At 26.4% G+C, this 54588-nt stretch overlaps 3 protein-coding genes across 4 annotated transcripts; 2 read left to right on the top strand and 1 right to left on the bottom strand.

Moving 5' to 3' along the window:
* Positions 1–18602: 18602 nt before the first annotated feature.
* LOC112599041 (ran-binding protein 9) lies at positions 18603–27462 on the top strand. The gene is made up of 11 exons (XM_025345747.1): positions 18603–19429; positions 24164–24328; positions 24406–24596; positions 25113–25297; positions 25358–25470; positions 25537–25795; positions 25876–26213; positions 26280–26440; positions 26512–26623; positions 27136–27307; positions 27384–27462. Exons 1-10 carry the CDS (start codon positions 19147–19149, stop codon positions 27264–27266), a joined length of 1938 nt encoding a protein of 645 aa, XP_025201532.1. The 5' UTR covers positions 18603–19146; the 3' UTR covers positions 27267–27307; positions 27384–27462.
* An 850-nt stretch (positions 27463–28312) lies between these two features.
* LOC112599153 (Bardet-Biedl syndrome 4 protein homolog) lies at positions 28313–42006 on the top strand. The gene is made up of 10 exons (XM_025345934.1): positions 28313–28406; positions 28489–28640; positions 28822–28934; positions 30184–30278; positions 30427–30589; positions 32267–32420; positions 32555–32677; positions 33012–33183; positions 35523–35719; positions 41568–42006. Exons 1-10 carry the CDS (start codon positions 28373–28375, stop codon positions 41682–41684), a joined length of 1320 nt encoding a protein of 439 aa, XP_025201719.1. The 5' UTR covers positions 28313–28372; the 3' UTR covers positions 41685–42006.
* Positions 42007–44846: 2840 nt separating this feature from the next.
* Positions 44847–49360, bottom strand: LOC112599049 (protein bicaudal D). Of its 2 annotated transcripts, XM_025345761.1 has the most exons (12): positions 49169–49360; positions 48889–49082; positions 47898–48038; positions 47583–47807; positions 47360–47497; positions 47175–47274; positions 46694–47040; positions 46450–46620; positions 46160–46349; positions 45874–46095; positions 45540–45803; positions 45185–45459 (listed from the first exon to the last, which is right to left on the bottom strand). In XM_025345761.1, the coding sequence occupies exons 2-12, from the start codon at positions 49078–49080 to the stop codon at positions 45185–45187; spliced, it is 2265 nt and encodes a 754-aa protein (XP_025201546.1). In that variant the 5' UTR covers positions 49081–49082; positions 49169–49360. The 2 variants fall into 2 exon arrangements, with proteins under 2 accessions (XP_025201547.1, XP_025201546.1); XM_025345762.1 differs by lacking the exon at positions 49169–49360 and having other exon boundaries at positions 44847–45459; positions 48889–49080.
* Positions 49361–54588: the final 5228 nt, after the last annotated feature.

Genomic DNA, 54588 nt, shown 5'->3' with positions numbered 1-54588 from the left:
GTACCTACATTGTTTCTAAGACATTATAATCTAGATAATATACGTATTATCTAAAACGCAGACTTGAAATGAAATTTCAATAGGTACTGTGAATATTAGATCATTGAATAAATTTTTTGAAATAATTAGTAATTTCCTCTATTTTTGTTGTATCCTTGGTAGTTTATCGTAATGTATTATATTATGTTCATCAAATTGTATTACAACTAGGTTATTCAGATTATAACAATTGTACCTGTTTAGAAATTCAATGACGTTTATTCAATGAATAAAATATATATTTAAGTTCAACGCTGTTGTAATCAACTTGAAAAAAATATTTTACATCAAATAAATTATTATATAGTCTATACTAGCTGTTCAACTCACTACTTTTAAGTTGGATTAGGTCAACATTGTTATCTAATTTTTAAAACTATTATCTTTAACCATTTTTTCAATAACATAACTTTTAGACATAGATTGAATATATATTAATTAAGAAAGCTCAATTTAGTAACTATTAACTACTTAATTAGGTACTATACACTTTATATTTAATTCGTAATTCGTATTAATATTTTTTTCCAAATTTCTATTAACTGTTGTAGATTTACTTTTCTAAATTCTTAATCAAACATTTTATAAATTAAATTAACACCCACATATGCAAAGACATATCAATCAAAATAGCTGTAGGGAGAAGTGATCGTTTTAGTTTATACTTTTTGATATGAACATGGTAGGTACTTGAATTTATTATTTTCATGATTATTATATTATAAATATTGTAAAATTATTTTTCAACCTTTATAAACTTATCTTATTTTCTCATCATTATAAAATGTACCTTGATTTACCTCTCTGGACTCATTTTTTACTACTATAGGTACATAAATATATTATTATATTAATAAACTACGCAAAAACTTTTAAATAATTATGCAACAAAATGTCGGCTCTACAAGTTAAATGTCTCGTTCTAACAGATACCGCTTTAAAATGATTGTAAACAATGTGGACCACGGTCACCAAATTCATGTAAGAACCTAACATGGTTGAAAACGGTATAATGTGTACATTATACCACTGTTCAGGTAAGTGACGTTCTTATTAAGATTTATATAAAATTGGCGAGCAGATAACCGCTAGATTTGATCAATTATAACTTAGAAAAATCTATGACAACGTTTTTCTCGGCGCCTGTCATTAGTGTCATTGTATGCCGTTCAATTCTCAACGGTTCTTAAATAAACACTTTCAGGTTAAGTTAGTTATATTCTTGAACAACAAGAAACTTCAAAAATTTTGATATTGAAACCCTTGAAAGGAAAAATAATCTGAATGATGTACTTTGGTTTTACAAGTTACTTTTATAAACAAAGTTAATCTTGAATTGTTAAGTTGAATACCCTTAAACGTTTCTCTGTTTATTCGTTATTATAAAGATAAATTGTGTTAATTATATGTATTTATAATTTATATATTAAAATATAGAAATAATTTATTCTTATTAAAAATTTAAAATAATTTTTAAGTTATTACCATTTTCTCGTCAGGTTTTTTTTTATGTCATATACACTTGTGTACTCAATACTCATGGCATGACAATAATTTTATGTACATTACAATTTTTAATGAACAGATTTCCAATAAACCCCTCGAGTATTTAAGTATCTATAGTTCAGTGGTTGCTTAATTAGTTTTTTCATGTTAGTTGATTTTGTTCATGACTTTTAAGTTCCTTTAATAATAAATTATATTTATAAATTAATTAAATAATTTAAATTTTAGTAGTGTAAAATAACGATTTCTGATTAATTATTCATGAGGATAAATAAAAAAAATAAAGATTAATTGATCGTGTTTAAATCCACTATAATGTTATTCTATCTATTAGCTAATATTTATTATGTACTAATAAATACAAATTACATTTATAAAAGTATACAATAATAAGTTATTAACAGGGCTAAGATTTATATGCAATAAAAAATTGAAATTATTATGCATTTGATTTATTAAAAATATGCAATTATTATTATAAAAGCCAAACAGTGAAATCTACACTCAAAAAACATCATACATTTAAAAATAACTAAAATAATATTTTCAACTATTCATGCTATTTAAATGTATTACACAAAACAATTACATGATATTTTAAAAACTAAATGACCTTTTCTTAGACACTATGTTATTATATAGGCACTTAGAATTTTTAAACAGCATCAATACGTACTATCACACGATAAAAACGTTTATTAACGAAATATACCATAAAACATGCATTTTTCGCGTTGATATCTAATAATATTAAATTTATTCAAAATATGCATTAATATGCATTTTTTCCACAATATAAAACTTGAAAACACCACTATTTATCTTCGTAGACATTACTAACAAAATCAATAATCATTAGTTGCAAAAAAAACATACTGTCGCATATAAATCCTAGCCCAAGATATAATCTGGCACTCGCCGTTGCATTAATATATGCATAGCTTTGGTCAACATAATATAGTTAAATCAATCAATAACATAACTCATAGGCTAGTCAAAATTATCTCTACATCGTTAACTTAATTACCACCATGTCTTATTCATTGATTACGATACCTATTCATTCTAATATGAATATTTTGTATTAAATATTTAAGCATTATTCTATTAATGTATTACGTACTTTTAAATGTGAATGATATAATTTGAGGCCAGACTTATACAATCTTGAGATTTATAAGCCATCAAGCAATGCGTAGGTACACAACTAACTTACTACTTATAACACTGAGTATAAACACTATAATATAATATAAATAGTAAATGATAAATTAAGTTAATTTTTTTTAATTACTTGAAGTAAACCCTAAAACAAGGTAGCAATTACAATATTGCGCAATAAATGAAAAATAATATTATTTCTTTTGAGTTTTCATTGATTTATATCCAATATTCATAAATGTACCAACATGATTTGGTTTTAACTCAATTGAAGTTTACGAGAATAAAAATCATGAAAAATATGCTCAAAACATGGGTGTATAGATGCACACTCAAATTGTTTTAAGTGGTCCAATTAAGTAGGATTAAATAATTATTACGTTTTAAGTAACTTATAGCCTGAAAAAAACTTATAGTTGTCAAAGCCAAATTATTTATAATCGAAAAATTACATTTTTAAATACTAATTATTATATAAATACTTTTAGGTATTCTTTTATCTCAGGTATTTTTTTTTTTTACTTTTGAAACGTACAGTACCTACTCATAATATTAAATTTTTATGCTTAAACTTATTATTTTTTTATTTTTTTTATCATAATAAAGCCTCAGCATTTAAGGCATATAATACTGATAGCAGCAATATATAAGTGAAATAAAAGTTCACAACATGAAACTAGGTATACAATTTTTAGGTTATAGGTACAATAAATATGATTGAATGTATACAAAAGGAAAAAGAAAACAAAATAGTAATAAATAAAAACAATACTTATAAAAAATGATATAAAATTAAAATTTCTACTTATTTTTATACATTTTTTAATGATTTGGTTGATTTTTTCGTAGTCGAGTCTCAATGCTTCATATAATTCTTATGGTATTTTAAAAGTTGTTTTAGTTTAAGTATAATTGGACATGTTTTTCAATTAAAACTTCCCCACAAGTTAATCATAAATCTGTTTCATCTTGTCTTATAAGGTATCTAATGTATAAGCCAAGTATATCCGATTCTAAGCCTGTTGGTAATTACTTCATGGTATCTTTTGGTAAGGAGTGTTAGCCAATGGTTAATAGACAATTTTATTTCATTGAGTTTCATTTGATGGAATTCTCAACGTTGTTGCAACTGTTGTTGTGTTTGATGCCGTATGGTTTCTTTGATGTCACTCAGAGAACATAAACAAATTATTTTTAAATCAGTTTAATTTTTATCATCATATTTATTATTTTTAAAAGACATTTACAATCTTTATACTTAAAATAATACAGTAAATAAATAAGTTAACAATTGGTACTGGACATGAAAACGTGAAAGAAAAGAGCAACCATCAACACTGCTTCCAATTTATGAACTTGGGGAGTAAGTAATTATAGATTATTTAATAGATCACTTGGCTATTTTCGTTTGATATGACGGATAGAGTTGTCAGACAATATGTAAAAGAAAAGTTTTAATAAGAGAGGGTTGAAATTATTAAAGTGATAGGAAACAAGTGTGAATATTTTTGATATGTTGAAGTCATGATAATTTCATGATTCTATATTATAAAATAGAATTACTGACATACCAAGCAGCATTAGAGAGGACACAAACAGCTTGAAATTTAATCAAGTTTTAATTTTTTTAGGTATCCCAGATGTATACTATAACTAAAATTCGTAAAAAAATTTAAAATACAGCTTTAATTTTTTTTTTTTTTTTAAGTATTTATTTCTAAAGAAACACATTCCAATTTTATTCCATATTTCAGAAAACCCAGATTGATAAATGCTTCGTGACATTTACAATTTCATAGTGACAAGATAATTCAATCATAGGTGAAAATAATAAATATATGTGGCATATGGTTTATACAATTAGAGCGGATGTTTATACCTACCTTTCACCTGTTAATGTCAAAGGTGATTTAGGTTATGTGGAATCCAGCTGACACAGTGTATTTCCGTGAACGATGAACGCTTGATTGAAATCACATTGTTTCATGTATAAAATTCACGTCTATAAATATATTCGTATTGTATAAAAACTACCTTTTTATTGATAGTAAATTAATATTTTGCGAATTGATTTACATTTTTTTTTTTTTTTTTAATGATCATTTTTGATATAGTTACATGTCATTTTAAACATCTAACTGACTAATTTTTGTATCAGACAAAATAATTTTGAAAGAAAATTTTATGTTTATGTTTTCAGATTTGTCTGGTGTCTATAAAAATATTTATTAATGTACGTTGTATGTGTATGGAAGAACGGACGCGACCACGACATAGTTATTTATACAACAACAAACTAAATTCTGCTTAATTAATAGCCTTATTAAATTATCTTATACAGGTACTTATTTCAACAATTCAGTTACATTATATTCAATAATATATAATATAAGTATTACTAACAATATTAACTATTAGCAGGTACCTATGGGATATGACTATGACGACGCAGCAATTGAAATATTAAGTTTTTTACATTATCTCCGTGAGCCATTAACCTCTGGGCTTTTAGGTTCATATAATTTTAAATCAACGAAATTCAGTAAATTATTTATAACATCAAATAAAACCTTGATAAAATAATCATGTAATCGTTAACCCCATACAAATTACTCAAAAAAATATATTCACTACAATGTAAGTAAACTAAAAAATTCTAAAATTTACAATTTTAATTAATGCATTTACTTATCAGTTTTAATTGAGAAAAACAATTTGTAGTTACAATATGTCTATGTTTGTAATGGTTTAAAAAATATACTGCAAACTTTAATTTAAACTGCTAGACTTATATAGTTATCAATGATTTAATATGTACGATTGGTAAACGTATTTAACATTAGTTCCATCATATATATTATGTATACATGTATCAGCAGTTTATCTATACTTCCATCACCATAGATTTATAACTATAACAGTTCAAGTTCGTAATATTTGTTTAATAATTGTTATACAATTATAATATATATAGTATACAAAATCAATGAGTTCCAATGAAACAAATCCATTATAAAATTTAATATTTAAAACAATTCGAACCTAATTTATAAATACATAATAATAGGCACATATCTAATTAAAAAACCTTTTGTACAACTAAGATAATGTTGGCATAAGTATACACTATTTAACTTTATATGTGTACACTAAAATACAACAAAACAAAATAACGTGTAGTTAACAATTATAATTAAACGTATAATAAAACAAATCAAACGTCCCCACTATTTAAAATTATAATTATGCAATTGTGTTTAAGCAGAAGTAGACTGGTATGGGCAAGTGGATAAATTCCCAGTGTGCTGATTCTAATATTTAGATTTTTTACCGACAGTTATATATTATAAATTAAGTACAAACAATAATACAATTTTAAATAATATAATACGAGTATTCATTATACAGTCATTAGTTAATTTGTTGGTTATATAATATTAATTTAATTGAAATGTGTAGGAAACTATATCTACTACTTTTTTACTTTAAAAATAATTCAGTATATTTATTAATTCTATTTTTAGTTTTAATAGTTTTATGGATTTTTGAATATCAAAAGTTCAGTTTTAAAACTCTTCAAAATTAATTGAGACATAAAAACTGTGCACAGGAAATAAGAGTTTTTGAAGATAGATGATAAAATAATATTATATTGTTTAAATTATTTAAGTGATTACTGATTAGTATACAAATTAATGTGAATAGAGAGAGTACTGTTTTTATATATTCTAAGCCATCACTCTTGTGTCTAAATCCTAAACTTAAAAAATAAGATACAAGTTCAATTTAAAAGTTAAATAAATATAATTATTTTATATTTACATAGTTCTTGGCTATTGTGATTCATATCAAACAACTCTATACTTCTGTGTCATCACTCGTCAACATAACCAGCTAAGAAATTGATAATGTTCATAAATGATTAATTTCCGTTAGTGTGAACACTATAAAATAACAGAATTACGATGAAAAAATAATACCAGTCTAGCGCTTTAATTGAATATTTATAAAACATAAAAGAATAAAATCTACAGTAATGTCACATATTATTCACAGCTATAAAATACAATGCATCGTGATTCATAGTTTTATGTAGTTTTATAACAACAATTACGTAAAGTTAACTAAATTGTAATATAATAAGTACAATAAGTACATAAATACCAGCATAGACTTAAATTAACATATATTTTTGATATATATATATTATATATATATATATACAATATACGCAATACGCATACATATATATATATATATGAAGTGTGGGGTTAAAACACAAGAATTTTATAGTTATTTAACTAAAAATATGAATTTGACAAGTTTTGAATTTATTTGATTTTTCCAACTTATTTTTATAAGGCAATATAATACATACTTTTTTTCTGTTTGAACCACCGATTATTTCCATGAGTACATATTATGTATTCATACTGATATACAATATACATAAACACATTATACATTTTATCAAAACAGTCGCGTTATAGAATCTTATACTAAAAATTTAACTAATTTTTATATATATTTCAACCACAAAATTAAAACTTTTAATTTCGTTTTTTTTCCAAATTAATCCAATCCTTATCATAAACAATGTAATTTTTGGTAAATGGTTTTACTCAGAATTATTTTTTTAAGTATATACTTATATAATAATTAATATTAAAATTATAATTTTTTAAATTATAATATAATTAAATCACTTATCGTGGTTTAAATAATATATAAAATCACCAACATCTATACTTATTGTAAGTAATTACCTAAGTGAAATTAAACTAATAGTATATTATATAAATATGTAATTGATACAATCAACAAATTTAAATAATTACTACATACTTTCTATTGTTAAAAAAATAAGTATTTATTCAGTAAATACATAATTTAAATTGATAAAAAATTAAAATATAAAATAATAAATATATATTGGTACATATTTATTCAAATAAAATAAGATAAAATCATAGATGGAACAAATAATGATTAATTATATAAATATTTATGATTATTTGTGTATGTACATTAATTAGTAATTATTCAAATTATTACTAGGAAAAAAATCCTTAACAATTCTTCAAACTTTCTTAAATTCAGATTGTTTAAATAGAACGATAATTTTGGTTTACAATAAGACATAAGTTATAATAATAATGATATAATATTTCAATACTTAATTAAGTTAAGTAAGTTATAAATTAATACACAAAAAACTAATATAGTTGTGATAATATTTTGTAGTCTAAAAGAATAAGCTACTAAATAATAAAATGAATACTACTGGTACTAATAAGTAAAGTGCTCTCTCCTATGTATATAGCAAACAGCAATAAGTTCTCCTGTGTTAATCTCATTGGTCTTAAAACAGGTCATATGTACATTTTCTCGGAAAAACTTCAAATTTATCTGAAGGGTATAATAATAAATAAACTCTCCGGGGTCATTTTGAGTACTCTGGCAAAAGTAAACTTTCTGTTGGATTGATACTAAGGTACACTTCGCCGCGTTGTAACCATATAAACGAAGTGGTTTGAAAGATACCCACCCTCATTTTTTTACCCTATAAACAATAAATTATGAATTTATTTAAATTCTGGCTTTTTTTTTAATATACTTAATGAATTTATTTTTAAATACTTAAATTTATATGATGTTTAAAGAATAATATTTAATAATAAACGGAAATTTATAGAATATTAAGTATATTATCACTCATAACTGCAGTATGAGTGAATTATAATAATACAAGTGGAATACTACTGAAAGTCTAATATAAACGAATTGTAATTACATCCAAAATAAATAATTTTATTATATATCTACATAATAAATTATAAGATCCATCAGCTTAGGACCCTAAAATAAAATTTTATAGTTTATTATTTTTTTTTTTTTAAATCAAGTATAATAATCAATTTATTTTAATTTGTAACTACAAAATCAGAATTGGTAACTTAAGAATTAACCCATAAATAAATGTTTTCCTATAAAGATATGTTCAACTGAGCATCCTAAATTCAAAATTTTGACTTCGAGCTAAACTAAAAAAATAGTATGTAATTTATCATTTTTTTAAATTTTTTTTTACGTAACTATGAAATTCAATAGGTATTCACTTTCATGAGTCAATCAGGTTCTTAATGTACAAAAATTGCATTTATCTATCATTTTTATTTGATAAGTAGATACTATATATCTACTTAAAATTATTTTTAATTTCAATTTTGTTTTATAACTAAAAAACTTTGGTAACTGTCAAATTTAAAACCAATTTTCTCGTAATTAATGTACACTTATCGTGAATTTGATATAAAAGGCTATAATAAGAAAACAAATAACTTCAAATCTTCATTCTGTACCTACATAAAATAATTTTATATTTACTTTTTGACTTCCATTTTTTCTGGAAATCAGATCTTTTATGTCATCATAGCATTTTCAAATATCATTTAACCTCAAACAAACCATTGGGTTGTCGTACATTTTTTCTGCAAAACCATTTAAACTAAATACTTAACATTGAAATTATTTTTTCAATAATTAGAATAACATCAAATTTAATACATATACTTTTTAATTGGCTTAAATTAATAGTACTATTGTTTCATAAATTTAATATAAATAATTTATACATTTTTTTTTTTTAATTATTTTTTTTTAAATAATGTAATAATTGTAATAATAAAAATTTCACAATTATATGATTATTTTTTTTTCAGTGTTACTTCTCTTTCATAGTAACAATTCATAAATACATATAAATTTATTGAAGGCATGAAAAAAATGTCTATCTCTTGTTATAATTCAATTTTCTCACCAATGACAAAAAATAAAATTATAGTTCCTTCAAATTATTTATCCTGATTAAAACAGAAGTTATTTTTTCTACAATCAAACCATTGAGATAAAAACAACTACTCTAGCAATTTTTGACACTTTAAGCGATTATGTCTTCTATAGCAAAGTAGGTAAACTGTTAGGTTAAATTTATGAAATGGAGAATCAACAAATAAATTATTTTTCTGTAGATCTCTTTAATGGGTCTGTTACCAATAATCTTTAATACAAATTTAACAGTTTTATTTGTTGTATTTGTTAAAAATTGATGTTAGTGTTTACTTTCTACCGTAAAAATAGCTAACACGGATAATAAAGATTCTGCAAAACATATATTACTGGATAAAACTTTATTATGAACTAGTACGAATAAAAGTTTATTATTGGAACTGGAACTATTTTTTAGTAACGTTATTTCACACAAAGATATTCTTTCATTTAATTTAATATTTTCAAATCCTGGATGCTTTTCAAAAAAAAAGATTTTTATAAACGAGACTTTGATTTTCATCATTAATTTTCTCAGATTTAAATAGCAATTTCTTTTTCATGTAATGCTATTATATTATTACGTGGAAATCTTGTTTTTATTTGTCCACATCCTTTTCTCTTCTTTACTGTATGTGTCTATGGCAACATATGAAACTATATTGCTTTAATTATTGAATAACATCATTTGTATTTGAAATTTTATTATAATTTTTTTTTTCTGAGAAACATCGTTTTGGCTGTAAAATAAGATGATCACCTTTATAATAATAAATTAATTTTTCGATAAAATACAGTTTTAATAAAATTAATTTGCTAATTTAACTCAGAATAATATAACTAACATAACAGTGATTAAAATGGTTATGGGAATTATGAAAAATGGAAATAAATCAATACTACTCGTTATATATTCAGTTTAAAAAAAAGAAAAAAACGACACGATAATAATTTCATTGTAGCTTAAAAATAAATGTCTTATTTCTCTAGCAAACTTATAAATATTAAACAGATACTAAATATACTAAATAAGCATATTTTTTATACTTAACAACTTAAATGATTAATTAATAATTTTATAACAGCATAATTTAATATAACCGTCTCTATATATACCTTGTGGGTGGTGATGGAAGGGGGATGTTTATGTATTTATTAAATAGCTGGTGAAAACTAGTAACAATTTAATTATAAATATATTAACTTAGGAATTAGTTTAAATTTTAAATGATTAACACTGAAACTTCAAATTTTATTTATTTAATATTTCAACAGACATTTTGAAAGCACCAATATTACTGAAAACTTGGGAGTGCAATAAGTGCTTTGAAAGTTTATTGATTAATTTAAATTTATAATACATATAATACTTACATATTATTTATATGTAGATAAATATAATATACATAGATATTGGAATATAATAAAAAGAAAAAATAATTTTTCTTAGTTACATTATGAAAAGAAAAATCAATATTGGCAAGTCAAAAGTATTTTAATAAATGATATGTGTATAATTATACATTTGTCATATAAGTCACAAAGTATAACAATATAATTACGAAAATTGATCACCGACACATAACGTGTTTAGTGCATAATTTAGCATATTTTATTAAAGTAGCAGTTTATTGATTTGATAAGACAAGTGTAAAATCTTGGACCAAAAAAACCTTTGTATCTGAATTGACCAACATTTTAAAACACACTAAATGTATCAAACATTTAAAATTTATATTTTGTTTAAAGATAAATAAAAAAAACTATTTTAATGTTAACTTTTATATAAAAATATTGTTTGAATAATTTATTAATTGAACGTTGAACTCTGAATCTAAAACCAAGCATAATAGATTAAATTCAACCGATAACGAAGTAATTAAGGTTAATAAAAATGATATTATTGCTTATAATTCTTATTAAAAGTATTAGCTACATTACCATTTTCAACTGCAACGCTTGAAAAAATGTTCTCGACGTTCAAACGGACATAAACATTTTTGTGAAACGCTACTGGAGAAAATCAACTAAATGGTTTAGTCCCGGGGTCAGTAATCAAATTCTATGACGATCTAAAAAATTTGAAAAAAAAATTTGAACAGGATCAGTAAAAACTTAAATATTAGTTAATAATTGTTGTGTTATCGTAACTACGTAAAAAATATATCGTAATATCCAAATACATCATATAATAGATTAAATATATATTATCTAAGTGCAGAAAACCAGCATTAAAAAAAAAAGATTTTTGTGGTCCAGTTATTTTCCCTCCACAGGCCGGATTTTCAGTCATCATCAGGCCTATTGCTGACTCTAGTTTAGACTAAGCCATTTAAAATATTCATAGAAGTATCAAAATAGATTCAGAAAATATTCTAACTAAATTTTCTCTACAAAAGGATAGATCTATTTTACTAACATAATACTAAAATACTAAAATAATCAATAATTTTATCTATTTAAATTAAAAACTATTTTGTAAATTTCATATTAAAAATATTTTTATTTTAAAATTAATTTTTTTGCTTGTAGTTTTCAATTTTATTCATGACAAATTAAATCACAGTTTCAGCAAGTAATTTATATTATTTATACTGAAATAAATATTCGTTATTATAGTAAATTAATAAAGTACTTTTATATATGTACTGAGCTTGTTGCAGATCTCTACGTATAATAAAACTGTTATGAAAGTATTTATTACATAAAACGACAAAATACGAGTACAACATTTATATATTTGTATGATAATGTATTTAATACAAAATGAAATTGAATGTTGGTTTTCGAGTATCAAACATACACTATACAAGTTTTAATGAAGGGCAACTTGCAAAATTTGAATTTATGTTTACAAAATGCACACGATATTTTGGCATGGTCAAAAACTTTGAAATGACAAAGTAGATTTAAAAGAAATTAACCATTACTTCGCTGAGCACCCTTAATAGGAAACCATTTATTTGGGGGTTAAAAACTTAGGTTATAAATCCTGATTTTGTGATTACAAATTATTACTAATTGATTATTAATTTTCTAATTTGGTTTAAAATTAAACATTTTGAATTTGGTGTACAAGGCAATTAATTTAATGTCAATCCAACACCTGAAAAAGAATACATCAATTAAAAGTTCAAACCTTCAAAAAAAAAAATTAATAATTGTGTAATCGCTTACAATATATGGATAAAAACACCTCCTAAAATCTGTTATTATTTCCTATCTCTTGCAAATTTTAGATTCCTAAAATACTTATTTTGTTGCTACATTATTGAACAGTATAAATGTAAAAGCTTCAAAAGATTTAAACACCTCTATCGTGTCAATTAAAAATCAAACAACAATTTTTCTTATTATGTTACCATCATGAGTGTATAGTGTAGTTTTAACTTTTAAATCTTTAACATGCGATTAAATCTTAGATACGGTTTTCTAAGTTCAATAATTTCTTTCAAACTATTATCTCAATAATTCTCCTATATCCTGCACCAAGGTTAGTGGAGCAAAGTTATTGCCAGACAGCAGATATTTTTATTCTGCTCAACTTTTAAAATTAACAGTTTTGAATTACATATCCTTGTACAGAGTGTGGTGTTATACAACCGACATAATATAGATAATGCGATTAATACGGATCTACATTTTCAAATAAAGCCAAACATTCTGAATATTAAGTATTGTCTTTTTAATTTTGTAAGTGCAATATCACAAATATGATTTAACTATATATTTGTAAAAATATCAGTTGAATTAAAATGTTTATAGTAATGTATGGCTATAATTTAGAGATTATCAATTATTTAACAATGACGTCTTGGTGGTTACTTTAATCAGTGAATTCTTTGTTAATACCTATAATTAATATCATAGCGGGCACAATAGATAGTAGGTACTGATAGTAGATACTATTTTGCAATATATTATTAATAACTGTATGTTATAAATTATTAGTTTACTGTGTTTTAATACTTCTATTATTGCTATAGCTTGTTTACCATACTTCTAAGTTTGAAAAAAACTTTCAACATTTTCAGTAAAATTATATTCTTTTCTTAAACTTAATCATTTATTCTAAGTATAATTGTATTTATATGACATAAATAACAAAATTATAAATAGTTAGTTAGATAAATGTTTAGTACTAATCTGAAGCTGTAAGCTAGTACATATTAATCATTATATAAATTATTTTAATAAAAAAAATGTTTAACCCTTGTTTTAGCACAATTGGCAAATAAGATAATTTTTTTTAGAACCCCCAATAAAAAATGAACAAGAATTTAATATGAGGGAAGAAGCCATCCAATTATAGAATTCAGCATATTTTAATATGCATTATTTATAAAAAGTACCAGTTAACACATTATCTTGGAAAATGTAAATATATATATATATTTTTACATTATTTAAAAGCATTACATAACTACCTACGTTTTTGAAAAAAAATCCTTAAATAAAATTTAAGTATATAAAATACATACCAGTAAGTACTTTGCATATTATCGTATGCAAAATTTATTAAATATAAATATTGTTTTTTTTTTTTTTTTTTTTTTATCAACCGTGATCTGTTAAAAATAAAAATAATTGTTTTGTTCGGTTTCGATTAACTTTCGATGGTTTCAGGTTTGTTGCAATTCCGAAAGATTGGATGGACAAATTGTATAGTTCGTCGATTTGGTACCACATAAAATAATATATCTAAATAACTACGTATGCCTGAAGTACCTACTGTAGTAGTGTAATTTTTTATCGCCGTGTACGAACTAACGTTGCTTACAATATGGTCCTCGATAACGCCACTGATAACTAGTAAGTTGCGTGGCTCGTGGATTTTCAATTTTCTAGACTTCTAACAATTCTAGCACTAAAAATTTCAAATGATACATCGTGAACAGCCGTCGAATGTCAATAAATACATATAATAAATATTATATTATTATTATTATTATTATTATTTATCACACATTTGTATATTATAAACAATTATAAAAACGCGATATTTTATGATACAATATGTTATTTGTCAAAAATCAGCACTTGAAATCGATTTCAATTGATCTTGTGCCGTCGCTAAAATCAGTCACTCTAGCATTACCAATTACCACCTCATAAAAATAACAGGTACTTGTTAAAACAGTTATCGGTGTGCATTGTACATCGGTAAAAAATATGAATCACGAAAAAAAATCCCAGTAAAAGAAATCATAGTAAAAAAAGTCCCACGCTAGAAAAAATCAATTAATTAAAAAAAAGCCAAAAATAATAAATACCTATGTAACTGATTATTATAATAATGCAATATTTTAATCACACCTCTTTCGTATATTATGAGTTGATGACTTAAGGCTACTAAAAAACTTAATACACTGAATTTACACACTTGTATTTGTATAGGTATTAGGTATATACATTTGGTTGATTTTTTTTTTACTGGGCGAGTTTATCCTAATTTTTTAATATTTCTTGAATCTTCTACAGGCTACAGCATCTAAAGCTAGTTTCGCTTCATTTGCAGTAATTTCCATTTTTATTTTTCTAGTTAATTTCTAAATATTTTTTTCAAGTCGATTATTTCACCATTTATATTATTCGTTCGATGCCCTCCTACCAAAGTAGTTTTATGTAAATTTCACGAGGAATAGGTGAGTGAAAGTATTTAAAAATATTAAGTAGAAGTTGAACTTACACGCCTATAAGTACCATTTATATAATCTTTTTTTTTTTTCGTTGAAACGATCTCTAGGTCTTTGTCAATGCTTATCACAAGTGAGTAGTAGGGAGATTATGTGATCTATTTATCTATGTATATACCAATATATGCATGATACTACCCCTCTTTTCCAAGAGGAGACATGTGCGGTTTTCATATAATCTGATTTGAAATAAGTTAAAAAATAAAAAATCATTCGTGTTTGTTAGCAATATTTTCAAAAATTACTAACTTCTTTATATATTGGTGACAAACCAAGTTTCTGAACTTTTCAATGTGTCAATTGACACAAATAATAAAAACGTGCGTTAGTTATGATATAGATTCCGAAAATATTTTTTGCAACATTTATGACTGCTAATTCAAAATGTCAATGTAAAAATATTGGATTTAGTTATAGATCACGAATCTGATATTATTTTAACATAACACTAAATATTTGTAGATTTAATTTTTTTCTGCAAAATACAATAAACTAATGAGACAAGTACTGAATTTATTTGTACACAATTTACGTAAATTTGGTTGAAAGATTTAGGGGCGAAATCAAAATTTCCGTCGACAATTCAGATATTAAAACAATAATTATCAGTGGCAAACATTAAAATTCTATCATCAGCATTCGGGCCACTAACCACTATCATTCAGTAAAAATCTTTCAAAAGAATACAAAAGATACGGGTTTTGATAGTTACATGGTAGACGACAAATTGTTCTAATTTATATGTACAAGCATTTTATACATCATACATTAAAATACAAAATACAATTTTAGAACTGTTCAAGAATAAGCATTTGGTAAATTTTTCACTAAACTTTTTTTTTCCTAAAGTGGGACTTTTTTTATCTGGAATTGTTTTTCCAATTACCTATAAATATATATAATAATAATCCCAATTTATACCAACCATTCCTAAAAATATGTAACACAACTAAACATTAAATTTTATCTTTGAACTAGTATTTTAGTTTGATATAGGGAGTATAGCAGACGAGTACATGTGAATTCTTCTTATTTTCAGATATCTATTCAATTTTTGAGTAGGATATTTTTTGCACATATTCATTACATCCAAATTCCTACATAAAGCTGAACTTTTTTTCATTGAAATTATTGTTTCCTGATATTTTTAGAAACAATTCTACTATACCCAAATAATATAGTTAAAAGTTCTATTGATAATAAATAAATATAATATAGATATATTTCATAAAATAAATGTAAAATACGCACTACTATCGGTTATTATAATGATTAATTTCGTAAATTATAGATCAGAAATTATCAGCTAAAAATAAATTTATTACCTTATTTAATACAAACTAACATATTCAGTAATGAATAATCGTATTGGGACTTTAAAGTTTTACAAAATTTTCTATCGTCATTCAAATTTGACACATTCAATAAACATTACTTATATATTATATATTTATATATAATACATACTCAATGAGGTCTATCAGGTTTATGTATTGTCACTACTAGTCTGCCACTGCAATCAGACTCCGGTAATTTCTAAAAAAAATTACTTTAGAGTAAGAATATTCTATTCTAATTACAATTATGTAATATAATTTACCAAAAATTATAAAAATATTATGTACTAATAATGTTCTCTCATCATCATTAAAATAATAAATAGATCTTTTATGAAGACATTTATTATGAATTGAATTATTATTGTTTGATGATTTATGAAAGAACTAAGAAGTTATGACAAATTGGAAATATTATATATTGTTAAGATATTGATGCGATTAGATATTATAGATAATTCGAAGTCTGCCTATTGCAAAGTAAATTATATATTTATACAACTAATAATTTGTAGAACGAACGATTCCGAGTGGTGGTTTTGGTCGTTTTGGACGTTCAATAAAAGATTCAGCCTTGAAAATTTGGAAGGGTTAATAATAGTAGCAGTACGGGTGGCGTAATTCTGTCTAAAAGGGAGGGCATTTGGTGGGTTCATTGTTTCTCAACGATAAATCCATCAAAACACCAGCCACGTAAATAATCGTGGACACGAAACGCGACGTCGCACTTCAGAATTGAACGCTATCGAAAAAAAAATACTTCATCCCACTATCCTAGTATAAAAATATCAAAAATAGAAAATAGAAAACGTATTCGACATTCCGATTGTTCGGTTGGATAGACATAGACATACTTAATATATTGGGCACAACCATTGATCACAGTAAGTATATACCAGGTATACCTAACCTACCAATCATTATATAAATATATAATATTATAATCAATGGTACAAAAACGAAGAGGTTTCGACTCGCTGATGACGATGGCACCAATATAATTTGTACTTAGGCGAATATTGCCCGTGTAAGTTTATGGGGGGGAGGGGCAATTACTATGAATCCGGTTATGGCTGCAGTGCGATAGTATATACCTAAAATAAACTAATAACGCGGCACAAATGCACAATTGGTTATCAAAATTTTCGATTCTTTACATTAAGTGTGCAGAAAACTGTAAATAATATTATTTAATGATTAATACGATAGTCGGTGAATATATAGGCACCTACAGCTCTCCTGTTTGTATCTACTCACATTATTACATTATTATCTCGTAGATCAGATGTCCGTTTACGTGTTGAGCGAGAAAAGACTCGAACATCATAAGATGTTAGTGCCCCCATCCACCACATTTGATGAGGTTCTAACAATAAATTATAAAACACAACCCAAACCAAATCCTCCGTAGTCTATCCAGTGGCGTAAGTATTGATTGAGTAGCTCGTTTACCTCTGGAGTTTGTTAGATACATATTACATAATAGTACAATGTTAAATTTGTATCGATAATAATGAAATTTACCAAATTAGCATTAAATGAAAATAACAAATTTGTATTGTGGGGAGAGTTAATCACCCACCCCCTCTCCCGTTCAGAGGTCGTGATGCAGATACGCCACCGTGTCTGTCGATATTTATATATATAAACATTATGTACATGAAATTATGATATATGCAGGGAATAATAAATAATAATAATAATAATAATAATACAAGCAGTCATCGCCATTGTATATTGAGGTCAAAAACCGAGCGACAGTGTGCGTGTGCGTGTGCGTGTACACGATATTCGCGTACATCTGGTGAGTGCCGAGTGGTGGAAGCCCTCCCACGAATGTAGGTCGAACGAGTGGACAGTGGTAGGCATTGGGCCGCAGCGTAGGCGGGCGGGCGGCGTGGCGCACGCGCCGATCAACTGCGCAAAATCAGCTGTGCACCGGCGGTGTCGCCATCTACCGGGAATTTTTGGCACCACGCCACCCGTCCCGTAGTATGAACGGCGATGACGGCCGACGGCGACGAGCTACCGCCAGCAGTCAGCACTGCAGCCGTAGTCGTATCGTAGTTGCACCGTTGTTTCAGCCGTAGTCGTAGCGTTTTACACACAATAACATAGCATAGTTGTACGTGTGTTTGTGTGTGTGTGTGTCTGTGTGTGTGTGTGTGTGTGACTGGTGCGTGCGCGTTGACGGCCTACTCTCTGTGCGTGTGCGAGAAGTGTGTTCGCGTTTGTGTGTGTGTGTGTACGATCCGTCGCGATGATAAGTGCCGCTGGTGGCAATTGCAGCAGTTGTAGTAGTTTTAGTCGTAGTAGCGATAGCGTACGCATTAATAATTTTCACTGTTGTGCCGTTCCACGGTTCGCAGTTTTCTCGGTTTGAAGGCAGGCGCTCCGGGGACTCGCTCGTCGCGTTTTGACGTGGTTTTAAATCGTTTTTTATTTTCTTCATTATTTTTTAACTCGAGTTTCCTCCCCCCCCACCCACTCGTGTATCGTTTTTTTTTTTCGCCTTATCCCCGGCACCCGTCCGTGTGTGTCGTACTCGGATCGTCAAAACTAAATACTACGCGGTGGCGATGTCTGTGGTACAAATGGCGGCCAGCCCGAACAACAGCAGCAATAACACGACCGTGGTAAACTCGGACTGCGGCGGCGGTTCCACCGTCGGCGGCAGTGGCGGTTCCGCGGCCGTCAACGGCAGCGCGACCAGCCCATTCGGCCAACAAGGCGAGGATCGGCTGAAGGGCTTATACCCGATGGTAGACGAGGACGACACACCATTGCCACGGAGCTGGAACTCCAAAGACAAGTTCACTAATCTTGGATTGTCGCAGAACAACATACGTGTACACTACAAAGGTATATACCTAACTACCACAATGGTCTGACCATTTTTTTAATAGCGTGTTTTAATTCGTTATCATCCACACCTTAATTCGAAACGGCTTGCCGATATAATTACAGAATTCCCAGTCGCAGTCTACGTATTTTATATTTTTATTATTACTACTATATATGTGGGTAACAAAGAATCAGCTGTTCATTGTTTTGTTTTGCGCGCACTGGCCCACTGTTGCCCCGGCGGTGCCACAGCGTTGGGGTAGAGGGGGGAAGGATATGGCTATGGTATTGGTATGATATGGTATGTGTGCCGTGTGGTACCCGATGGGTCGGGTAATGTCACTGTTCCGATCCCTACTCTATCGACGAGCGATCACACTCAAAATATACCCCATACCGAGACGCTGTACTCGGTAGTCAATAGCGAGCTCGCCGCTCCTGCATTTCTGATTCGTATCCCGAGTGCTTGGCTACTCACTCCTCGATTTCCGCGTCTTGAAAGTCTTTTCAGTTAGGACGACCCGTTTCTTCGCGCCCTCTCCCAAGTTTTTGTTTTTCTATTTTTTACTCGGACCATGAGTTACCGTGCCAAGGTCGCGCCGAGGCTCTTGATCTCGTTCGTGTCAATTCAACCCCCTCCATGACCGTCGTGTGTATTGTCCAGTAGGCCCGTATGGTTTTTGACTTGCGGATGTTTCCTGCGCAGAATAAGATGTCTCCCCACCCACCCTCGCTTGCACACGGCCATTTCGCAATATCGCGGCTGTTGCGCAAATACTGAGATCAGAGTGTTTGGCGCACAATAATAACGTCCTACCCACTTTTAGATCGAGATAAATTATCATGTCTACATTAATTATTGGCTGGTAATTGTCTGTAATAGGAATATTGTTAAAGAAATTTTAAATAACCACGCATTTACCTGTAATATGTAATTAATTTTACTTCCCTGTATAGGTATTTATTAAAATTTTTAATACTTTTTTAATCCTAAATGTTATAAAATACTTCTATAACTTGAACCTAAATTTAACCAAACTGCGATCAACCAAACTGAGTGATATACAATTTTATGGTTATTAATTTTTAGTGTATGATCTACCTTGGTATTGACTATTGTCCATCATACTAAAATTATAATATTTACTTAAAACAATCAAACTAAAATTAACACAAATAAAGTAAAATGGGTAAATTATATTAACGTTCCTAATAACACAAACCGCTTGACTGATGAAGTAAACTATTGATCTTATAATTTTTGTGGTTACCAATCATATTATATTTATGAAAACATTATTGATTTATTTATTTACCCTACCTTGATGGACTTACCTAACTTCGCCTCAACATTTACAAGAAGTTTTTTAAATAAAAAAATTTAGACACTTCAGTTTTAAAAATCTTTCTCATTTGTATAGCATAAATCAAATACTTAGTTACCTATTTGAGACTTCTCAATTTAAATGAAGATATGTAAAATCAGTGAATTAGATACTGACTCCAAAAAAAGTGCTAATTGAATACATATTGAAATAATATCTATTCCTTAATTAAATAAAAATGTCATTGTTTACTTACAGAAAAGCAACACAGATTATCTTAATTTTTAATACAATAATTATATCTATTGACCTAATTACTACTATTATAACTCCTTAACCTATTTATAAAAATTTCATTGAAAATCCAGTGTTATATGTCTATAGTATTTTTATAAGTAGATAAATAGGTATTATTATGTACATTTTTATTTTAGATATATTTTCTAATATTTAGGTTATAAAGTCTATTAATTTGAATTTACATCAGTGGTTCTCAATCGGCTGTGTCGACTAAATTTTTTTAATATTTTTATTTATACCTACTTGAAGTTTTGGCACAATGATAAAATTACTGATGTTTCTGGTAAATCTTAAATAATTTCTTTCTTAAGATTTGTCAATAAAAATTAAATAATATATAAATTTTTATTTACCATGAATTTCAAACTACAACAAGAGTTGAACCTAATTTCACATATGTGTGAATCAGCATTTTTGATATTAGAAACCAAAAAAAAAAAATGTCTATGCTTAAAAATATTGATAATAAATTATGCTTAAGTTTGTCAATTATTTAGCCATAAATTGAAGCCTATGTTTAATCCATCAATTACAAGCATCACACTGATTTACTTTAAAAAAATATAAACTCTAATACCTTAAATTTAAATACTTAAACTGTTTAACCATATAAATTCATATATATAGTGGCAACACAACTTTAATAATTTACATAAGTTTATAATTGTTATTTTTTCAAAAATCTGTTGATTATTTTATGTTATCCATTTTTATGAATCCAAATTAGGATGTTATCATATATAAAAGGTTGAAAATCACTGATTTACATAGTTTGATATTTATAATTTTTTACAAAGGAAATTTGTGTAAAATTTTTGTTTTTGTGCCATATTTTTTAATCAAAGAAAATTATATCTAAGGTATACATAATTTTGTGATTTATTTCAATTTCTATTTCATGAAATATTGTATACATACAATAGAGCCTCGATAATCCAGACAATTTCAGACTGGGCATCATCTGGATTACTGAAGAGTTTTCAACATTACCTACTCAAATGATTTTTTTCTTAATTCCACCACCTTTTTATTTATTGTACTTTAAATTTAAAAAAATAACAAAATAACTTTGACATAATGAATTACAAAAAAATATAATAAAAAGTACAATATTTAATTATTTTTTTGAAATAACAGAGTTAGTTCATTTGCTGAAAAAATAATCTTGAACATTGAGTACTTAATGCATTACTGTACATATTTATATAGTATTAATACATATCCTCCTACAAAACTTAATAACAATGTTTATGTATTGTATTGACTTCCTTAATCCATTTCATGCTTGTTAAATAAAAATAGATACCTATTTAAATATATTTTCTTTCTAAAATATTTAATTTTTTAAATTATAAACCTTGATATTATTTATTTAAATAATAAGAAATTTAACACTTTAATCATTATTATCATTTAGTAGCTTAATCATGTAATACAATATAAGTAAACAATTATTTAAATTAAAACACTATAAAACTAAGTTAAATAAAAGATAAAGCAATTAAAACAAGTATAAATTAACATCTTATAGCTAATGAATATTGCTAGCTTTTATATATAAATGACTGTCAAGTTATATTATGCAAAGTTAGTGTTGTATTCGAGACTATAAAGTTCTATACATTTCTTGCATTCCATTAGATTTCATAATCCAATATAAGTGGCTGACTGGCAACAGTCATAAGCTGGAAAATCAATCATATTCCATTTGAATAGCACTTATCTGTATTTTGGATGTATTATTTTATGTGTCCCCTTATAATAATTTTAGTGTGAAGCAAAAGAAATTGGATGATTGAATCTCTTAAACCCATTGATAGCTAAATTAATTTGAAAATCTATGTATAAATCTACAATTTTTTCTTTTTGTTCTGAGTCTCAATCAATTCTTTAGTGGAGGTTTCCTTGATTATGTCTCAATGTGTAATTTGTAGGAATTTCTTCGTGGATTTTCAGTTTCTTACCTGTATATTTAGCCCTTTATCGTGTAATGACCATCACACATCAGATATAAATTGGAAGGATATTACTACCCATTATTAGTTACAAGTAATTTTTACTTTATTGTTTATAATGACTATATTTTAGTTGAATTTCTGTTTAAGAATTCTTCTTCAAGCTGATTAATAAGTTTTTAGATAATGTTTTTCCGGGAGAACCAATCCTATAGATTAATTGTAACAAATATCATAGGGTAATATAAGTGAGTGGATGTAGACATCTTAAGCTTAAAATTGGTAAATACTTTACTTTTCAAACTACTATGTTTCAAGAGAAACTTAAAAAATTGTTTAAAATTAATATTAAAAAGGAAGTTAATAAACCTTTTATAGGTAATAGGTATATTACTATAAAGAAATTTGTCATTAGTATTCAGATGACAATGACATCAACACCTTTGTTTTTATTTATTCTGATTTTTGAGGCAGTATCTTATAAATAAATTTTTTCACGTCACTTCTCTATCATCAAAAAAGATATTTAAGAATGAGATTATATGCTTATATGTAGTACTCAAATATTTAGATGAAACCTTAAATAATAGAAAAGCCATGCCTATTAGCTATTTCTAAGAAATCAATAATAAATAATAGTAGCTAGTACATTCTTTGCTTCATTCAAATACATTACCTTTTTTTGTCTAATTATTTATTTTACTTGACATGACCATTTAATATCTTCTTTCTTTTTTCTTTTTTTAATTCAAAATTTTATATTATTAAATAATATATAGTATTTTATAATACTGTTTATTTTAATGTTGAGTATTAGTCAAATTGCATAATAATTTATGTTTAAGTTATTGGCATTTATACAAGGTCTATCTTTTATTACTAAATTAAATTATGTAATCTAAAATAATTTAAAAAATTGGTTAATTTATGTAACAAGTAAACACAGGCATTTTTATTAGTTATATTTTAATCAAATGTTGTTGCTAATAACATCCTACATTACCTTTACTACTTTTATAAACTTTAAATTACTTACTAAGTATTCTAGTTCACTATTAATAAAATTAAATAAATTTGTATCAAATAATTCAAGTGTAAAACTAATGTACCTAATAAGATATTCAATAAATAATTGTATGCAAATAATAATATTTTCATTTATTTTTATTTAGGTCATGGTAAAACACATAAAGATGCAGCCAGTGTTAGAGCCACACACCCTATTCCTGCTTCTTGTGGCTTATATTATTTTGAAGTAAAAATAGTATCAAAAGGACGTGATGGTTACATGGGGGTTGGACTTTCAGCCCAAGGAGTCAATATGAATCGTTTACCAGGTAAAATTAAAAATTTTGAAATTAATTTCTTCTTACAATGTAAAATACATGCGTACTAATTATAAACATAATTTTAGGTTGGGATAAACATTCATATGGTTATCATGGTGATGATGGTCATTCATTTTGCTCAAGTGGCACAGGTCAACCATACGGACCTACCTTTACTACTGGCGATATTATCGGTTGTGGAGTAGATCTTGTGCACAACCATTGTTTTTATACTAAAAATGGAACCCATTTAGGAACAGCATTTACTGACCTTCCTGTGAGTAATCACTTAAAATTATTTATTTTTATTAAAAATTTAAAAATTGAATTATTATTTTTGAGTGATTTAAATGTATGTCAGTGTACTATTTATGTATTTTCTGTAACCTAGAGGTATGCACAGTTCTATTTTTCAAAATTCATTATGTATTGTTAGCTTTAGTGAATTCACCTTTCATCAAACTAAAGTTAGAATATTGTTTATATTTGTAGATCGGATATTTATTATATTTAAATTGTTTTAAACATTTTAGACAAGCACTTATTATCAGCATAAAAATTGAAGTATTGTAAAAATAAAATAAATTTATAAACATAAACATTGTTATTAACTTCAAGTTAGATAATAGGTCATTTCACTCTAATATTGAAGGTGAACACATGATTAGTTCTGCTGATTACAAATTAACTATATTAAATACAAATCAAAAAATTATTAATCAAATAATGCATTACCGTTCTCTTGAGTTATATTGTTTATTAAATTTTACTAATATTTTAATTTTTTTTCCAGCCAAATTTATTTCCCACTGTAGGATTACAAACACCTGGTGAGGTGGTTGATGCCAATTTTGGACAGTTGCCATTTGTGTTCAAAATTGAAGAAATGATGAAAGAACTCAGAAGCCAGACACAAATGACTATTCAAAATTATCCTTTTTCTTATCCATATTCACAGTGCCAGACAAATTTCCATAAGTAAAATAAAATAATTATAATTTTATAACTACCTAGTAATAATATTAATCTTTGTTTCAGAATGGTTTCTACTTATTTAGTTCACCAAGGTTTCTGTGCAACTGCAGAGGCATTTATTTCTCAAACTGATCAATCATTTGAAGAAGAGATTGCTTCCATAAAAAATCGCCAAAGTAATTTTGAACTATCTAAAAATTTAAAAATTTAGACTAATAATTAACGTGTAACAATTTATGTAGAAATATTAAAATTAGTTTCAACTGGTCGAATGGGAGAAGCTATTGAAATGACCAATAAGCTGTATCCTGGGTTACTTGAATCAAATCGTAACCTTCTATTTAAGCTCAAATGTCGTCAGTTTGTTGAAATGGTTAATGGTACAGATTCTGAGGTAACATCCCGTTCTTATGATAACGTTGAAATTCATACAACAACTCGTCCTTCGCCAAAACGTACATTACAGTCAAATCGAAGTCCAACATCTATACAAACCAACGGGTATAAATAATTTTAAAATCACTTAATAGAATAAATTTACAATTTTCATTTTATTTATTTATTTATTTATTTATTATTAGAAATATAAAATGTCAAAAATTATCAAATACTACTGAAGTGACTGAAATAAATTCAGTGAATTTGATATTGAATGGTTCTTCGGATATTACTACAATTAAAACGATTAAAAATGGTACACCAAAAATAAATGACTACCAAATAGAAAAAATGGATTGCAACGAAGACAACCAAATGACTGAATATAATATTATGTCAGCTGACAGCGTAAATGGACATCATCAAAATCACTTTTTAGACGAAGATTATAGTTCAAACGGTTATCACAATGGACATAATTGTGATGAACTAAGTAATGGAACATCAAGAGTTAATAATAATGGAAATGAAGAATCTATGGGTAGGTTAACAATTTTGATTGTATAAAAACATAACTACATTAACTAATGGTTTTATTGAAATATAGATATTGATCAACCAGAATATCACCAAACTACCAAAAAAGTATGTGGTGGCAGTAAACCTGGTGTTGAAAAAATGTTAGAATTCGGTCGAGAATTATTCTTACTTAGTTTGCAGTTGCGACAAGAATTAGGAAGAAATGAAACAAATAAAAAAATGTTACAAGTATGTATAAAATATTATAATAATAAATAAAATATTATATTTTATTATTAATATGGTTTGTTTTAAATTAGGATGCGTTTAGTTTACTAGCATATTCTAATCCTTGGGATAGTCCTGTTGGTTGGCAATTGGAAGCTTCCCAAAGAGATAGTGTATGTGCAGCACTGAATTCTGCTATTCTAGGTAATTAGAATAGTATACATTAATATTGAATACTGCACTTGAGCTATTTTCATGTCTAAGTAGATATTATCTAATAGTAAAACAATTATAAGAGGTCTTCTTATCCTGCATGTTTTGTGTCCATTTTACTAATATATAATATACTAATATTTAGATTCAGTAGTTCTAATTTTATGTTTTTATCCTAAATATTTAAGTAAATTAACTATTATCAAACTTAAAGGATATTATCTGTGTTCTTTTCTTGGATTTTTATAATATTTTAATTTTTAATCCAGTTATGAGCATTATTAAGTTTTAATGTCTTATATATTCATAACTTGCATAAATTTAAATATTGTAAAAAGTTAACAAGAGAACATAATATTCTTACTTAAAAATTTGATAATAGATTGATTCTCTCTGATTTGTAAGCTAACAACATAAAATTAAAAAACTACTAAAATTTAGTATTTTTCTTTTTAAATTCTTTGTTAAAGTTTTAAACTATTGTACTAAAATCATAACTTTAGAATCGAGTAATTTACCACGACGCCCACCTCTGGAAATGACTGTTGGTCATGCCTATGAACTAGTCAAGCTAATGGCAGCGTCTAGCATGGGAGCATGCGCTTTCACCAATATCGATGAACTGCTCAAATGACCTTCGTGCAATGTGCGCGTTTCACTGCCACCATTCTGCAGGTAAATAACTACAATACTTAGCATTAAACAAATTGTGAAACATTGTTCATGAAATTATTATTTATACTTTTTATAGAGTTCAAAACGGTTGGCCGCCAATTTTGAACACAGTAACAATGGCAAAAGTACTTTAAGCGGTCACATCACCCACAAAAATATTTTGTACAAAATAAAAAAAAACATTAATTGACAATTACATTTTTCTGTATAAGCGTATAAGTAGTATTTTTTCAGATAGAATTTTAAAATATTTACCGTTAACACAATGTAAATTAGCATTAAATTTAACAAATGGAATTTCAAATTTATCTGAAAAATTATTTTCACCCATAAATTTTTCTCTTGTTATTTAATTGTATTATTTAAAAAATTAAAAACTACAAATATTGTATACTTTAAAAGTTTAAAAATTTTGTTAATCTTTTTTATTTTTGCGGACAAATATTTATAAAAATAACAAATTATGAAGGTCTGATTAAATTGTCGGTTTAATATTTTATTATCGGATCCAATTTTTAATTTGTTGTACGTAAATGTTATTTGCGTATTTTATGATCTCTTCACATAATTTATGCAACATATATCAATGATATTTTATTGTTGTAATGTGATTCTTGATTACCTTTTCTTGACAAATAAGTCTTTTTTTTTTATTGAATCAAATGATGTTTTATTTTTTATTAAATAAAAACTTCGAATCGCCAACACTAATGTATAAGATCATTTAAACATTGTACCATATTATTTAATTTATAGTTGTTAGTCTCATATGATTGTACTAACAAAATATAATTAGTTTATTTAAATATAGTTTTTTTTGGAAATGTTTGTTTATTTTTTATAATATTATACTTATTTAGTATGCATAATTATTTGTATGTTTTTGAAATTGCGTTGCCTAGCAACATTTTATAAGTTATCAAAACATTATGCTTCACACCTATAAAATTCATGTTAGTGTGTTATGACATTTTTAATATATTGTAAAAAAACGTGAGTAAAATATATTTTTGTTGTTGTAATTCTTATTAAAATTTTATTAGTTAATGAGTATCGTTTAGTACTATGGACAATGGATTAGTATCTTATAAAAATACAGGTAATAAATTAAAAATTTATGACACGGTCCTAAATAATAAATATTCCTTTGTCAGTAACGGATAAAATAATATTACTTACAGAACCAATAATGCAAGTTTTCAATATTCATGAAAAATCTGATTGGATTATTTATAATCGTTATATACAACGAGATTTGGAATTATGTAAATTATTAATTGATCAAGAGTTACGAAACACTAAGGATAATAATGAATTTGCATTTTATATATTGGTAATAATGTTAATAATGTAAATACATAAATTATATGTTTTATGTGTAGTAATATTGTATAAATTGAATAATCAACTAGGAAATATTTTATTTAACTCTTGTTATTATTCTAAAACATATTTAGTGTATAGTACATAAAATGAAGCAGTATATCGAAAAATATAAATTTTTTTTTTTTTAGGGATTAATATTTAGAGAAGAAGGTAAGATAAAAAATTCATATTGGTGTTTTGATAGATATTATGCTTTGAATCCATTGTGTGTCGAAGGAGTCAAACAAATTGCTCGTTCATGGTAGGTTAATTAATTATAAGTAATATTTATTAATGCAATATTTTATTCTAATATCATACTATTGAAAATTGATGACTGTCATATTTAAAAAAATAAAAATGTAATAACTAATAAGTCAATACACACTTTATAATATAATTTATTTTTAATGTATTAAAGCATATAAGAGATAATAAGCCGCCTGCCTGCTGCTGACAAAGTTGTCCAACACTTATCAATTTTAAACTATTAATCAAAAAGTAATGATATATTCTTGCTTATTAAATATTGATACATATTTCATTAAAATTATACTCCTATCATAGATTCTAAAGAGCAGAACAAAAAATACATTTGTTTTACAATGTCATTATCTTTTGAAACAGTAAAAAATTCTTCGATTTTCAGCTTTGATTGTTGTTTGTGTTAGCAAATTGGATCTAGTTGGTACTTTGTAGGGTAAAATTTTTCGACAAAATTTATTTTGTTTATTTTGTTCTTACCTATTCAAATATGAAGTGTAAAAACTTAACAATCTTACCAAATATTAATACTATCATTTACTAGAGAATAAATAATGTCCACCATACTCTAGTTTTTTTTTAGTTAATCTTAGACGTTTTAAACTTTTTTGGTTATTTTTGATTAAATATTTGATAGCAAATGAAATAGGTAAATAAATTTAATACAAGATTCCTCGTGCATTTTTTTAAATCTAATTTTAAAATAACGAAAAAAAATTTATTTTTAAAGAAATGAATAAACATTTTAAATCGAATGTGAATGATGCCATTAAACAGCAGAATATAATTGAGATTGCGTAGAGCTTCCTGGAAGTTGATCATGTACCTACATATTATGTGGAGAAATAAATGAGAACAGGAAAGGCATCCAATCCATATATCTACATGAAAATGCAACAATTTTGATTCGAGATAGTTACAATAATGTTATTGCTATAATTTATAAAGTGTACAGTAAACCATGATTAAGTCTTACTCCTTGTAAAAATGGACATTTGAATATACGATAGTACGATACTATGTATGACGATGGTCGATGACGTACCTATTCGTTGGTGAAGATGGGCCCATTTGATGTCTAAAATTCTAAATTAGGTATATTCGGTAGGAATTGGTGATAAACTTTGTAAAAAACAACAATAATTTAATATACAAGGTTTAAGTATTAACTCCTGCAATCATACTGAATAATACTTACCTAGATAAATACTTATTGGATACCTATTTATTTGGTTATAATATTTTAGTTTACTTTTGGGAAGGAATGATGAAGCCCAAAAAATGTACTTGGCAGCAGAAAAAATGTGCAGAGAACCAGATACTAAAGTGTATTACAACCTTGGTAAATGTATTACTAACATTGTAAATAATATCTGTATTAAGTACCTACCTAATAGGAATTAGTTTAATACTGTTAACGTTTTCCAATTTTTTTTTTTCTGAATCTAATATTTTGCAACGTTAAATATATTACAATTATAATTCAACAGGTCTATGTTACTTGAACTTAGGAGAATTGGAAAAATCTAAAGAATACTTTCATCGCACAATTCAACTAAGTCGAAATCAAGATGCTTACGAAAAATTAGCCTCAATATTTGCCATAGAAAATAATTTTAAAAATGCGATCAATATATTAATTTCGGCGTCAAAGTTTGTAATTAAAATATTTCAAAATATACTTAATAAATCTCTATTGTAATTTCACCAATAAAAACTAAATATCAATTATCATATTTAGGGCCTGAATTTATATGCATTTACATGTTTTTTCTGAATTATCCAAAAAATAGCTATAGGTAAGCTACAAATTTGATTTGTAATCGATAGATCCTAAATATAAAGTTTTATTTTGCATATTTTGTCATTTTTTGACATGTGTTGCATATTTCTGTATTTTACGATTTTTTTATTGTATGTATGCGGTTTTTAAATGCATAAAATGTAATATTTTGCTTATTTTAATTAAAATAACGTATTTATAGTTATATTTATAGTCCATGTAATTTGACTAAGTCGTTTTCTTATCTTATCTGAGATCAATCAGGACAAGTATTAATGTGTTATTGAATAGATTTTAATGAATCATATATTTGTCATGTTTGTCGTGATCCGTGTGTGCAAATCTTTCATTCGATTTTATTTATTTATACTTAATGAAAATAAAAGACTTTTTTAATCGATTTTTTTTTTTTTGCATATTTTAATGAATCAGTGCCAGTGCATAAATGCATGCATGTTTAGTAGATACGTTTTTAGTGCATATAATTCCGGGCCCTAGTCATATCTATTTACTTTTAAGTTTTAACCCAAATGAATGTAATTTTATTAAAGTTCTAATTTCTAACTAAGGACTTTATTATTGTACCGCTATAGATGTATAGCGTGAACCTACTTTTATATTAAAGACGCTTGTCGTCTATTGGTATTGCTTTACTAGAAAGTAACGTATGTTTACCACTGTATAAAAGTTTAAATCATTATAAAAAAAAATAATTAACGCGAAAGTGAATATAATAATACTTAATATAGAAAAGAAAATACATAATAGGTATTGGATAATTCGCATTCCTTGATTCATTTTAGCACAAAATTATAAAAGTAGATATTACATAACTATATCACATGATACTTAAAAGGAATATTCTGATTTTTAATTAAATCCTTTTTAATAAATTACATAATTAAAATTCTTACTTTTTAGTAATTCCTAAATTATTGAAAAAACTGAAAAATATCCTTTAGTTAGTACAACTTGCTACAATTTCAGTACTATTTTGAGTATCAAACTACACCTTTATACTAAAATAAAAGTGTTCATAGAAGTACTATGTAAAAAAAAAATATTTAACTAAAAATATTCAACTGTAAGACAAGCTAGTCAATTAATCATTTAAGTTTATAATTTTTATCAAAAATTTGTTGGCCGATTATTAAGAACTTATATTTGGAAAGTTTTAGTAGCGATTTAATAATTAATTTAAAGATTATAATATCTTATCAAGCTATTTATTACATTAAATCTAGTCTATATTTAAATAGCTACAATATATTTTGTTTTTCTATATGACATTAAAAAATATTTTATAAATATCTTAATTTTCTCATTATCGTTTTGAATGTTTTATCCAAAAATGGCTAAAACTAATATTACTATACAAAATAACGTGAAAGTTACACTTACAGGAGAACTATCTATAGCTATCCCATAAATATATGTATGTATCAATTAAAATAAAACATAAAAATATATTTTATCTAACTATGTACCTATACTTAAACTAAATCCAGTTATAAACCATTGATTTGCATTTATGTGTTCATGAAAAGGTTGTTTCCATTCAGCACAAATATATCTGTAGACTTGGGTTTGTTGTACATGAAACAACGTGATTATGATCAAGCATTTAACGTTCTCGGAAACACACTGTGTCAGGATCCCGAAAATCCTAAAGCCCTTCTAACATTAGCAGCTGAAATGCAGGTAGGTAAATACTTACTAAACAAATAGTAATCATAATATTGTGTTATAAAAATCTGCCTCTCGTTAAGTAAATACAATTGAAGTCATGTTCATTTTTCATATTTACTATTATAATTCAATTAACTTGTCAATAGAGAAATTGTGGATACGACGAAGCATTGGCCAAGTACACTAAAGCTGTTACTGACTTATCTGAATGCTCTGAAACATGGAATAATATTGGAATGTGCTTCTTTGGAAAACATAAATACGTCGCGGTAATTTTATGAGTAAAAATTTTATAGAATTATTTAAAAAATCTAAAAAAAAAATCGGCAATAGATTTATGGATGTGTACAATTTTAATTCAATGATATATCGTTGTATACAAAAATAATTCCGAACAAAGACAATCTGTCAGCTTTTATGACTAAAGTATATTAATAAAATAAATTATAATTTAATGACGTGTTTTTTGATATTACTATAAAAATATATAATTTTTTTTACTATTAGTATAACGGTAGGTTGACTTAATTTTGTCCTAAAACACTGTATTTATAATAAAGTTGTAAATATTTTTTTTTTCACTTAGTTTTCTTTCTTTTCCAGGCTATAAGTTGCTTAAAACGTGCCATTTATTTGCACCCATTTAATTGGATCGCCTTATACAACTTGGGCCTTGTGCATCTATACACCAGACAGTATGTTTCAGCATTTGTATTCCTTTCAACTTCGGCAAAATTAAACCCAAATCATGCTGGAACTTTTATGCTTATTGGATGTAAGTCAATTAAAACTCAAAATAAATGGTATAATCTTTTATTTATTACACAACATTATGATTGCTATTTGTCTAGTAGGTATTTAGTTTATAGTTTTAAAAATATATCAAAATGTATCACTGAGAAATGTATTGCTTATTATATTTAAATATATTTTACGTATATAATACACACACTGCTGAAATTATCTAAATGCAGGCAATCGTGCAAGGATTGCTTGATGACCTATCGACCTCAAATACACACCATAATATGACGTATTAAAATATTACGTACTATTAAATAAAAAATATTAAAGGTAGGTAGGTTGAGATGGATAAATATTTTAAGAATGTATTATGCGAATATAATATATTACTTATAAATTATACCTAATAATTGTCCGGTATAAATAAAAATTGTAACATAACAGAACTACCATTTCCATGAAAAATGTAAATGTAATATCTTGATATGCTCTATATTTTTATTCACCCGAGAGGTTAATATCATATAGTTAGTATAGTTAGTGGCTCAGAGCATTTATAAAAACTGAAAAATTCAAATGTTGTGTTGATATCATTGCCATGAGCGCAGCTTCCAACTATATCATTTTATTACACATTACCTTTATGAGTATATGATTTAGGCAGATACAATAAAAACATTTGACGATGTATAAAACCTGACTCGGTACCGAATTACTGAATTGCTAAAAGGTCGATTTTAAATTACGATGCTGCGGCCGTCAAAGTATATAAGTTGCTCACTGTTTATTGCAGGTAGATACGTCTACAAAACGGGCTGCGAACATTTGTTCTTTCGTACTCTAATGATTTGTTTAGATGCTTGATGGAATACAATCGAAGAATATAAAACATGCAACAAAAAAATTCATTAAATGTTTATGATCATTTTAATTAATTTTATTTTTACTACTCCAGTACTCCATAACCTGCACTGCCATACTACTTGTGTATGATTTATGTGTGCTCGTGTGATTTTAAGTAAAACAATAATCGATAATTTAATAGTATTATGAAGTGATCGAGATTCGAGTGTATTCTTGATATTAAGCTATTTTATATTTCGTTCAGACAATTTATACGATGTATGAATATATATGTACAGTGTGTAAACGCTAACTGAGAACACTCAATAAATTTGCGTAAAGTTAGAGTCACTGATGAACAAATTACAGCTGCAACAAATAAAGAATTTATACGACGCGCTGAATCATATTTTGTTCACGGTGGACAACAATTTGAACAATTTATACGTTAAATTAATTAATTACTAAATAAACTTTTAACTTAAATAAGAATTGAATTTGTTATTAATTGTTAATACATCCTAATAGATCTATTAAATATAATGAAATAAACAACATACTTATTTTCTGCTTTAAGTTATAACTCATACACAGATTACAGTGAAAATTATACAGCAATTAAAATTATAATTATGTGCGATTATCAACTTAATAATTAGGAATGAAAATGTCAAATCTAAATAATCCTAGAATAATTATTTTTAGAGTTACAAGTCAAAAAACTGTAAATCGCGTGAATTTTGCAGTTTTTTGGTTAAATTGCTATAAATTGGTCAATTTTGGACTTAGAAAATTAGTTTAACTATCAAAATTCATAAAAAAAATTAAGCGAAAATAATTAATGATTAAAATAGACGGTTACCATTTAAAAAAAAAAGTTGTACTGCGCATGCACATGTTAAAAATATTCAAAGGCCATACAAATGTATATTTTTATGTCATTACAACAGATCAAAACACAGAATTCAAATTGCAGGACTTTATGCAAATTTATTGAGTGTTTTCAGTTAGCGTGTACACCGTATATATGGGCGAGTAGCCTATATTTGGATTTATTTATAAGCTATTATTATTATTTTTTATACTTATAATAATAATTAATAACAACGGCATCGCCACAGGTCGCATTTACTTATCGCATACAGTATAAACAATGTTGTAATATAACGTAGTCCCGTGTTTTATTTTAATTGTTTGCGTTAAATGAGACTATGAAAAAAAAACCGAAAAATGTAAAAATAAAAAGTAATACTAAGTTAATTTTAATATAGGATTATAAAGGTATTTTTCACATACTTCTAACAAAATTACTTTTATCCTGTTAATTTTTGGTTTGACAAAAAAAAATTCTCAGCCTGAAATGCTGACCCATTCCACCCCTGGCTTCTAGATTAAGATGAAAAATAATAAAATTATTAACTATAAACTATATAACTAGGTATCTAAAAAATAAAAAATATTTTAATACTGTATCTAGTATATCTATTCCTATTAAAATATATTTGTTTTATTAAATTATTTGATTAGTGGCATTAAATCATATGAACGATACAAGGAATGCGGAAAAGGCTTATCGTAAATCCATTGAGTTAAATTCAGATAATCCAGAAGCGCTAATAAATCTAACAATTTTGGAAGTTAATCAAGGAAAAATGAAAGAAGCCGAAAAAAATTTCCATGCTTTTCAAGAAGCATGCCTATCGTCTGGTGCCATAGACAAAGAAGTAACGTTAATAATTCATAAAAAAAATAATCTAAGCAATATTATCGTTTATCTATAATAATTATTACATTGTACCTATAGATAATTGTGTATTTACTGACTACTGTTTAATTTTTGAGGGTTGCTACTTGAATTTGGTCGAGTAATGTATATACTCGTATATATATATATACTTACTTTGTCTAAAAATTTTTCATTTGCTTTAATATGTATGAAATTTTTTCTGGTGTGTAATTTCACATATCAATCAATTTCATTCTAAATTAAAAACAAGTGTGATACAAAATTGACTTAAGGTATTTTTAGACAAATACAATATTTTACTTACATATTTTGCACGTTATAGGGCGTATATAAATGCATATTTATCTATACAGGGAAAGATTTAAGGCACTGCGAACTATACGGCTAAATTTTGGAGGGCGCCAAATTGTGTTGAATATTTATTTTGTTTTTATGTACTAAATAAACTTAAATAACTTTTAATTTATTTTAGCTTATTTAATTGTTTATAGAATATAGATATTATACACTTTACGTTATATAAACATTCGTTTTATAGAAATCGTTATCTATCTAATATTAAAAAGTTTACTTGAAAATTCGATTCTAAAGTTTATAATTGAATCAGTTGATAGTTGTCCGCCTGCCAATAAGTATACGTACGCGTAAGTTATTGATTATACAAAATTTTGTCTATCAGATAGATATTATTACAGTAATAAGAACGTTTTATTTTTAAACTTAAATAAAAAAATAATTGCATATTATTTAGAAAATAAATTTATTTAAGGATATTTAGTTATATGAATTAGATATTGTGTTATTTTTTAGGATAAGGGCAGTAAATTTAATTTGGCATATGAGCAGCAAATTGTTAAATCTTCCCATGTACCTGTAGCTGTTTTGTTTATATTGAATATTCAGGAAAAAATATTGACTTAGTCTGTCATAAATTCTTTCAAAAAATTATTTTTATAATACCTATTAATTTTTTGATATGCATAATATGCGTACTCTTATGGGTATATTTTAAGCTTTTAAGGACTGCACCCGAATTGCATGCCACCTCTTAGAGGGGTCTGTCCGAATTGCATGTAATGTACCCACAAGTTTATCTTTATTCATCATGCACTTATTTTCAAAACTTAAACTTTATTTTTGACTTTTCTAATTTTTTTTTAAAAAATTATGCTAAGTTGTATATTTTCAAAAACTCCACCAAATTTTATAGTATTATTATTTATTTGAAATGCCATGTAAAAATGTAAAATACATTCACTCGATTACCTTAAACTACAATCGTTTTATTTAATATTCACAGTGTCATCTTCTATAATTTGGTAAAATGTTATCTCGGATATAAAAATATTTCAATTTTGAGAGGGTGAAATTTTGGAATCCCCCTTTTCATCCTACTAGTGCATCAAGGGGTACCACAAATCTCTAAAGATGGGTCAACTATAATTTGGCAACGATATCCTGGAGATCAATGTAAATAGGTAAAAATAAGACCGTAGCGGTACTCATAATCCACCATCCGACGTTACGATAACATTGTGAGGCAGCTGAAACTGATTTTTTGAACAACATGATTAAATGATAGTTTTTTCTCACGAAACAACGATGTTTCATGCGTACGAACTTGTAAAATGTTTTTTTATCGTTCCGGCCACATTAAAAACTGGTTCGGCGTACGGCAACGTGCCTAACGCGCCCCAAAATCTCTCAGAAAATGTTTCTTCCACCTGCCGATATACGCGAGTAGTTAATATTTATTATTTTTAACACATCACACAGTGTGTTAATATTGTGTGGTGTAATCTTAATAAATATTATTCATAATATTACATTTTTAAATTCAACTCCAGCCCCTTGACGTGGGCCTATGTCGCCTACCCCTTGAGCATGGGCTCGTAATAACTAGATGGGTAGGCCGATATATAGTAGACATATAGTTCCAGTCTGCAATTGAGCATAGATCATGGTGCAGATCAACATGTTATACGCTCAATTTTTACTTTAATCAATGTTATATTATAATAGCTAGCATTTTTAATTCGTCCTGGCCATTTAATCCTATATCCTAGACGTGTGTGCCATTTATAGTTACACAATATTTAGTAGTTTAGTACTGCAGTATAGTACCTACGTATATTATCACGGTCTCACTATGTATTACTATTTTCGATTACATTAAAAAATTAACAATAATAAACTTTCGACTGAATCTCGTTTCATCGTTTGTTTCACGTACTACTAGTTGATATTTTAGTACCAGGTTATCGGTAAAGTAAAATATAATATATTAAAATTTTATTTCAATTTAAGTTAAATTGTACTCTGTATAACAACTTTACAGGTGTCTTGTTTAATTTAACATCAAAATCCTTTCATATTTCCGTTTGGTATTGTTAATATTATGTTAGTAATAATTATGTCACAAATACACTATATCAGATATGGAAAATATTTTATAGTCACTACCACATGTTTATTTAGAGACAATCATCATTCTCAAACAAAAATAATTTTCAGTAAAAATATTTTTCTAACATATAATTCAAATGAGCTGTATAATGTATTTTTTACTACCTTTGTATTAGCCAATGTACGTAAGTACTTACAAACTCGTCGAAAAGACATTCGTCAGATTCGTCAAACTCGTACATAATTATAGGTTTAAAATTCTAATACGTTAAAACTAATTAAAATTATTGAGAACTTGCTGCTTCAATAAAAACCGGAATGATCAAAATATAAACAAATAAAACATTTGGTAACGACGCGTAATAACATATAGTAGCTGAATTACCTGTCATTGCCGAGTAATAGTAAAAAAATAAGATTGTTGAATAATTATACATGAATAATGAATATATAGTTATAAATTATAATAATACAACAATAATGTTTAGGAAAAACTTAAAATGGAAATTAATATTAAATTCTTAAGTTAAATAACGTTTATAAATATCCCTAAACACAATAAGTATAACATATTCATATGGAAAAACTACAAACATTTCACCCAATACAAACAAATTTACAGTTAAACGAAAATGTCAATGTATTTTTGTATTATTATTATAGAATTTTTTTATAAACTATAAATATATTTTTGTTCTTCGGTATTATTTGTAATTTTAATTTTTCAAAAGATCTAACTCTGGACATGACCATACAAAGTTAACCATGACTAAATATAGGTTGGAGTAAATACTAAATATGACCCTACTTTAATACTTTATCCAATGTTTGTCTCTGTGCTTTGTTTATTATCATACCAAAATTAATTCTTATAGGAAATTGACGTCTAGTAAACAGAACCCAACTTAGGGGGACTAGGGGGACTGCAGCCCCTAGTCCCTGTTAATATTTAATTATTAAAGTGGCACTGTGAAATTTTAAGATATTATTGCTTATATAGTTTTGTTAGTCACGTATCGTAATGAAATTTATGTTAATTCTCTAATCGATAAAATAAGTTAGATATTAAGTTTCAAGATAAAGTTAGTCAAAAGCATTATATCATTATGATTAAATTAGCATTGACTATAGAAATATCACGGGTTTTCTGTTTTTGCGAGTACTCAGTTCTTGTCTAAATGCGGGTATAAAACAAATTCAAAATTAGAATCAATTAAAAACACCAGAACATCCCTTCGTCAAGAAAAATTAAACTCATTCGTCCGTCCATCTTTATCTGCTGAAAGGGAAATAACTAACACACTTAATTTTTCAGATCTAATTCAAAAGTTACTAAAATCTAGAAAAAAAACCGTTGTCTTAAATTCTAAATCATGTAAAATTTTTTTATTATTTACATTGATTAAGTTGAAAAATACATTACCACTTTGATTTTGTGTACAATGTACATGATGATATCAATAAACATTTGTTTAAATTAAAAACTGTATCTACATTTCTTTATTTATATTTTTAATTTCATCGTTTTATTTATTATTAAGTAATAATTACTTGTTGACTTATGGTATAATTTATTTATAATCCTATAAAATAAATTGATTATAAAAATCCATATACCTAGTTGATAATTTAGAATTTAAATAATAATTAATTTTGGGGCCCCATCAAAATATTAAACCCGGGCCTCAAAATTCCTTAGTTGGGCTCTGCTAGTAAATGAAAAGGGAAGAGTAGAATCTGACGGGGTCAAATCAATTCAAGGCGATAAAATATATACTGTCCAATTTCTTAACCAGTTGTGAATTCTAAGTCTGAAGAATGTTCGTACATATTTCGTACATTACATTTCGTACCATTCATTAGACTAGACACTACATTTAAATTTCTTAAGAGTATTACAATAGCACAGCAGTAGACGGCATTAAAGTTATCTCTGTGAAGGGTCACGATTGTGTACGTGCAATGACAACCGGACAACGCAGCAGTACTACAGACTGCAGTAGACTTAGGAGCATACGCGTAGTTAGGAAGAAGGGGGCTTAGCCCCTCCCCCCCAAAAAATTCAGACGAAACCCTCCACGAGTCGATACACGTCTACCCTTAGGAAGGCTACAGCCCTATCAAAAAATCTTACCACCCTGCGCCTATGCTTGGGAGTAATGGGGGTTGTAAAAATTTGTGTGTACCTACGGCAAACAACGTGCATCGCTACGCAAATACACGGAAAACTAAATATTTCCAAAAAAAATTTAAATAATAAATTTTCGGAATTTTCTTATTAAAAGAATTAAAGAAATACCTAAAAAAGAAGACCCCGTATTCAATACACAATTGCTTGAAGCAGTCAAAAGTAAAATAACGTCATCTTCTTCTGACATTCCGAAAAACTGAACGTAATTCATAAACATTCTGTAGTTTCATTATTTAAGTATACAGATGGTGGCTGGTCACTTAAAACCATAGTTAAGTTTAAGTAGAAAACACTAATTTTTTCTAATACATAGATTATTTTTAAATGTTTTAAATACAATATATATATTATATAATTGCACTTGTATTAATATATTATATATACTATTTATATAGTCATAAATCAATAGTTATCTAGATGATAAAAAAATATAACATACTTTTCTTAGTTTTACATAAAAACTTCTAATAGTGGAACGAGAAGGGGGAATCTGATATAAATAGTAGTAATATTGTATTCAAAATTAGAGTTCGTCTCAATACAAACTATAATATAATGTCGGTCGTAGCACTCGTAACTTAATCGTAATATTACCCGGCACATCTCTAAATCTATTTCCAGTCAAATAAAATTCTCAAGCTAATCTTCTCTGTTTTAGAATGTAAGTGTTAAAAATATATTAGTTCGAAATTAGGTAATTGATAACAAACTTATTTTATTATATTTACATTTTTATCTGCAATACCGGATAGCGAAGTCTAAACTCTAAATTAATAAAGCCTTACAATACTTAAAGTGGCACAGAATGGCAAAAGGTAATATAATATTTATAACGTATTTAACGTTTTATTAGTGTTCATCTTAAATACTTAACTTAAATAATTATTATTTATTATAATCATTTTAAATTGTATTACGGTGTTAAAACCGATGGTGGGTGAACTTCGGGAGAGCCTTGCGTGCTCGTCATTATTTCTAATCACTAAATAAATTATGATATGTACTACTCCAGAGTCCTACACTTTTACTCTATGTCACCAAATTATAAATTTTATCTGCAAATTTATAAAATTCTAATTTTTGAAATCAATTTATTATAAGTTATACTACATCTAACGGCTTGAACTTGTGGTTTTTGCTGTCACAGCTTCACCGGCGGTGATCGCTGTTATCTAACATCAAAAGTATAATATTACGATTTACGACCGTTGTTCGTCATTGATTTCAGATTATCGAACTCGGAAAACAAGTATCGGACGTTCTCGACGGACAACCGCGATCTCCAGATAAAAACGACGACGAGAAGCCCGGGCGTGATGAGCCCTGCTACGCTGAGGTAGAATAACGTTCCTTTTACAAATATTTTTTTCCAGAAAAAAAATGCAATTATAATTTTAATAATAAATATCAAAGTATGTTATGCATTAATTATATAAATAAATACATAATATATAACACGCCAAAATTAGGTACTAAAGTCCTTTAGCTTCCCCTAGAACCGAGCCTACGTTTGCAAGTGGCTCATATTAATTTTAAACAAAATTGCACAAGTCTGAAAATTATAGAATGGAAATTAAGTACACGTTATTGAAATTTCACCGTAAAAATTTGAGTAGAATTTAAACCGTGTTTTAATAACTTATATAATATAAGTATTTAATAATTTAGTAAGCATTCAATTTCCATATAAATAAATAATAATTTAAATTATATTCAGTCGTGTTTCTTTTTTGCTTAAAACCTAAATACCTATATTATTATTACAAGGTTAAAGAATAAGAATAAGAACATTGAGTGGTTACTGAAATAAATTCACCATACAAATCACTGTTGAATTTATTTACCTAATTATTAGAGAAATTATATTTATCCAATCAAAATAGTATTAAAAATATTATGAAAATATTATAACAATATTATCAGGTAAGAGGTATCTAATAATTTCCAAATTTCTTGAGTCCAATTTTTATATTAAGGGTAGTTAAGTTAGGTACCTATTTTTTTCTTCCAAGAGACCATCTAAGCAAAATAAAAATTGAAACATCATTGTTTCAAATTTTTAAATAGTAATAAACACTTCTACAGTGCGATTATTTCCAAGATATTTGCAGTAAAGGCTTCAAGTAATTTGACTTAAGTATAAAAGTGCAACACACATATTATTAAGTACATCAGTTTTATTTTTATTAACACAATAACATAATGTTAATTAAGTTTTGTCACAATTAATAATTATATATTATATAAATAATAATTAAGTACTCCTAGGGTTATAAATTATGATATACAGTAATTCCATACCTTTGATATCTATAAACGCAATGATATCAACTAAATATGAGAGAAAGATATTATAAATGAATAAAGTATTACAAATAAATTGGACTGGGTATCACATTTAGTACATATTATTATGACTTATGTTTACATAATACATTAGTACATGAATTAATTTAAAAATAATAATGAGTAGATAATATATATTATGTAGTTTCAATAAAATAATTGTTTTGAGGTATACTCAAAATAAGTCAGTTCTCAAGAACATTAACAAAGTATAATACAATATATTTGAATAAAAATACAATTTTTACCGAATTAAGACACTAAAATATTAACATAGCCCATAAGTATACCATATACATATTATATTATTTGTGATGTAATAGTAGCTTGTAGCATAATGATATTATTTGTGATGTAATAGCCTATATCACAATGATATTCAGTGACTAGCCCAAAATTCAATCCATAAATCATACTTGTACTATGCAGGGACGCAACTAGACATTATTAAAGATGGTGTCATGAGTACTTAAATTACTAATATCTACATAAAACCAAACAATATTATATATTAGTACCATTACGGCCCCTTGCTATAAAACGATTAAACAAAAAAAAAAAGTTAGAAAATATAAGAGTTGATTATCACATAATATAGATATCTATTATCCAACACCCAATGGTCGAGCTTCTAACATAATATATATAAATTTTACTACGTATTTAGTATAAGTGGGCAGATACTATAAGTTTTATACTATTATAATACAGTAGAGCGTTATTGTCCAACGGTTTGATAAAAAATTAAGAAAAAACAATAAAAGAAATTTAAAAATGTATCATTTTATAATACATTTAAATGAATTTTTACATAATAAATAATAAAGGTAATATATATTTTTAACAGAAATGTTTTTAGTACATACAGGATGTATTTGGAGAATATGAAGATTTAAATGAACAATTGTTTAATCTTTCAAATACATACTATATATAATCAGATTTAAGTAAAATTATTTAATTATTTAAATATTTCAAATAAATCACACATACTGAAAATTTTGATTATTCTGTTATCATTGTCCTTCTTAATTAGTTTAGTCAATCAAAACTCTACTATATTATCATCCATAGTGTAAACATTATATATTTTATTGAATATAAACAAATGATAGATTATCCCCCAAAAATGTTTTATTATAAGATATATTAATTAATGATATTTCACAACACTGTTTTCCGTATTTGTTATTATTTATGGTTAAAATTATGAAGTAAATAAATATAAAAAAAAAAAAAAAACACTTAAAAATTTACAAATTTTACAATTTCCAAACACTAAAAGTTCATATAATAATAGAATATCCAATTTTGATTGGTCAATAAAATAACATAGATACACATTGTCCCTACACCATTTAATTTTAATGTTAACGTTACATAATAATATTGAAACTTCAATTTCTTTTTTTTTAATTCAAATCAACAGATAGTAAAAAAAAAGAAATTTAAGGTAAGGTAAGTACAACACTACAACAGTAATAAACAAGTAAAAACAATTTAAAAAAAAACATAATTTAAACCCACAATGTAGATTATCCTACATTCCTAAAGGTAATTAAGTTTGGTAAGTATTTAAACAAAAACATTATAACTCAATTTCGCATTTAAGGTATAACGTTAAATTCATAAAAAATATTGCAACATGTTTTGTTCATTTTGAAATGGGTAATAGTATTACAAATAAATGAGTCAATAAAATGAATAAAATTTTTAAGAATAATAATAATAATTAAACATCTTAGAACTAATTTGACAACAAAATAAAATACAAAAGTGTATAATTGTATATTGCACATAAGAAACTGGCTGCCATAAATGAGAATAATTGTAAAAATGGAATAATAGTATACTAGAATATAATAATAAATAAATAAATTTTAAATATTAGCATTAATGCGCAAAAATATTATGGCACCATTGTTTATTTTTATTGAGCTTGCAAGGAACGAAAGACAAACTAATATTTATGTGCCGTGAATAGATAATTTTTTTTTCTGTTTAAATCGACAATATTAAATGTTTCAAACAAAAAGTAATAATATTAAAAATAATAATACTTGTACGCACAAAAAAAAATACTTTTTTTAAGTAACAATATTAAATTTAATTTGTTGAATAAACAAAATAAGTCATTGAAAAAAATGTAAATCAAAAAATAAAATACTATAAACCAGTAATAATGTTAAAAAAAAAAGGTAATATTAAAGAAAATATTAAAAAATTAAACAAAGGTTACCAGAGAACCAAGTTAGGACGGCAATTCAATGCGTAATATTAACAACCGGATATTCAAAAACAGGACGGATATTGAAACCACGGTTATAAAGGGACTCAATATTTAATGTCAAGACTTAGTTTAAAAAATAAAAATTGTATAGAGGACGGTTTACACTTATTCTGATCAACCTTACCCATGAGAGGTGAGAAATATCACAAATAATGTTGTTGGTTTTTTGTTGATTTTTGTTTTCATACAAATAATAATAATATCGTGTCTCACCAGTCTCGGCGTTGAGGCTGACTGTACCTTTTAGAGGTTTTTGACGGTGTTGAAGAATTGGGTGTACCCATTGATCGTCGTACATTTTTCATCTCTCGGTCCATTTCAATTTCCTCTAACCGTTGAGTGACCATCAATTTCTGTTGCACAGACAAACGCAACAATTGATTAAGTGTCTTTTTTTCTTCTTCAGCAGCTACCAACTGTCGTTGTAAATCATCCATGTGAGTTACTTGTTCTTCACACCGTGCAGCAAACATAGCTCTCAAACCTGCAAACAATAAATTGATAAGCTTACATGTATTGTAAAAAGAACATAGCAAAGATTAAATATTAAGTCCAAGTATTTACTTGAAAATGTAGCAGCATCTTCTTTGAGTGTACGTAATTCATTACGCAGCTTGGTCATGGTTTCTGTAACAACCATTTTCTCGTTGTCGTACTTGGATTTCAAATTATTCAATGCTACCTCAGCAGTATTTTTGTTAGTTTTTAGAACCATGCGCAATGATGATATTTGTTCTCGCTTTGTTGCTAAGAGAGACTGTAATTTCATTACTTGTTCTCGGAGATCAGACAATTCATCATTATTGTCCAACATTGAACTTCTTTGACCTACAAAAGAATTTTAACATATAAATAATTCAATAGCTGGTAATAAGTTATTAAAAATATTATCAATTACCGTCAATATTCTCTCGATTAACAGCTTTAGCATTATCTATTGATGTGTTTACAGATTCTTTAAGCAATTTGATTTGGTCAAGTACGTTTCTCAGACTTTTCGCTACAAATGATGCTTCAGTGAGACTTTCTAATTCTTTTATGAATACATCAGACTTGAGTCGCGTTCGTAAAACATCCAGGCGGGGATCATTTTCTTCTGTTTCTTTTGGTGTTTTTACAACTAGGATAAAAAGTATTACATATTATTTCATCTATCTGAATATTAAAAAATAAAAACAATATACCAATAGTATTTAAGGTTATAGATTTTCCATTCAACACAGAAATTTGGAGAGCAAGTTGAGCTAATTCGTCAGTAATGACTACAAGGTCATTTTGTGCATTATCTAAAGAAGCACTAGCATCTGTAGCCAGTTCTCCCAGCAAGCGAACATTTGACTCAAGTTCCATTGTCTTTTGTTCTCTATCTATTAACTAAAGAATATAAATATGTATAAATTATGAACAAATATGCATAATATTGAATAGTTATTAAAATATCTTCTACAATAATTAAAAAAATAAGTTAAAGTACTTTATTTTTGAGCATGATTAATTCATCTTTTAATGATAAGGTTTCTTCAGATGAATTTAACTGTCGTTCAAGTTCTTCTAGATCACCGTGAAGCTGGTCTATTTCTTTGGATGCTAAACTAAACCACTGTTGATAATACTCTAAAGCTGCATTTGATTTTCCATCTTCTGTCTATATTTAATCATATGAATATTACAATAAAATAATAATCAAAAGTTTTTATAAATTAGCGATTAAAACATACCTTATGGTCAGAAACTACTTTACTGGTTTGAGTACCAAGATGTTCCAAAGATCTTATGTGTGATCCAAGTTTATATATACGAGATGCTAAATTTTCCAAATCTGATTTACATTTATCAGATGCTGATTGAGACTCTTTAAGGTTCTGTGTCAACAAGCTCTTCTCATTTTCAACTTGTTCCAACTGTTTCTCTAATTTCTTCAATTCATTAAGATGTATTTCACTAAACAAATCATGTTTTCCACATTCTGGTAATTCCATGGTTGAACCAATATCATTTTCAAGTTTACGTAACACAGGCAAATCATCTTCATCATCACTACCAACATTTTGGTCTCCGCCCATACCTTACAATAATTTACAGTAAAATACAAACACTTTTAAGCATTATAAAACATGTTGTTGAATTCAATTTATTACGATTTTCAAATACAGAAAGAAATATTGAAGATTCTAAAAATATTTATAAATACATACACACCTCTAATGCTAAAAGCTAAATTACTGAGATTATAAACCGATTCATTGTTGATACGTTGATCAAGTTCTTTCTTCAATGCGTATTTAGCTTCACGTTCACCCTATAATCAAATTCAAATTGTTTGTTTAGATAAAATCATAATCTATACTTATACAATAACAATACATATTAAATTATTAACTTACCTGTAATGATTGCAGAGCTTCTTCCATCTGTTTTTCAGCAATTTTTTTCAACTTTGCTAACTCATCAACTTGTAAGTACAACAGTTCCACATTTTCTTGCAGTCTACGTATTTCATGTTTTGCTCCTTCAAATTCAACCTATTTATAAATTACAAAAAATTTTTGTTTTAATCAAATGGATAATGTTAAATTAATCATAAAATACTCTTATGTTAATATTAACCTGAGAAGATTTCAAATGAGCAATTTGTTTTTGTAAAGTGATATTTTCTTCCTCCAATTCTGAATAATCGGAAAGTAAATGAGTTTCACGGGATTTGACTTCACGTAATTCTGCGCGAAGCTGCTTAGACTCATGATTAGACTCATTACTCAACCTTGATAAATCATTATTTTCTTGGATGGCTCGATCTCGTTCAATGCGAACACGTTCCAGCTCTTGTCGTAACTATTATTTAATGTCAATAAATTTAAGCAGTGTTATAAATCATAATTTATAACTATGAATAATAACAAAATTGTTTATTTTTATACTCACAGATTTAGTATCATTTTCAAGCTCGATGATTGTGGTATTTAATGATGATTCTAATGCTGCTGTTTCATATAACAGTGACTCTTCTTGTTCAATACCAGATTTGGTGGTTACTTTATGAGAGGTTTGAAATTTGGTCAAAGCCTAAAATCAAAAACAAATCAATAAACTATACAAATTAAACATTAATAACAAAAGTTTGAAATAACTTTGAAATTAGGCTAAATAAATATATAGAGTAGAAGAATCCATAAAATAATATATAAAATATGAAATAAAAAATGTCTTAAATATAGTATTACTAAAAAAAATTATCAAAATTAAATAAATCAGTTAAATATCAACATTATTTAACAGAAATTACTATGTTTATTGTTTAACATAATTAAAAAGAAATCTAAATTAAATTAAAACTATATTATATTTTTATAACCAAAGCTAAAAAATGTAAAAATTAATTGATTGATTTACAATAAATTAAACTAGATTTTTTAAAAATTTATTAATAATAGTTTTTATGGGTTGGAACAAGTCATAGATAATATTTTGTACTAATTTGAGCTATATAAACAATTCAAATGTTAACTATGTATGCACAATTGTTAGTTTTATTAAAATTGATTTAGTTTTTGTTTTATTATTGAAAACAAAAAGTAATAAGAGTGGATAAAAGATATAAAAACAAAATAAAAATTAATAAATATACCTACTTTAAGCAGTTATTAATTTAATATAAACGAAATATTTATAATACATTTTATACCATTATTATTCAATTTATTAATTTAAAAAAAAAGTTTAAAAATGTAATTACAAATAAGATTCTAAAAAAAAAAATTCTTATTTTTATCAATAATGACTTTTAGTAGTAATAAAAATTTTAAACAAAATAATGCCCAGACACTTAAATATTTATGATATTTTAACATAAATTAAATAGATATAAAATGTTAGTTAATATCTAATATTTTTTTTATACAATGCATAATATTACCTCTTGAGTGATTTCTAATTCTTGTCTCACATTTTCATATAAATTTTCTAGCTCTTCATAACGTTTTGTTAATGATTGTTTTTCTTCCAGTAAACTCAGTCCATAAGTGGCTGACTGAACTTTTTCTGTATGAGCTTGATCAAGCTCACGTGTAAGCCGATTTATCTCTTGCTGCAAGTTAGCCACATCCATGTCTTTAGGTAAAAATAAAACGAAATAAAAATTAGTCAACAACAAGAATTAATAATTTCCAAATTAATAAAGTACAAGTACAACATACTTTTTGTCCCTATAACTGTACACGATCTTCAATCAGAATTCCATAATAAATAATTTAAATACCTACAAAATAGCTTTTTTTCAACTACTACCTAATAAACAAATCAATAAGAATTTTAATTTAGTAAAGCAAAACATGAATTAGGTTTAATGAGTTATGACATTTTTTTATTTATTAAAGTATTAAACGATTGTGAGACAATGTTTTTTCAACATAATATCTATTATCACTATTATCAGTTGAAAACTCAATACATTCCAAACGTGGTACAGGTAAAATAAAAATATCTAAGAGGTTATAAAAACTTGTCAATAAGAACACTAAGATCAAACTCATAATTAAATGTACTCAGTACTCGGTGTTATTTCACCAATTATTATAAAAACGTAAGTAGTAACATAATTTAGGTCTTTAGAATAAAACATTAGTCGGCTAACTTACCAAACACGTATCCTAGATGAACTGGTCCCCCGTTAAATTTAATGTGACCCAAAGACGCCTTCCCCCCACTAAATTCTTGTTCAATTTATTTTAACATAGAATCAACAACATGCTAGACTTATGCAGATTGAAATAAATCGAATAAAATAACTAATTACTAGGTACTCAGTAATACAATTTTATTATTAATATAATGATTGTTATATAACACATACAAAGGTATATATTAATTTTTATAATCGTAGAAAATGTTATATTATTATATTATATATTATACTTTCTGGAGGGTAGTTAGGTAGTATGGAAAAAAGCCTTCATCAAGTTTTTCATATGAAAAAAATTATTGAAAATGATTTAAAGCCTAACATTGTTTTCCCCAATATTACAGAAATTTTCTGGGTATGTGTTCTGCAATTTTATAATGACCCACCCATATCGTGTATTTGTGTATTCACGGAAACAATCACTAACCTGTCTTCAGTTTTCAATACGTACTATGTAGTCTCTGTTATACTTATAGGTATCTTATTATGTAGAATTTTAAATTCGGTTTGCAGGACATACATTTTTAATCATACATAAATAATAAAAAAAAAGATAGGTGATATAATTTATTATTATAACTATAGGACAAAATATAATATATTATATGATTCAAGTTATTTTAGTTAATAATTATTCTAAAATAATTAATTATATAAAATATTTATTTTATCATTAATATTTGACATTAACGAGAATACAAACATTATAAACCTTTTAAGAGTTAAGAGAATGTTACAAGCATACATTTACATCCGTGCATGCGTTAAGGTATTTGCAAATTTGAGTTCAAAAGAATCAATCCTATGATGTTAGCTTCATATCAATGAAGTGAATCTATTATCAAACTTAAAATTAAGAAAGTTATCTATATGTTTAAACTAGGGTGACCATACATCCAGTGTTATATAGGATTGTCCTTTATTTCAACTTTAAGTCTTGTCGTCCTGACAATCCTCTTTCACACATATTTTGAAATTAGAAAAATCTTGGTATGCTATAATCAGATTTCAGACTGATAGGAAAATCTATATGAATGAAGCAATGTCATGTTTTGATCATTGTAAAATCAAAAACTTGAAGGTTTATTTAAATTCTAAAGTATTCCCCTACGAAGATTTTCAAAGCGACTTTACTAAGAACAAGATAGCTACATTATTTACCGCGCACATACCGAGTTCCAGAAATCCTACTATGGTCATGATAATGTTACTCCTCTATGACTCGATCAGATTTCAAAAAACTATCGCCGATTATAGTTGTGGTCTGTGAATATGACTATATGAGCAGACAGAAAGATAATTTAAAAACGTCAACTGTCGATCTAAGGATTGAGATTGAGATCGAATAAGCGTTTCAGCCTCCACTTCGGTGGCATATTGCTTAATATTTCATGACCAAATTATAACTTATAATCTATTTAATGGCGAAGTAAGAACAATGTAAATATTTATTGTAAAACTTAATATTACCTATTTCGATGAATAAAAAATAATTTATATATTATATATATCATGTCTTTATTTCACATAAATTATTAATACAACTGTACTTAGAAGGGTGGATACCAAACTATATGACGAGTGGGAAGGGGGCATATACGAACACGTAAGTGATAGACATTAAACATGGATGGAAGGGGAGGGGCCGGGTATATACATGATAGCATACAGCTAAAGCTGGGCAGGGTAGCCGGATTCACCAGCTTTGCGGGGGATCCAGAACATACTAAAACATACTATAATAAACTGATGTAGATCGGCGATGCTTGTTGGGTTCTGGAGATCCACTGGCAACTCACTGGACGGCGACACGACGTAACTTATGATCAGCGGTTATTATGGATTTGTTTTATTAAAATGGATCGTACTGTTAATAACATTACCTGACCCATTGGAATTTTTCGTTATATTAGAATGTACTTTTTATTTCGGAATATTTTTTCCATAGGCATGAATGCAAGATATAATTTAAGAATTTGGGAACACCCTTCAATAAGGGCTAATATAATGCTGACATATTTTTTATCATCGGTTTCTATGAGTTGTTTTTCAAATTCATTAATTTTTATCTTTAATTCATCAATTTCTTTTAAAAACAATATAACTGATATATTTTCCGCGAAATAGCGAGCGTTACGATTAATGCATATTCTACCTATTATAATATTTATATTTATTATTTTTTTTATACTAAGATATTATCATAAAGAATCAAATACACATTTTTTAAATTATAATTATTGTATGCATAATATACTTTATTAAATACAAATATTCTTACGTAATATGTCAGAAAAAAAGCGATATTATATTAAATTGAAGGAGTTACCGAATTGGTTTCTACTTGGCCAAATTGGTTCCATTTAAATTTATAATGATCCCACTTTTTTATAATCAACTTGCTTCTCACTCTTTAATTACGCAAATTTCCTTTCCCAATTTTACAAGCTTAGGACTGCCAACTTCAAAATAAGCATGGTTTAAAATGTACGTTACCAATCGTATTGAAGTATAAATTAATCAGTCAATCCTTAGGTTTATAAAATAAAAATAATAAAATATAATAATTTAAAATTTAAAACTGTTGAGGTAATAGGTTAGACTTAGGCTAAACTAACTTTGTAAATTTGAAGCAAATAACTTCCTTCAATTATTTTAATCGTGTAAGAGTTTCTCATTGATGTAGTCGGTCGTAACATTTTCCAAGTATTGGTTGTTTTTCCTTGTTAGTTGGTAAGTTTCTTTCATCCTTGTATTAATACTACGAAATTTAACATAATTTAATGTCTCCATAAAATAAAATATATCAGAATGGACGCTGGTAATTTTTTTATTTAGTTTTAAATAGAACAATTCGCAATACTTTATAGTTTTATCAATATTTTTTATTGCTTAAAAATGAAAAATTTAACTATTTAACCTGAACAAAGGCGAAAATAAATTCAGTTGATCTTTTAAACTACCATTTTTTAAATGGGAACTAATTTGGTTAGTGGATAAGGCTCGAAAACCAATTCGGTACCAGCTAAAGAAACAACTGTGGGTCAGCTGACTTTCAAACCAGCATTGCAGTCTGCAAGTCCACACCTATACGAGTATATTATAAAGCCAGTTATATAGACAATACAGTATATTTGTCTTTCGTTAAAATTAATATAATCGAACTTCAAGCTAAACTAGTTTGTGTAGCGAATTCATTATTTTATTTTATAATTCGTGGAAATTAATGTTAATATTTTAATTGTTTTATAAAATCGATGCTGCTACTGTGTAATTTATAAAATTATAAAATAAAAAATACGATATCAATGTCTATACTCTATAAGACCATAACCTAACCTATTATTATAATTTATAATAATATGATATAAATATCATTGTAATAAGTATTCGGTCTTTAGAACGGTGTTATATAAATTATTGATAGGTATATAGAGGATAGGTCAACATAAAATAAACATTAAACCTACATATTTAATTGTAATTATATCAAGACGTAAAGTATACCTATTTATATACCTAATTTAAAATTTTAGTTATTCAGTATACAATTATATTTTATTCATATAATTTACCACTACTGTTTGTAATTTTGCATCTAAATGTTTTATTGTGTCATTTGAGCTTTAACCATTCACATACCGGGAAGTTAAATTTAAATAAATTCATTTCTTTCTCTTTATTTTAATTGGTAAATGGTTTTATTTTTTTACAACTACATTAAAATTATAATATTTTAACGGTAATCTGCAGAAACATGTAATGTAGTAAATTATTTTTTAAATTCTAACGTTTCTTCTTCAATATATTTTACATTTTTACTTATAGCTCATACGGTACGGCAGATTACCGATAACTGGTAAGTGGTAACTACCTATTTACATTATACAATACAACATACAACACATAACCAAATACCAGTTCAGGTATAAAAGGCGAAGATTGAATGCGTTAATTGACAATTTATAGTTTCAATTATTTAATAAATAATAGCATAAACATGCTAACTGTCTTCTTGCACTTCGTGTATCGAAAGTTCACATATGTTTTTACATTTATATTATAATATATATATATATACGTTAATAGATAGATAGCCATATTGTTAGGTATGTACATCAGGTCCATCAGCGACGTACATAGAAAAAAGTTTTTGGTGGTGTTTTTGAAAATCAGTAATTAAAAAATAAATATAGGAAATACACAATAGGTATACCTAATAGGAAATATGGCAATACACAATAGATATAATTGTATTTTATTTCTACATCCTGTTTAAGTATTTTTATTTTTTTTCAAATTATATTAAAATTATAATTTGTTAGTATTAGATTTTTATTTTGCTTTAGCCGATTTTTCACAAACATTAAAATTGAATAAGTAAATAATCATACACATAACACCAAATATTTCGGGGGATGTTTAAACACCCAAAACACTCCTCAGTGTACGTTCCTGAAGCACATTTAATATATGACATTATTATTTACATATAGTCATATAGCATTTCACACTTCCTATTTATATTATATGACTATATTCACCACTTAACATTTGACTACGATAAAATAATTACATCTAATTGTATTATCTATAATATACATTTTATATACTTAAAAGTTAAATCAGTTTAATCCGTTCTTATTGCTTATATATATATATATATATATATATATATAATATATATGTGTGTGTGTGTATAATGACTATAATGTATATGAGATATAAAAAAAATAAACTTTAGTACGTAAAAACTTAACAGAAGCAGAAAAAAATCATGAAACTATCCAAAAATTAAAATTACTTCAAAAATAATTTTTACTAACTATTGTATAGGTACCACAAATCAAAACGTAATATAAAATATTTGGGATAAAAGAAAAATATTCTTTAATATTTTTGATTTGACAAATTATAGGACATGGATACCTACCT

The sequence above is a fragment of the Melanaphis sacchari genome, unplaced genomic scaffold (assembly GCF_002803265.2).
Source record: "Melanaphis sacchari strain LSU unplaced genomic scaffold, SCAv2.0 Contig4_pilon_pilon, whole genome shotgun sequence".
NCBI classification, from domain to species: domain Eukaryota; kingdom Metazoa; phylum Arthropoda; class Insecta; order Hemiptera; family Aphididae; genus Melanaphis; species Melanaphis sacchari.
Note: the sequence above shows the minus strand (reverse complement) of the source record. Positions and strands in the feature narration are given on the sequence as shown.

Bases quoted from the DNA above. Each gene is read 5' to 3' on its own strand.
- LOC112599041 (XM_025345747.1), top strand. From the start codon at position 19,147: ATGTCTGTGGTACAAATGGCGGCCAGCCCGAACAACAGCAGCAATAAC. The intron at 25,796-25,875 runs GTATAAATAATT...ATTTATTATTAG, and splicing joins ACATCTATACAAACCAACGG to AAATATAAAATGTCAAAAAT. The intron at 26,441-26,511 runs GTATGTATAAAA...GTTTTAAATTAG, and splicing joins CAAATAAAAAAATGTTACAA to GATGCGTTTAGTTTACTAGC.
- LOC112599153 (XM_025345934.1), top strand. From the start codon at position 28,373: ATGGACAATGGATTAGTATCTTATAAAAATACAG. The intron at 28,935-30,183 runs GTAGGTTAATTA...ATAATATTTTAG, and splicing joins AAACAAATTGCTCGTTCATG to TTTACTTTTGGGAAGGAATG. The intron at 35,720-41,567 runs GTAACGTTAATA...CATTGATTTCAG, and splicing joins CTGGTGCCATAGACAAAGAA to ATTATCGAACTCGGAAAACA.
- LOC112599049 (XM_025345761.1), bottom strand. From the start codon at position 49,080: ATGGATGTGGCTAACTTGCAGCAAGAGATAAATCGGCTTACACGTGAG. The intron at 46,096-46,159 runs GTATATTGTTTT...TTTTTATCCTAG, and splicing joins TATAACCTTAAATACTATTG to TTGTAAAAACACCAAAAGAA. The intron at 45,804-45,873 runs GTAATTGATAAT...ATTCTTTTGTAG, and splicing joins TAATCGAGAGAATATTGACG to GTCAAAGAAGTTCAATGTTG.